The sequence below is a fragment of the Phaenicophaeus curvirostris genome, chromosome 2 (assembly GCF_032191515.1).
Source record: "Phaenicophaeus curvirostris isolate KB17595 chromosome 2, BPBGC_Pcur_1.0, whole genome shotgun sequence".
Taxonomy (NCBI): Eukaryota; Metazoa; Chordata; class Aves; order Cuculiformes; family Cuculidae; genus Phaenicophaeus; species Phaenicophaeus curvirostris.
Window position 1 is genome coordinate 67,344,351 of NC_091393.1, and position 72,089 is coordinate 67,416,439.

Here is a 72,089-nt window from a genome sequence, read left to right on the forward strand (position 1 = left end):
TTTGCTGACTGTTACAGTACTGTATCAACAGGTCAAATGTTAACATCATCTTTACCCTGAGAAATTTGTTATCCAATTGGATTTTGATACATCTAGAGAGCCAATCATCTGGAGCAAGTGCTTCAGAAACCATGCTTGGCAGAAATGCAGTACAATGAGAGAAAGGTTGGGGTGGGCTGGGCTTGGGCTGGGGAGGGTATGGGACTCACATGGTGTGATGGCTGAATGAGGGATGTGGACTCCATGCTGAACCACAACTGATGGAGAAATTGTCAGGATGGGAACAGAGAAGCTGCATCTATTTTGGTGGCCTCAGGAATGCTTTCAAGTTAGTGGGTCTGTGTGCATACCTTGGCTGCATCCCAAACCACAAGAGGCAAGAGCTGGATGCTCCCTCATAAACACCGTGGCATACAAATAAATTCATCCCCCTTTGCACTCTGGTTTCTGTGGGAAGGAAATCCAGGAGTATGGGCCAGCAGGCAAGCACAGCACACAGCAGCCAGGTCCCCGGCCAGCCCGGAATACAAGCATGCCTGCCCCTGATAGTAAGAATGGGCAAGGAGATCAAAGAGGATGGCTTTGCACAAAGCCTGGGTTGTGGGTCAGGGTGGTATAGGGCAGGCCTGTGAACATGTTCCTGGCTGGCTTTAGAGGTGAGAGATAGAATCTTTGAACCTCATCTGTTACTGATGCTTGTGGTGAGGTTTTATTCCTCAAAACTGTTTGAAAATATCTTTCCTCAAGTAAAGGGAGCTTGTGATATTTAGTCAATGCCTACAAAGTGTCTACATCAGTACCCTGCTGACGTAGGTCTTAGTGTTTCTGTTATCAAACACTTATATATTGTGACTGGAATTACTCATGCACAGACTACCCTCCCCTCAATAGCTCCATGTCCACCCCGAGTCTTGCCAGCAGTGTTTCTAATGCAGACCTGGTCTAGCCTTGTCTTTCTCATTCAGCTCTGTTGGTAAGGGACTTCAGCAGTATTTTGTTTTAATACCTAGAACCCTACATATGAATGTGGTTCGCCTGTGTAAAAGAGCCATATTAAAAAAGCTCACCTTGTTTCCTTTCTTATACAGAGCAATTGAAGTGGTGCAAATACATGCATGCCCACAGCTGAGGCCCTGAATCTTACTTGTAACATGCTAGTGAAAAGTCATAGAATCACAGAGTGCTTTGGGTTAGAAGGAACCTTTAATGATCATCTAGTCCAATGCCTGCACCCTGAGCAGGGATGTCTTTCATGTAATCAGGTTGTTCAAATCCTGATGGAAAGATGAAGATGGATGATAGAAAAATGGATGGCCTACAGACAGGGAGAGGAGTCTGCCCTTACTGAATTTGTTTTTTCCTTATTGCTGAATGTTCACTTTTTGATATTTTTTTCCCCCATTTTCTTTAATAAGAGTCAGACCTTATTGCCTGGTGTTGGCATTTCTGCAATAGATAAGGGCAACATAAACAGGGCAATAGAGAAGTAGGACTGTCATGTGTATATAAATTCAGATACAGAAAAAAATAGATAACATCCTGTGAGAGATACAGAATCTTAAACAAACTTTACTCAACACAGCCTTCATATTAGTCACTGTGGCAAAAGAGCCTATGGCAAAGGCTGTGCCAGCCCAGCTTCATATTTAAACAGTCCTTCTGCATATCTCTCTGGGCTTGGGGATTTCTTACAGTCACTGGGTTTGGATGAGGCTTGCTGTGCTGTGTGTGCATGCCTTGTTACACACAAGCCTCAGATGCTGTTTGGTTTCTAAGGAAGCCACATACAAAATGCAGTAGTTTCAAACAGATTTTCCTGTTAATCAAGGCAAAACTCACTGCATTCACCTGAAATTTGATTTTAAACTCAAGGGAAAACTTAGGGGTGCATCCGGCCTTACACAGAAAGAACAGAACACCCTGCGTGGCATGTGCCTTCCCCAATCAAACCAGATTATGCACAGCTCCTTTTAAGAGACCAGCACCAAACTGGGGATTAGGCACAACAGGGTTTTGAACAGTCACTGGTGCATTCCAGAAGCACCTCTCCTGACCTGTCTTTCTGTTGTCTAAAAAAACCCATATGCTTATTCATGGTTTGTAGGTGCCCTTGTAGTTCATCTGTAAGGTTACTTTCTGCCTTTAAGTGAGTTAGGAATGCTTTCTGCAGCTGCAGACACCCTAAAACTGCCCTGAGAGAGAGAGCGAGCCTACATTTCCATCAGTGCTTATTCAGAACTTCAGCAACAATGCTTCTATTGTCAAGCCAGGCTGCCGTTTCCCCAGCCACGTCATGTTAATAAGGGGTATGGAAGATCATTATGTGAAGAGCTACACAACTGACTGGCCGTGTCAGCTCACCCTGGCGCATACAGGAGTGTGTGGGCATGGGAGCATGATACTGCCTTTTTTTGGGTTTTGCTATGCACTTGTCAAGGAAGAGCCTGGCCTGGAAGCCTCTCTGAGCCTTGCTGGTTGCAAGCCAGCATCAAGGGCACACAGGCTGTGCTGAAGCAGAAGGTCCCTCTGACTAAGCTGAGCGAAACGACAGCACATATTTACTGTCCTGCAAACAGGCAGCACGTAGGAGCACACATTTCCTTGTAAGCCCAAACCATGTAAGAATATTTTACCTGCTCTGCAGTGGAGGAGCAGAGATGAACATATTAAATAGGCTTTGGGAGGGAAAGCAAAGGAAGACCACGACTGTCACTTAACAACTTTAGAGATACTAATAAAAGCTGTAAATGTCCAGCACTGCCACTGGGAACTGCATTTTCCAGAGGAAGCTGTGTGAGAGAGGAGTTTCAGGACTGCAGTGCTTCCATCATATGACTATGAGGTTTAAAGAAACTACTGCTAGCTGCTTATCCTAAAAACAGAGCCCTGCCCTGGAAGGTTAAGAATGAGCACAATCTTCCTCCTGAGAGGGAATTTCCATGACCGGCAAGGAAAAGGCAGCATCCTTGCTCACTGCCAGATATAACTGGAAAGAAGGGCACTGATTCAGTCTTTACTGCTAAGGCCAGCCCTAGAGGTAAGACAGAAAGTCTGGGAGAAAGGAAGACTTTCCTTTGGTTGAGGAGGATCGCGTTAGTGATCATTTAGGCACACTGGACACTCACAAATCCATGAGCCCCTATGGGATGCGTCCGGAAGTGCTGAGGGAGCTGGCAGACATTATTGTTAAGCCACTCTCCTCCATCTTTGAAAGATTATGGAAAACAGGAGAGGTGCCTGAGAACTGAAAAAAGAAGCCAATGCCACTCCAGTTTTCATAAAGGGCAAGAAGGAGGACTCAGGAAACTACAGGCCAGTCAGCCTCACCCTCCATCCCCAGAAAGTTGATGGAACAGCTCATCCTGGATGTCATCTCTAAGCATCTGGAAGAAAAGAAGGCTATTGGGAGTAGTCAACATGGATTCGGCAAGAGAGCATCATGCTTGACCAGTCAATAGAGGAATCTTCTTCTCTGGTGATATTCAAAACCTATCTGGACATGTTCCTGAGCAACCAGCTCTAGGGGAACCTGCTTTACCCAGGGCAGTTGGACTGGATAATCTTCAGAGGTCCCTTCCAACCCCTACCAGTCTGTGATTCTGTGACTCACAAGCAAGGACTTTTAAGCTTTCGGTTCTCCTTGTTACACATTTTGAAAGTCCCAAAGGAATACCCCTTCCTTTCTTGCCCTCTGAAGAGAAGCCAGCTATGCTTCAACTTTGTAGGTGGGTTGATGCTATCCCAAAAGGGTAAGAATGTGAGAAAGAAAAAGATCACCATTAGGTAAAGTGTTTTTAAACAATCATAATTTGATTCCTCAGGGACAGTCTGGATGTTTGTTGCAAGCCAGATTTAAAGTTCCCAGCATGCATGAAACGCTGTGGCAAAAACCTCTTTTTCAGTGACTGCAGATTGTGACCCTTATCAGTAATTGCCTTGGTCAGCAATGATAATGAAGTAAGCAAACATCTGAAATGGGAATATGCCTTGGTTTTTTTAAAAAAAAAGCTCCACAGCATTCCTTGAGTATGTGGTATACTTGTATTGCAGGTATCAGTGCTAAGTAAGTGGGAAAAAACAGATGGAGAAAAATAGTCCAGCTTCTGGGGTTCTGTTTGTCACATTTCTGTTCCAGCTCCTGTGGTTGTGCCAATGAACCTTCAGCCTGGCATAGATGGCAAAATGCCAACCCAGGATCAATATGCATTCTTTCAAGAGGTTGCCCATGATGAAGCTACTTAGGAAAAGGGACAGAGAAAGATGCTGGGGAACTCTGGGATTTTTCCTGCTGTTAGATACTTCTCCAATTGAATGTTAAATGTAATGGTAGATGTCTGCAGACAGTGGTGCTTCTCATGACAGTGGCAATGTAATAAAACCAAGATGAAAATCAATCCATTCCAGGCAACCTTTTGCAAGGTTTCTCCTGTCCAGAAGTAGTTAGAGGAGTGGTTGTGCTGTTTGTGAAGTGCATGTTCTAAGAAAATATATATGTATTTTAAATAGTTTTTAAGAATTGTGCACTTGTATTTCTGCTGCAAACAGTCATCCATGTTTTGCTGCTTGGCATTAGTTTCTTTACTTACAGCTTATTGTATAACTGTAAAAACAGGTTTGAAATAAGCTAAGTTAATCTCTCCAGCAATCTGGAGCACTTAGACTGGGCTTGGGCAGCTGGTCACTGTCAGCCGTGGCTGCCCAACACATGCATTGCTCAGAGTGCGACTTCCATCTCATGACAATGTCGCTAAAACTGTTTTCTCCTCACTCTCCCAGGTTGCCCCTCTACCTGGCTTCTCTTTTCATAAGTCTCCTCTTCCTCTTGGTGAATTTAACATGTGCAGTATTGGTGAGGACACAGAATTCAGAGAGAAAAGTCATTGTTTCTGTCCGGGTGGCAATTAATGACACGTTGTTTGTGCTGTGCGCTGTTTCACTCTCCATCTGCCTGTATAAGATTTCCAAGATGTCTTTAGCCAACATTTACTTGGAGTCCAAGGTAAGGTACATTTTCAGTTCTTTTCAAGTACCTTCTGAGCAACAAGGACAGTGCGAGGCAAAGCCACACAGTCCTTTACATCCCCTGACAGCTGGAGCCCTTAAACGTCACAGCTTGTGCTTGTCTGGCCATCCTGCTCAATATATGAATTAAATACTAAGTACTAGCAAGGATGCTTTTGGCTGACACCAGTGACCCTAAAATATCTTTTCGAGGAAGAGTTTACAGAACTTACTAGCTGAAGGTTTTTGAGTGGATACTGATTTCTCCAGATCTCCCAACTGAAGATCACTTCATTTCAGTACTGCTACCTTAGAAGTGGTCTGTATATTGGGATCCTTCAGCGTGTCAAATTATTGACACATTAAATGTTTAAGGTAGCAGCATGCTGAAGATAAGCCAGACAGAGGAATATGAATCTTTATATATTTGCATACTGCCCTATAGATAATGAGAATGTGTTTTAAAAGACTTCATGCATTATAAATTCAGCCAAATGGGGAGAAGGGGAAAAAGAGTCTCTTGTGTTACTTTACAAAATGTTCTTTAAAGAAATATTGTTAGGTTTACACCTTTGGATACATTCAGCGGTCAAGGTGCTGGGTGGCATCACATAGCCTGCAGCGTTTATTATGAAATCAGTCAAGATATTTTGAGTTTATAGATAATGAAACAGGGCTTTCAAAGGTCCTTGTGTTTGCAGTAGATAGCTAAATCTTAAAATAAATTATTAGTTTAACTGATAACACATTGCCTCTACCTCAACAAACATTTCCAAAATGCAAGTTTCAGCTAATATTTGGAAAATCTTTTTATAAAATTCCTCTCTCTGTTTACTTAATCAGATGGAAGAAGTACTTTTGCTGAAAGTTCAGAGTTGAATAGAAGATTTAAAAACACGATTTACTTTGTTTTGTTTCTTTCAAGCCTGTCACTTGCTGACCAAAGGGCACGGGCAAGGGATTATTTTTACTAGTAAGATTTTTTCTTCTGCTGAGAATTACAGAAGCATAAACCTCTGTAACTAAGCAGCATTAACCTAAGGGAGGCTTTTGTAGATTATTTTGTTCCATTTCCGCCTCCTGCAGGAAACCTGATCATCTTTACTCGAAGTTATTTCACAAAACTCAAACAAAGTCTAACATTATTGCAGACAGGAAGGGACAAAACACTCAGCTGGTGAAAGTTTGAATGCGAAAATGAGAATTACAGAGCAGTTTCCTCCTTTCTGCTGGCCTGAAATGGGAGTTACTTTGGGGACTTTCAGTAGGATTTGACTGTACTTACTTAGGGATACTGATGTTTGGAGCTGGCAGTGAAAAAAACATCCTGGTTCAGTCTGCTAGCGTTGTGCTGAAAGAGTTAGCTAGAGAAGAAAACAGTGATACGGTAGAAGTAGCGTTGGAAATAATGCATGCTCTGCAGTGCATGTAGATAGGCATCAGTACTGGCAGCCTTTTATTTGCATTTCTTGTCTGCTGGTGTGTATCTTCTGAGCCCATGTGAAAATGCATTCACCTCCATAACCTACCATAGGGGGACTGGCCTGGTTCTCTGTGCCAAGGCTACAATAGCACCAAGGAATTGCACGGCACTGGCCTTAGTGCCAACTTGGGCCAGTACTGTGATGGCCGGAAGCATCATGATGTTGGTCATGCTACAGACTTGGGTCTCCCCCTGTTTTCTGTAGGGACCTGTGACTGAAAAATGATTCCTCTGGCTTTACTTTTACTGCTGCACTCTCCCTTCCCCAAGCCACTAATTATATTTGACTGGTAGAAAAACCAGGAGACATTTACCTCCTTTTTTTGTATTTGGTGGGATTGAAGTTTGTTAGATCTCAAGCATAGTTAACTATTAACTATTAAAGAATGACAGCTATGTAGGGAAAGTTATGTAGGGAAATTTATATAGGGAAAACCCGACCCCGTTCTGCTCTTTCACTTCTGCTGTCCCCAGTCTGTAAACGCCACTGAACTGGGATATGGTTACACACTCTAGCCCTTGGTTTCCATGACAGCGTCACTGACTTGCTAGTATTGAAGAAGTGACTAGCAAATGTTTCCTCTTTGCGGCATTTCCTACTTGCCGCTCTTGCCGCAGCTTTCACCACTGCCTCCTCCTTACCTGCCTTCAGTTCCCGTGTAGCAGCAGGCTCGTGGCTGCAGGTTAGAGCACTGCAGACGGTGGTGGCTCCAGTGTGTTTTAAGCAGGAAGTCAGTCAAGAGGAGTTGACTGCACTGGGAAGGTTGTAGCCTAACTGTTCCCTGAATCAGTCTTACCTTGCTGGAACAACAGGCAAGCTAGTTTTCTTGCTACTCTGAGTTCTTCTTTACTGACACCCACCAGGGAGCGCAGACTGAGGAGCTGGTCTGGCAAAGCCGCAGGGACGATGCCGCCAGCGTAGGTGGGCATCAGAGGGGCCCTGGCAGTCTCTTGAAGGCCAGGGATGCAGGACATGATGACTTTTCCTGATACTTCAGTTGCCATCTTGTTATGTCTGTGCCCCAAATGCCACAGCACGTTGGATCTCTGCTCCTGGGCTGCAATCCTGGAAGCTGAGTGAATGGAAGAAATAGGGTGCAGGCCTTCCTTTCCCCTGCACTGGTATAGAAGGTCCTGTGAGGAGAAAAGTGACTTCTATCTTGGCCTCTCTCCCTCCTCACGTGGATGAAAGGAGCACATCCTTGTGGTGTGGTTCTCTGCCAGAAGAGGGAAGGGGCAGGGCCAGTGAAGTAAATGGCTGCAAGGTATCTTACTCCTCTTAAAGCACGCAGAGCTTTAAGCCATCTTTCCTCTTTTGGCTGTGCAAGGCACTCTTCCAGAGCCAACTGCAAGGAATTTACTTTGAGCTTCCTTCAAAGCCAGTCCCATTTTTGTACACCTGCCAGCCACCGTGATCAGGCTCATGCTGAACCCTGTAGCCACGGCTCCTGGATTACTCACTTTCTTGGGGCTACAACTCCTGTGTTGGTGTCTCAGCCGGCCACAGTGACCCCCTCCCCACCTGACACAGTCAGGCACCTTGCTTGTTCCTTATGCTCTTTCCCCTATTAGGAGATTAGGCTCTTTCCCCTATTCTGTCCATTTTCCTTTCTAGGGCCTAGGAACTGTTGTGATTTCACACTTTGCAGACTCATTCCTGCCCTGTACCCACACGCACACTCAGACTGCACTGTTGCGGTCACTCTGCTCATAGGCCGGGCTTCCACTTTGTCTCCTCTGTGTTGACATTAGGTAAGGCAGGATGTTCTGTTCCTGCCTGTGCAGAGTTTAAGTGCTGACTGTTATGTTCTGCTCTATACTTAGGAAATAGCTGCACAGCAAGCAGTTGTAAAAAAGATGCAAGGTTGCATCATGCTAGCTGGGCAGCATCTGATACAGGATGCGGTATAGCTAACGGCACAGCTGAAGGCTGAGTTCTCTTGCTTCAGCTCATACCAAGTGTAGTTCTTACCTGTTTTCATTGCTCTGGAAATAGAAGTTGTACAATAAGTTGTAGAAATTAGATGTAGCCAAACTTGGTAAGGGCTGGAACTGGTTCATTTGCCTGGAAACCGCTGTACTGATAAAATACAGGAATATACACAGTATAGGGAATCCTGACCAAAGAAGGAAAGAGAAAAAAGTCAATCACATTAGACAGAGTAGCATGACAACCCCTGAATCCCCTACAAAGCAATGTTACTGTCAACTTCCCTCATGAATAATAACCTGTGTTTAAATCTCTTCCAGGGCTCATCTGTCTGTCAGGTGACAAGCATAGGAGTGACTGTTATACTACTTTATACCTCACGAGCCTGTTACAACCTGTTCATCTTATCGTTTTCCCAAACCAAGAAAGTAAATTCTTTTGATTATGATTGGTACAACGTTTCAGATCAGGCAAGTATGAGAATATTTCCTAATGAAAAGAACTCGTTCTGTATGTGATGCCTGATTTCCTAAATGTTATGATAAGAGGCACTTAAATGTTAAAATGCTGGGGGCTTTTCTTTTATTCAATACACTAGGATTGTTTTGCTTTAGGAATACAAATTACTGTTAATTTCAGCATAAGGAGGGAAAAAAAGCCCCAGTGCTAAAAGAAAGAAGTAGTAACTAGCCAAATAATTTTTAAAAAAATTCAATCATTTACTTACCCTGATTTTATAGTTATAAAAAGTCCTTTTATTAAAAAGGCAGGTGTTTTGTCCATTAGAAATAAGGTATTGAATAGAAAAAAAAAGAAGCAGAATAACAGTACTTGATTCTACTGGAACGCTGTGTTCTGAAGTCATCATCAAATCTCCAATTGCCATTCTGGGATGTGGAGTTATTTACCTTAATTCTGTCATTAGAGTGATAACTTCTGTAGTTTAAGAATAAGACTGATTTTGCCAACATTTTATGGCAAGTGACAATTCAAATTGAAAGCTAACAGTGATAAAGGCAATAGCCAGGGATTTGTCATTGAATTTTATGAAATTTGGGTACCCAGCTCCTTTCTCTGCTATATTTAGGTCCCAGTATTTTTCCAGGTCTGTCAAGGCAAGACAAAATGTCAGGCTGGGGGTTGGACCATAAATACATTTTGTTTGGCCTCAAAATCCCAGGCATGTGACATCTCCCCACCCTCTCAGCAAGCACCTGCAGACCCAAAGCAGTGTTCCCAGCCACACAAGGGCCTTGTAGTGCCAACGTGGCCAAGCAAACCTGGAGCCATTAACAATTTTCTGCTGAGGAGTAGATAAAACTGTAAATAAGTAGGGTAGGATTGCCCAGAGGACCTCATTAAGAGTTAGTTGAGTAGGATCTGTCAGGGGACCACTGATCAACCTTCCTGCAGTGTGAAGAAGAGGATTACAGCTGGGCAGTGCCACTCTGCGTAATTAGAACACACAGGTTTAGGCAGAAGGGCTCTAGGTTGTGTCTCATCTTCCGAATCAAACATTGTTCCTCCTGTTGTTGGAGCTTGGAGTGTTGCTGCTGCTGCCCCCTTGCAGGGAGCACTCCTTGCATTGACTCCTACCTACAGTCTGGAGTAACAGCTGCTGGAATTTTATGGCCACTATATTTGGCCCCGTTTCCCCACGCGGCAGAGGCTGTTCATACAGAGCTCACTGGAATGCTTTAGGGTCAGACCACTACTACTGATTTTTGAACATCTGAACTAACTTGAGACATTACAGTTGTCTGCATTTTGAGGTATATTATTTGAGCCATAGGTAAAGGGCCTTGGAATTAAGGGGATGTACTGGAATCAAGAGTCACTTTTAAATGTGCAGCCCAATGCTCGTGCTGTGGTATGGCCTCAGGTCACCTGTCAGAAACATTACTCATTTCTCTTCTGTACAAAACATGCGAAAGGACAGGATTTACCCTCTACAACTGTAGTAATTGGTAGAGGGAAATCTAAAGAGGAGTTCAAAGCTAATGCTAGAGTAGCAGCATAGTTATTCAAGCTAACAATGTGCACCAATTTGAAGGGATCCAAGCCTTAATTTTAGAAGGCAGATTGCCAGCAATGCTCTTGAAGACCTGGGCATTCGTTGTTCCTTCACATATTATTCCCAGCTGGAAAAGGACTAGAAAATTAATTTCTCTTTACCCCAACCTGATCACTTGATCACATGGCTGCTTGCCAGGCTCTTAAGCTGGGAAGATCTCTGCATTAAACTTTGATTTTGCTGAAGGAAAGACAGGAGGAGAAGGAGGGAGGGAGGGAGGGAGGGAGGGAGGGAGAAAGGTAAAATGGAAGCTATGTACTCAATAAGATAGAATATTGATTGGGTTTTAGTATGCGTTTAATCATTAGCTAGGTTAATCATGCTTTACTGGATGGAATTTCTGGCCATGTTGTCAAGCATTTCAGCTACTTAAATATAGGTCTTCATAAGAACTTTTAAATGAGCTGTTGACTTTATTTTTGAAGACTTTTCTCTTTGACTTTTCAACAGGCAGATCTGAAATGTCAGCTGGGAGATGCAGGTTACATAGTGTTTGGTGTGATCCTTTTTGTCTGGGAACTCTTGCCTACTTCCTTGGTTGTGTATTTCTTCCGTGTCCGAAACCCTACAAAAGATCTAGTAAGTGGAATGTATATTATTTGTTAATGTAATGCCCAGGCAAGCCTGGAGGGCTCAGCTTCCGAGCCAGGTTTTCTTCTTTAGGTTTTGACTTCTCTTTTTCAATGTGTCCTTGGCAGAATAAAAGCAATGCAAACTTCCCACTTCTTTATACTGCGGCCTTGTAAGAGAAGCTCGTCATATTTACCCAGAAGAAAGACAAGGTGTTGCTCAGACAGTTTACCTTAAAAGTGAGGAACCTTCTTAAATTTAGGGACATCTTCCCTTTGGGTTAATACACTACTTTACCAGAGTCAGTGGAAAAAGAGTTTGTTATCCAAGACTGGGTTCTTTCATCACATAGCAGTGAAAATGGTTGTTTGCAAACTGTTCAACAGCATGTATGAAATAATAGATTGGATTCTTTCAGCCCTGTACCCATTGAATTGTTTCCAACAATCAGCTCTTGCTGATATTTTTGTTTCAGCAGACTAGAGATTAAGGTGTGAGACGTAAGGATAATTCCCTACAAGTATCCTTAGTATCTAGGTAGTTAAGACAATCATTTCTTTATAGCTGTAGGCAACATCTCCAGGTTAGTATAGGACATTCTGGTTGACAGGCACACGTGGACTATCGGCTCTGCACTAGGATTACCAAGGTAAGGTCTCTGTTTCTGTAAGCCAGTGTTCCCCAAGAAGGATGTGAATGGTAAATTCACAAATAAGAGAAGCAATTAAAAGAATAACTTTTTAGAGAAGGCAATGATTTTTATTCTTATATGCAGTTTTCAGAAACAATAATAAAGCAAAGCTTAACAAGGAACCAACAAATCCCCACCTGTATAAAATCGATCTTACTGTGATACTTGACGTTGCACTAAGAAATTACAGTGTCCCAGTGTCCACCATAAAAAAATCTCAGCCTCAGTCCTGCTTAGGCATTAGCCCAGGACAACTGCAAAAATGCTATAAAGTACAGCCCAGTGGTGCTGCTCTTCTAAAAACTGAACAGAGAGATATCTCGTTTTATTTAACGTCAGGTTAGTAGGGTGGTCAGGTTTGGATAGTGTGGGAGAGCTTCACAAGAAAATGAAATTAAAGGATGTGGTCTCCTTTCCAAGTCTCTCCTTTCAACAAACTTATCACCCAAACACTTGGAATCCTACTCAAACAAGAACTCAAATGGAGTCAAACAGGCAGCATTTGCTCGCAAGATAAAGAGCACTATATAGAGAGTTATATTTTTGCACTGTGATTTGCAGGAAGCCTTAAATCTCCAATTTCATAAAAAAAACAGCTCAGAAGAGCCAACCAGTGGTATTACTTCTTTTATGGGTACTTTTCTTAAGGGCAGACAATATCCGTCATACTGAATAGGTCACATATGGATGTTTTCTACACAAGATGAATATCTATGCTAAACAATATCACGGTAAGAGGAAAACTGGAAACAACTTTAGAAAGAAACAAAAAATGAAGACACTGTAGCAAGGCAAAACTGAACTTCAGTGCAAGCAAGCCACAAGAGGGAGACCAAGGGCCACAGGACTTCAGTCTGATGCGTTCAGTCGGATGTTAGAGTAGTTGAGTATCGAATGGTCCAGTGGTAGCTGGCCAGGAAGCATGGGGTTAGAATGAAAACAAACCGCCTTTTGGTTAAAAAGAGCCTTAGCAGAAACTCTGATCTAGTAAAAATCCCATATGTTCTTTATTTGTAATAAGGAACAGTCGCTGGAAATAGTCATTCTTCGGTTTTACATTTCCTTCAGGACTCCAGAAACAGAGGCAGCCTGTGTTCAGCAGTTCAAACGTAAAGCTCCACTCCGCGGATGATTATACCCGTGAACAAGCTTTCTGCCTACTTTGGTGCTTCCACAGGGTGACTGCAGTGCGTGGCCTTGCAAAACCATTAACTAGACAAAGTTGGAAACGTGGAGACAACAGATATGGAGCTATTTTTAGTTCATCTTTGTCGAAGTTATTTAACACCTAAAAAAAGAGAGAAAGTCTCAACTGCTCTCCTTATTAAGGCCAAGAAGATGTCATTCTAGCTTATTCACAGGTGCAGGGAACCCAGTTCCCTGGGAGTAGAAGCAGTGGATCAGTGGAAGAGGCTCGGCAGGGTCCTAGATGCCCCTCTGTACTATTTCCAGAATCAAACCAACCTTCTGAATCTTGTACATTTTCTGTTTTGATACACAGGTAAATAAAAGCAAAATACTTTGAAAGTGAAGGAGCTACATATACACCCCTTTCCCTGTTTTATCACAGGACCTTTCCTTCAGATTTGACCCTTAAAACATTGTAGGACAGATACTAAAATTGCTCAGAGAGTTCCTAAGGCACTTTCCAGCTGTGGTTTCATTAAGCAGGGTGCCAAGGTTCAGCATGATCAGTTTCTGAGGCAAGGGAGGTAACTCACCTGGAGGGAGAGTTACAAATGTGGGAGGGAAATATCTTTTTTTTTTTTTTAGGTGTTTCATATCCTTCAGCTTCTCAGCTGCTTCCCAACTGTGCACTCTAAGTCATCTGGCTTAGAAGTACCCTGTGTCCAGGATGGACTGAAATTCAGCATACAGGTTAAATGAATGCTGGAGGGTGGTTTCAGAAATGGGTCATATCTGTTAGCTGGAAGGAAGGAAAAGGAAAAACCATTGCGATCAGTAAACAGTCATTACACTGTGGGAGAAGAACAGAAAATGCAAAAAGGCTTTCTACTGTCCACAGAAAAGCGTAGACTGTTTTATATCGGAAGGCAGGAGGCAAGCCTGCAGTGACTGCTTTTAGAAGTCAGGCACCAAGCAGTTTATCTGTTGCATATACTGACTGAGGTTTCCTTTCCCTCAGGCCAACGCAGGAATGGTCCCAAGCCACGGCTTCAGTCCCAGATCTTATTTCTTTGACAACCCTCGCAGATACGACAGCGATGATGACCTAGCATGGAATATTGCACCACAGGGGGCACAGGGCAGGTGAGATAAAAGAGGGAACTGCTTGCTTCCTGTGACAGAAACTGGAGGAGGAAGAACTCACACACTGCAGGAGAGGAATATAAATTATCCAGCTCCAATTGTTGCATAAATTCCAGACAGTGAGGGAAAGCAAAGACAGAAGCTGAAGTGGAAAGGCAGCACTAAGGGATCAAAGGGCCCCACAGTGACCACGACAGCAGAATGGAAAAGGTTACATAATTTAAGAATTGTATCAGTATGCTGCTCTTTGAAAAACTCGGTCAGATCTTTGGGTGTTTCACACTCCCTTTCTTCCAAGAGTAGCCTAAGACGGGCCATTTACTAGTTGAAGTGCATGAGCACGGCAACCCAGAACAACTGCCTGCTTGCCTTCAGGGAGGGTAGAGGAAAGCACAACAGCACAGGCAGCAGTTTGTGATGGTGGTTGCAAGAAGCCTCTCAACTTAGGTTTCCCTGTAACATGGCTAAACATCTCGGGGTTTACTTGAAATGAAGCAGGCATTTGCTTTCCAACTTGCTGAAAGCTAATGCAAATCCACCTAACTGTCAACATCCCACACAACCCACAAGTGGTGCAAAATGCCTGTTTTCTCTGTATAACTGTGAGCTTTAGGTAAGGATTCCCCTCTCTCTAGGAAGGAGCAGTTCACAGCAAGAGTGACAGCACCCAGTTTGGAGAACGAAAGGTATTGCCAGGACACTGTGCTGCCCTGAAAGGTGGCTCAGTTATGTGTTACTCATTTGCTTTTCCCGTGCCTACAATATGCTAGTAGTAGCTGGGTGCAGTTGTCTTAAAAGGGCTGACTTGCTAACTGTAGCCAACAAACCCAGATCTCTCATTGAGCTAAGATTGTGTAGTCACCGTCTCTGAGCTCAGATTATGATTCAGTAAAGTTGGACAGTCCCTTATCTGTCATTCTACCCCCGTGTTAGTTTCTCCCCTAGTAACTAAACGCATTGAGGATGTTGGAGGGGGTGCACTGCCGGCTGGTATCCAGCTTAAGACTAGAGGCACCCTTCCTGCCACACAGAGGCATGAGGGAATAGGACACACCAGTAACACAGGCAGCTCCCAGTGGAAATCAAACGAGCCACATATTGTCTGACACGGCTTGTGGGGAAAAAAGGCAGTTATGCCAGAGGGGCTGGTTGAGGACCAGTCCTTTGTACACAGACACAGTGTTAGGGCCATCACTGACGGGCATTTGCAGTGCTAGGACCTGCATGGCCTCTAGGCTTTCCAAACACCACCTGGATTATCTAAGCAGAGTCCTTAATGCACTGGAAGAATTGGGAAACAGTGAGTTGATAACACTTGGGCCAACGTAACTTATAGATCAGAAAAATAAACAGCTGCCTGAATCCCTGGTTGGTGTATTATTCTATTTTTGCCCTTCAGCATGAGAACATCTCTGTGATTGCATTTTGCCCACATTTGTTAACCACGTATCTACAGAACTAACCTCCCAGTCACTAATTCTTCTGTTTTCTTTTTAAGCTTCTCTCCAGACTACTACGACTGGGGCCATCAGAATAACAGCTTCACAGCTTACATAGGATCCCTCCAGCAAGATCCAACACTGGACACAGACCGGCCAAGCCCTATATAACTTCAGTCAACTACAGCATTCTAGGACATTCCAATATTAAAACAAGTGTTCTCAAAAACAAAGCTTAGCAATTTTTCTTCAACTTTTGGTTTTTAGAAGTGTTCCTATGCACAGATAAATGAAGAACTTGCCTTTGCCACAAGCTTTTCATAGTTCAAGAAGTGTAAGCTAATGATTTAAACTTTGAGGACTGTTCTAATTAATACCTTGTTTTAAGCCAGGGCATTTTTGGCTTTGAATAGAGTTGTTAGAAGGTATAATTTAATCACTTTATGCTCATTTTAAAAGAGCAAATCTCATGAAGTGAAATGACATAATTATTTTCTAAGTATTTTTATTTTTACACTGTGTATTAGGTTAGAAATACACAATTATGATGAACATACTGTAAACACACAAATGGATTGTTCAAATGCATGACAGTAGCTATTCTTATGTGTGCATAAAAGCCTGTAAGGGAAAACCATCAACCTGATTAAATACTGTCTTTTCAAGTTATTGTTACAACCTCAGAGCACAATTTACTCTTTGGATCATCACTGCTTACTCAATATGGAAGGATGGTTGGAGGCTAAAAGTCATCTATACTTCAGTTATGATTTCAAAGCATACTGCATACTTCTAAAAGTAAGAAAAATGTATCTTCTCAGCAGCTACGGGGACAGTCTCAGAAGAGCAGATATGGGAGTCTGCTCTCGCTGGAGCATTGTGAACCCCAAAACAGGCTGAAAATGCATAAGTCTGAAAAATTAAAGCTATGTGATCATCTCTATCAATCACTTCTAGGTATATAAGACTACATCAAATACCTGGCCAGAAAGACAGATGGACAGGCTGAGAGAGTTAGTGATGTTTAGCCTAGAGAAGACAAGGCTCCAGAGAGGCCTTATAGCAGCCTTCCAGTACTTTAAGTGGGCTACAGGAAAGCTGGAGAGGGGCTTGTTATCAGGGAGTGCAGTGACAGGACAAGAGGTAATGGTTTTAAGCTGAAAGCGGGGAGATTTGTATTAGATATTAGGAAGAATTTTTTTATCCTGTGAGGGTGCTGAGGCACTGGCAGAAGTTGCCCAGAGATGTTGTGGCTGCCCCATCCCTGGAGGTGTTCAAGGGGCATTGAGCAGCCTGAGCTAGTGGGAGGTGTCCCTGCCCATGGCAAAGGGGAGGGAACTGGATGGTCTTTAAGGTCCCTTCTGACCCAAACCATTCTATGATTCTATATAACAGTAGTTATTTATTAAAAACCTAGGAAGAGCAGTCTGGGAATACAGCAAGAGCCAGGAACATGTAAAGTAGAAAACCCTCCAGTGGACTTAGAGGGTAAGTTCTGCATAACTACAAGGTCAGCAAAGCTCTGCTTCAGCCCTGTAAATTCAGGAATAAATGTGGCCAGTTGTGGTGGAGAGTGGATATAAAACATAACATGTGACACATGCACATAGAAAGCCTGAAAAAGTACAAATGTATTGTCAAAGATACATACATGGAATGAAACAGAAAGCTGCGGAAACCCTTAGGGGGGAATTAATTTTACATGAAGAGCCCCAGTGAGTGACCCAACAAAAACTTACAAAATTTATTTTACACATTAATTCTGAGAAAAGGACAGAATGGACCCAACTTCATCTCAAAATAAGCCTCTGTGCCTTCAAGAAACAACTGGACCTAAGGAGCGGCTACATTTGGCCACATTGATACAGGAACCTATCGTAATTCTGCCACCACTTCTGATGTGCTGACACACTACAGCGCACTGTAAACAGCAATAGAAATTTAGGTTACAACCATCTCTTGAACAGAATTGAAGTAAGAATGAAAGCCTTCTCATCACCTTCAGCCTACACTAATTTGTTATATAACTTCTACCAAGTACAGTTGAAAGGGAAATGAAATGAAAAGTAAAAAAAAATGCAGATGAAACCCCTAAAATTACAGTCATGGAACAAAGTTGTAGCAGAAAATACTTTAATTCGTACTTTATAGATTCAAACATAGCAAAGATTCAGAAGTGTTTAGATTTCAGTAAGCAGTTCCACCACAGATTTTGATTTTAATAAATATTACACTTTAAGAGGTTGGCCATGTGGAGGAATTGTCAAGTGATGAATTGTGAATTGCTGTTTTATAAACATAAGCATCTAGATTATTTACAACATATTATAGGTCATTTCCCAGGAAAGCACAAAGCAAGGTCAGATAAAGGCAACCCAACCATCAAGACAACTTGAGAAAGTGCGGCACAGTGTATTTCATGCACATACAACGACATACAGCACAAATCATCAGCTGAAGGAGGAAAACACTTTTGTTATTCCAGCTTACACAAGTCTCTATACTTCACTGTTTTAAATCTATATTCTCACCTTCCTCCTGGGGCACTGAAGAGCAAGTCGTTCAGCAGTGTCCTACATTTTACCTATGCATTTTGCACCAAGTCTTATTTCACCATAAGTTTTCATGACTTGGGAAAAATGAAGTCTTTTGGTCTCTGTCTCCTCACTGCCTCTGGGAATACAATCATTGTGTCATTTGTACAGGGAAATGTACTTTTACTTTGAGATGAAGGGCAGACAATGTTAACAAGCTGATTTCCAACAAGGAGCTAGAACAGTTTACAGGTCACAGACAGTGTCACTAATCTTATTCTTTAGTACAAAAACTGATCTGTAGATTTCTAAAATTTAATTTAGTATATAAAGAATGAAGTCATCCGACTCACGGCTAAACTTCATAGGCAGCATATTCACAAAATGTACATCAAATACAGTAAAAAAGATGATAGTTAAATTGTTTCAACTGGATCTGTAGCAGGAAAAATCTTATGTCCTATTTCTACAATAACAGTGAAGTGAAACGCCTTCCATATTTGATCACCAAGCCAGATATACCCTGAAATGCAATAGAACTTCCTCGTACAAAGCAATTGCTGCTGTTGCATTCCTGTGTTTGCATAACACAATGGAAAAAAGGAAACGCTTCCCATCTCTTTGTCTTTATCAAAGGGTATTAAGCATGCCTGCATCGTGCCAATGAAGTTTGCAAGGAACAGGTGTCCAGGATCTGTGTACCTGAATCTCTCAGCTGTCCCCATGAGCAAGTGCGTGATGCTAGTATGTGAGACTGCTTCAGTATCCGTAGTTTTTAGCCAGGCACAGGTGGAAAATAAGAAAAACAGCAAGTTGTCCCCAGAAGAAGGTTGGAAGCAATTTGCTTTCCCTTTGTTGTAGGGAAAAACAATTCTGAAACTCAGGTCCTTCCCTGGGGCTGCACAGACACCAACATTTGTTTTCAACTAGAAAAGTCTGCCTAAAGCTTTAGGCACTGTAAGAATACAGATAAATCCCAGCTACTGAGCATTCTTCACACAGGTGAGCCTACAGGTTGTAGCCCTTGCGGGCAAGGAATTCATAGCCAGCTGAAAACCACACACTTTCAATATATACAATTACTCAGAAGAGTTAGATACTCTCCATGTAACTGATTTACCAAACACATCTGAGCAAGATAGATTCACACTTCAATTTAACAGAGAAAAACTCTAGGGTGTAAATCACTGCTTCCTAAAGCGTATCAGAGCTCATTGGAACAGGCCAGATAAATCCACAGCTGCTCTTCTCCAGTAACTAGAACAAGGAAGCCTCTGGTGACTTGCTCAGCCATGGGTGCCCACAGGCAAGAGAGGCTGCTGGGTAAGAATATAACACTGGAGACTGGCATCAGCTTCCTCCAACTCCACGCTGAATTACCTACTGGCTTAAACAGAAACTTCCAGCTGGATACTGGTCAATCGCCAGTTTGCGCAACTACCACCAGTACTTTAGGGGAGCAGTGTGGTTTGGTTTGTTCTTTCTTTTCCCACCCTCTGTTTCCATCTGGCTGATCCCAGTTTGACTCAAGGGGCTTCAGTTGCTTGAGAAATAGTATTTTTCATAATAGCAAGAGGCAGCAAGATAGTCTGTCTCATTTCCAGTCGGTTAGAAATTTGAGGTTGGTCTGGAAACAAAGGATATAGAACACACTCCAGCTTTCAGAAAATCTCATCTGTAAAGGATCACATTATGGAAGCCAATAGAGTTACAATCAATTATAGAAACAGGTCACTAAATATCTGGTAAGGTGAAAAATGTTTAAGAGCACTTTATTTTGTGAAGACTTACTTTTTAAAAACAAGAGATTTATCTACACTGTCCCAGTGCTGCTTACATTCATAACTCCTAACTTCATTTTGAAACATCCTAGCTTAAAAAACCAAGAAAACATACTTCATTTTAAATTTAAACCAATATCTGGTTGCTACTAATCAGTTGTGCTGTCTCTGAATCCTGTTCTGGACAATGGTTATCATCGATATTTGTGGACAATGATACATGAGTCATTTCTTATTTTATGAAAGTGATGTTATTAACATACCCGTTTTATTACGCTGAATATCCTTTCGAAGAAGATAGTCATGGATTGCATAGATTAGAGTCTGCAGTATTAAATGTCAGTATGATTATGAATTTTAAAAAGCATCTTTTCTAAAAGTGACTACAAAAACAAGTTCTTACTTTTTGCACTGACCTTTTCACATAGCATTAAAACATAGCCCACAAAGAGCAGATCTGTTTCCGTGACTCAAAGATTTGACTGCGCCATTTCAACATTTCAGACATTAAAAAGACAATTTCTGGAAACAGAACTTCTGATTATAATTCAGAAAATAAAACAGAGTAGATGCCAATGTGATTGACTGAGGCTTTTCAGCCAGCAGCACCCAGCTAGCCATCCCCCCAAGCCTTTCCTCCCACCCCCAGGCAAACACAGGCAGCCAAGGGGCAGCAGAAAAGTCACTACTGCAGCACTGTGTGCTGCATCAGAGAGATGGTAGTTATTTTAAAGAAAAAAAGGAAATTCTGAAAAGCAGCACAAAAGGAAAAAAATGTTGATATCGGCAAAGGAGCTCAGTATGAAATAAAATTTTCTGCTCAATAGATTCCACACTTTTAAGTAAGTTTCATTATTACAGTAAGAAGCAAGGACTCAACAAGAGCCTCACTTACTTTTCTGTTAGGTTTTTTTTTTTCTTGTAGACAGCCAGAACCAGCACACCCAACCCTCAGAACACGCTGAAGTTTACTACTGGTGAGAGGTGAACCACCTCTCTCAGGACAGACCAAGTCAGGGTAGAGATACACATGTTTTCATCTAAAAGAAATGTCTCAAAAAGACAAGGAAAAAGAAAATTTATGAAGTTTCAGTACAACAGAACTGTGAGCAGAAAATTTAAAAAATAAACAGATCGGCATAATTTACACATTTAAAAACTATACATTTCATTCATAAATATCTTCTCATTAATAGCCATTCCAAGTTAAAACATAAATATTCAAGTTGGTATTCAATTTTACATTTTATCAGTTCATGTGAGTCCTGTAAGGATCAGTTCCTTCTGCTCAATGCAGTCACATAAATGGTCTTCACCAATTGGTTGTGCAAAGGCCTTCATTACCTAGTTTGCTGTAATAAAACTTTAAAGTTCTGCAACTCCCTTATACTTGTGGAAAGCCTGTAAAACAAAAACCCCTGAAGTGTTAGTAGGTCAACCGTGAAAGAGAAGCACAAATCATCACTTTCCACAGGGGCTTCTTGTTTGGTTTTTTTTTTTTACTACAATCTGGAAGACGAACCAAAATACTACTTTCCCTCAAAAGATCTGAGTCTCTGTGATATTTACATAATCTGTCAGAGGGATTAGAGTTTAGAGATATTATATTTTCCCATCATCATTTAACCTCAAAATCTTTAATCTGAGATAATAAACATTAATTACATTCTTTAAACAGACCAAATTGTTATATTCAAGATCTGAGGATCCAGCATGACAAACAAACAAAGCAATTTCTACGCATCTTTTAAAGCTGTTAAAACGTTGTTCCATCACTTGAATGAGATAACTACTTCACCATTTTCAAAAAATTAATAAAAATTAAATTTTTAACAAAAAATTCCATTATACACAAAAAGACAAAAGCCTAGGGGCTAAATGACAGCATTAAAAAAAACACCAAGTATTTTTCTTCCTTTTCACTACTTTCAATGCACACACACTTGAAACAAAAATTAAAAAAAATAACCAAACCGAACACCTCTACGCATTGCCCAAAACTGAGGAGACAAACCCAAAGTCTAATGCTTAAGACTGTTTAAGACTTAAATCCAGCTTTCATAAGATGGAATTTGAGGTCTGACATAGAGATTAATTGGATAATTGGTAATCAGCACTCCACACACTCAGTTTGATGTCACTGTTTATCGATATCAGTACAAGTAATTCAGCCTTTAAAAGCTATAGCTACATGTACAATACAAACTTTCAACAGACCCTGTGTGCTGAAACGTAAGTTTTACTCTTTTTCTACTACACAAATTATGAAAACTTACCTTCCAAAGGCATTTATAAGAGCAACTATTTCTTGACGTGTGAGTTGAAAACCTTTTGATGGGCTATTCTCAGGAAGGCTCTGTATTTCTTTCTCAGAAAACAAGATCTTCAGAGCAGTTCCTAAGCCTTGGGTCTATAAGAAAATATTTTAACATCAATACAATCACTCCTTTGAACTCTCAGAAAACAGTAGAAAAGTTAAAAAAAAATTACTATTCCATGCAAACTGTGGGACCAATTCTTATACACTGACACTTCCCCAACCCAAAAAACTGCACACAAACCAGAACATTAATGCAAATGGATGCCACCAGTTGTATACCATGTTAAGTCACTTAAGAATATTTGTTTCCTCAGCTACACCCCCTCTTCACCCTCAGATTTTTAATCTTTTTCTCAGGCACACTGGATGCATATGAAAACAAGCCTGCTACAACACTTCCAGCTTCTTCTCCCCCCTTACAGTAGAGATGCCTCACCACTGCAGAAGCTATCGGATCAGATCTCCCCTTTTCTCACCCCTTCCAAGCCAAACTAGGCTTTTATTCTGAGATACTACAATCCTTCTGCTTTTCCCACCTCCAGTCCCAGTGACAGACATTGCACTTTAAGTTTCAACCACCATTTCCTATACAGAACTAGAACAGAAGTTATTCTTATTTCTCCTTTTAATCGGGCAGCAGAAACCACTGGATTTTAACACAAAGTGGTTGAGGCTGGCTGCAACAGAGTTTTAGTTCAGGAAATCTGCCCCTATTTCATTTTGCACAAGAAGGAAAAATGATAATAGATCAGAAGCATTAACTAGGACAGGGTAGGCAGAACTCTGGAAATTCAGCAGAGACCATCAAAATTGCTGTTACAAATTTCTTTGAAAACTGAACTCTGACAAGCTTGATGCTACAGAGCAGTTCAGCACCCCACAAGGCACCTCAAAGTAACAACTATTCTCAGTCTGGACTTAACATTAGCCTTGAGGGTTAAACTCTTGTTCTCCATAAAATAATGGATCTCTAGAAACTGACATTCAGTTTTTCAACTCTCAGCTTTACTGTGTGCCTTGCAGTACTCTACAGTTATCTTAAGATCACATTTCTAGGCAGTAACATCTTTAGTCTCCTTTTAACAAAGAAGGTTCCCAGTCCTTCAGGTTCCAGTGAAGTTTCTGAATCTAAAAGAAAACATGTTATTCATTTGCTGCCTGCTCCATAAATTATGAAATTTTTCCTTATGCCACAATTTGTGGAGATAAATCTCATGCTGAAATTTCTAACAATTAAACAAGTGCCGTATTTCCAGAAAAGCATCCCACAGGTGATCCTACAAAGCTCATGTGATCACTGACTACAGATAAGACAATGACTACCAGTAAGACTTTGTCATGAAGCGTCTGTTCTAAAGAAATTTTCAGATGATACAAACTATACCTCTTAGTAAATGAAGCAGCTGTTGACTAAGCAAAATAAATCACTTTTAAATTTATTTTTTAAAAAGTTTCATATTGAACTAAACATAAGTCTGTTTTTAATATATAGGTAAGGATCCAGAACAACCATGTGCAGAGAGTCTAAATGCTAAGGTAGCAGGCATCCTGTCAAACTGAAGCAGATTCTTATTTCCTAACCCACACCCCAACACACACACAAAAGAAACTATACCTGCAGTTTGCCCCACAGCCTGCATTTATCACATCCAACACAATCCATTATGCGGGATATGTTCTTGAAATGCAATCTAAATTCTTCCTATTGGTTAAAAACAAAAAGTCAAGTTAAAGTACCTCCTAGCTTTACAAAAACAGAAGGTTAACTGACCTACTACCACTAGCATATCAATTCTTTGCTACTAAAACTGAACAAAACCACTACCATATGCAGTCAGGCCATAGCAAATGGCCATGTAAAGCCAGTTTCTTGTTGCAAGCCACTGCTAGTAGATAATGCCTTGAAAAAACCTAAAAATTCAGGATATGCAGGGTAACACTTGTACTCTATACACTGAGTTTCTAACATCTTGCTCACAATTTTCTGAGTTCCAAGCGCAGTGTCTGTGTCCCAGCCCAATTTTCCTTCCATTATTCAAACCCTTTGGAATCAACTTACATTTCTGACAAACAGGCAAACAAATTAAAATTCACAAGATTTTTGCCTGTCCAAAGCTATGGGTAGATTGCTGCTTTGCTGCTTCGGTAGAGCAGAACCAAGCATAGCTTTACATGTTTAGTATTATATTATGTTATGGTATACTATATAAGACTTATTTTTTTTTTTTAAGCAAATATCATTGCGGGGTTTTGGATGCTTATGTGAAACAAATACTCTTACTTGAAAAACAGCATTGCATTTACTGGTAATACCATTTCAACTCAGTTACCTCACCACAATCCTGATGGCAGACCCAAGGGACTAAAACAGTCCGCTTGGCTCAGAACAACGCTTTGCATTCAATTATTATAAAGCAGATTACAAGGCATCAGTTATAATTCTGTAATTTTTTCTCCCTGCCTTTCCTACTCTCAGTAGTGTGCTTTTGATAGGTAGAGAGGTTCTCTAAAATAACAACTTAATTTCCAAATGGATATTTTGGATGTCATACAGAAAACTAGCTTTACCTTCAATGATTTGGCTCCTTTTTTATCTCCAGCAAACATGGACTTTTCATCAAAGTGCATATGGAAGGACCTAATAAAGACAAAATGCACAAAAAAACCCCACAAATGCTGGCATAAACTACAGTGTTCCATCAAGGCTGGCAAACAGCTGATGCCATCTGTGTAAAATACCTTTCAGAGTTCCTAGTCTTTGGAGAACAGCTCTTCAAAAATTTATTGATAGGTATCAGGTTTAGTATTCAATCCCTGTAACCTGAAACCTGTTATTTACAGTTTTGTTGAGAGTTTTCTTCACTCCATTTCCACTGATCAAGACTCCTTTCTAATACACAGTGAACTTGTCCTGATGCTTGCCTTTCAGTTGATGGCTGTCTGACCACATCTCTCTCCTCATACCACTCTCCTCCCTGTCATCTATGCTCACTTGCAAGTAGAACTGAGATTTTCAAACAATTGATTAAAAAAAAAATCCCTTATGCCTTACTTTGTATCCCTGAAGATATCCAGTAAGAGAGCTTTAGATTCAGCATCCTCATGGCCATTTCCAGTGTAAAGGTCAACAACTGAGCGTTCAAAGTACGGTGCAACTTTTGACAAAGCACGCAGCTCTATCAAATATAAGAAATACAAGTTTTTGAGCCTCCTTGGTCCTTCCCCTTTTGTTTCAATAGGGTCAAAGCGGCGAGTGAACTCTTTCACATTTGGTCCCCAGCGAGGCTTTCCCCAGGTTTCTACATAGAGGAAAAAAGGGTAGGGGGAGTAAAACATGCATATTTAGAAAAATAAAGCAACTAAGTATACATAAGAAGTTTCCAGAAATAAATCCAAACATATGTTACAGATATTGTAGTATTTCGTTCAGCAATTTTACCGACACTTAAATTACCTTCAAGAAGATAATTTGCACACAGATGCAAGTTGATGCTAGCATGAAGTCCGGAAATTAGTTTATAGAACACTCTCTTCTCAAGGCAAAGACCTGTCCAGAAAAAAAGATAAACAAACACCGAACTAAATACTGAAATACCGTATTGAAATAAATACAACTTGACATTGCAGCGATGCAAGTCTCTATCATTTAACCTTCAAGAGTTACAAGTACTTCCACATTGTTAATATGCCCTTATATCCATCACAGGAAAAGTTTACCTCTTATATTTTTATAATAAAGTACTAAGAATGAAATTTGCTTGGTATTTTAGTGTTCTAATAAATACAGCCAAATAAGCATCTGGTCAATTAGTACAGATAAACTGCCACACAAAAATAAGATGCTTACATTGTTTGAGTAATTAAGTCAAAACAGTCTTGAATTTTGACAATCTGGGAAACAGAAATGTACTGTGACCCATCCTAATTAGAATTAAAGCTGTCACTGAATTAGTGACCTTACAGAAAAACATCAGAAAAACTCAGACAAACTTATGGCATTGGAAAAGAGTACGAATACGTCTTCCCAGCTCTACTGTACATTCACTGAAGAATTAAATGCAGAGTCAAAGCTTGCCGAATATTATTTTGATGGATACAGGCTTTTACAGCATAAACAGAAACGTAAGGGCACTGAGTGGCCAAAATATAATTTCAATGCAGAAATCACTTATAGTACCACTTACATCCAGAAACAGAGACTACACTCGCAGTTTAGGAGTTTGTTCCCTTCTCAAAGTTATGTTTGGGTGACTTGCCCATCACTTCAGTCTCCCCAAACGGAAGCAGGAAGAGCTGATGGTGAAGCCTAATCTGTGAGGCTGAGATATGGCCTCATTTACTGTCTGTAAAAATGTTTTAAAAAAGCATGTAAATTCGTATGCTTTCCTACAATAGCATCAGTTTGAGATTTTCAATTAGATATGTAAAGGCTTATGAAAGGCAGAATAAACTAAGTTGAAGATTAAGTACATTCAACTCATTTACGTTTTTACACACCTCCAAAATGTGATTTTGATTCTTACTGTAATAATAATTTCCATTTAAATATGAATAAACAGAAAATGGCTTCACCTTCTGAACACATGCTGTACTTCATGTTAGTTTATATACTGGGAACAGAACCAGTAAAACTTTAAATGTTTTTGAAGCCTGTTTTCAAATAAAAAACCTTAACAACATTACTAGTAATCATGTCCCTGCTTAAATGTTTAAGATGTGCAGAAAATTCAAAGTAACTGGTATTGAAGTGAACTCCCTTGATAAAAGATGAAACACGGAAGGGTTTAAGGACTAAACCATCTAAACAAATTAGCAGATTTCCAAAGACCCCCAAGAAAAAAAAAATATTCTTTGAACGGCACTCTGCACAATTTATTAAAAAGTACCTACACTATGAAAAATATTTAAGAAGAGAAAAAAATACTGTAGTGTTTCTTCTAGTGAATTTAACATTATATCAATCCACCCGAGAGATTTTACCTTCTAGCCATGTGTAAAAAGATTCTCCTGTAAATACAAAATGTATAATTAAATAAAGAATATTAATTTTCAACATTAAGATACCATTATATTCCTATGCATACTAACATTAGCTGTCATCTGGACATAAAGCTATATGATTTAACTAAAATGAGGATATGGCCCTGGAGTGGCCAAACCTTGAGGCTAGTTTAAATCTGTTTGGGTCAGAATAGAAGAAATACAAGAATGAGCGTGACTAAGCGTATAAAAGTGAGCCTGATTATATGCACCAGTGGTGAAAGACGTGACTGAAGAGTGTCATCGTATCTGACAGTCTTTACCTTGACTGCTGCCTGAAGGTTTCCTGTAGACGTAGGTCTCTTGCCTAAGAGCTTTCAGTTGACTGAAAGATCTAAAACTTTCTCGCTGTATACAGACCAAACGCTTTTTCCCTCCGCCTTTCCAAAAATCAAGGAGGACATTCAAGAAAGTACACAAAAAACTGCCCCTCTTCTTTTAAGGGACTTGACATCATTATCAGTGGGGCTCTGGAGGAGACTCAATAATCCTTAAAGTTATGCAAATCTAGTTATATTGCCAATAGCATTATCACAATACACATTCTGTTACAAAGACAAGAACCAACAACAGAACTGCATTTTTCTCTAATGCACACCTTCTCCTTACTCCAAGTATTATCCAAATAAAACCATTTTCTTATCAACCCTCTGCATAAAAACATAAAACTTTACTGCTGTTGCATTAAGGCAGGAAAGTGAATAAACAAAATATCCAAAACTTCAAAGCGTACTTCATTTCTGCAGGTCAGGCAAAATAAGATGACTTACCATCATCTCCTCCTTTGAGGGGAAAAAAGAAAAAAGTCCATAAGTATTAAGATAATTTCCACAGCAAAGCAGTAATCAAACAGGCTTTACTACTAACACTGAAAAAGGGGAACAAACCTCATTTCATCTATAAAAGAAGTTTACTTCCCATCCTCTTCAAGACTAACCACATTGTTATAAGAGTCACTAAGAATCTGAAATAGTAGCAGTTGATTTACATATTTGTTGAAAGCTACACTTAAGCTTTAAAAAGACTGTTGAGAAGTCTTCCTTCAGTTTACGTTATTCAACAACCTGACTAGTGCTCTTCTGCAATTCTGATGCCTGAGTTAAACTGCTCTTACAGTTCATTTTATTTGTGTATACCAGTAACCTATTATCTCAATATTTGTAACTATTAAAAGCTATCTTGATTTTCTAACATGCAATGTGTTTTCTAATTCAATTTATTGACTAACAGTTAATTTTAAAGGAACTGAGCAACACTGACAGGAGGAGGCTGATTCATCAGGAACACCAGATTACAGTTTTCAATTTAAATTTGAAAACTTAAAACCCCAAGTCATTGGCATATTTACTTTTTTTAAAAAAAACATTCTTGTAGATAACTGAGCCTTCCTAACTATCCACTCTTTCTTCAAGTAACGCCATTATTTGTACATTTGTAATACACTAACATTATAGATATAAATTGTACAGCTGCATTACACCAGCACAATTCTGAGGGAAAGTGATTAAACTAAATGCTCTAGAAAAAAGAGACAAGGGAAGAATACAACAGTGATGAAATTTTTGTTGAACTTTAACTCCTTCCCACCACACTGGAAAATTACTATGACATTTTACTAAACGGTTTAAGATTTATTTTAGTTTTCATGTTAGCTCCCGACATTAATAAGCCTATTTGTATGCATAAGATTAATCATGCATGTAATCAAGTATCACAAATCTTAGTCTAAATACTGAAAATGGACAGCTACTTCTACACAGGAAATTAAAAAAGCAGAAAGCAAATCTACAAAGCAAAGATTAATATTGTTAATATTATTAATGTTAAACTTGTACTGCAGCAGTCACTACATTAAAAGAACTGCATTAGAAAATAAAATAGGCAAGACCCACCCCTGCTAGGCGCCAGTGGATTTAAAGGACGGTAGACAGATCGAGGCCTAGAAAAATAAGTAAGAGAACACAAACATCACTCTCAGGCTAAACTGAAGCGCAGGTAGAAGAAATAGGCTTCCTCTCCCTCCCAATTACTTGAAGCAGTTTTCTTCGTAGATGCTGTTCCACACTCTCCAAGCAGAAGGCCCCTTGTATCCAGTGTAACGTTCCGGATTCAGCAGCAAATCCACATACTGTGCATCTGGAGATCGCTCATCTAAATAGGAAAACTTTCATTATATTCTAACCGAACATTTAAACATTATTCAGTTTAAAAAAAACAGTCACAGAATTAAACAAGAAGTCTCATAATACTATTCTGTCTTCCAGTTGGATTCTACATAACGCCTTGTAAGCAAAAAACAGCAATACACACTAACTAAAAAGCTCAAACGTATATAATTTATTCCAAAGTCTCTTGTGCAGCCATAATTTCTACGATGTCTGAACATGTTTTATATGGCTTCAAGTCCACCAAAACCACTTGTCATGCAATGTGTTCTCCCATTCTATATTAAGATATAACAGTGTCTTATTTCAAATTCAGGGTTTCTTTCTCCAGCAGCATTTGTCTGGGGAGGCTGCTTCTTTGAAATGGATATACTGCTACAGGAGCTTCTTAATAAAGACAAAGTCAAAAAAGTGCATCTTGTAGTTGGTACATATTATATATTTATTAGCTGAATCACTTTTCCTTACACAGACACCCTTGTATACTGGCAGAAAGTCTAGATCACACTGCTTAGTGGAACTAACTTTCAGCATATTGCAGAATTCTGTTGGTTATGAAAAGAAACATGTTATTTAAAAGCAGCATTCAACAAGTTATACCCTCATCTCTAAAGTTCACTAAAACTCAGGCAACACACCCAAAGAAAATTGTGAAATGGTACTCCCTCTGCTTGAAAACTCTGTACAAACAGAAACTTAACTTCTGAGCTACAATCAGTAAAATGCAGGAAGAATTCCCTCTTCTCAGAAACTGTGTCAAGAGCAACTCTTACTTAAGAAAATCCACGCATAATACAAGCCAGCAGTCCAGAGACTTATCCACAGGAATAGGCCAACAAGTGCCACCAAGTATGTCCTCAGATGCCAAAAGAAAGGTACAGAAACAGAATGTGAAAACTGCTCTAAAAAGAAGAGATGATTCTGCATGAGCAGTTAAGCATCACTTCAGCAGTAGTAGCAAAAACAAAGAAAAGGGAAAGACACAAGATGCAATACAGTGAGTGCCAGATGGGACAAAGTCAAATTACAGCTTGCTTTATTTCTTTGGTAGCACGGCTCATCTAAGCAGTTCCTATGTCTCCTGGTCACTTCAGGTCTCCGCCTTTCCTTCTTGCTATCCACTGAGTCTGTGGAGCGGTGCAACAGAAGGACAGAAAACTGACCTGCGTTATGAAGTTTTTTTCAGCTAGATCAATTGCCTTATCCAGTTTGTCATTAAGCCCAACAAAAAGCTACTGAAAGGTAAAACTGGTTTTGTGCTACAGTTGAGTGAATTAAGAGTACTCTCATTACGAGGAAGAGAGGAGAGGAAGAGAACAAGAGTTTCTGCCTCCCCCAAGTAAAGTTATTTTCTCACCTCTCCCCACTCCAGTTCACAAACTCACCTGATAAGCCAGTTCCTGCTATTTAAGTAAGCTGAATCAGTTTACCATGCAGAAAGATGCACACCAAAGCAAAATAAAAAAAGCACTGGCAGACTGAAACATCTTGCATTAAGCCCTAAGTCTTCCTAGCATGGAACGTGTTCCAGGGTATTTATTAAAAAGGGCTTTAGCAGTCATTCCTGAACTTGGCAATTCTCATGGTTATCTGAAAAACATTCCTTTGAGCTTTCAATGTTACAAGCAACACAAGTAGAGCAGAAAGAAGACACAGAATGTAGTATCCCAATGTTTTAACAATAAGGAAGTATTTACAAATATGGGTGAATTTAGTGCAGAGATCATTTGGAAAAGCAGCAAGGCTGGAAGGGGAATAAACTCAGCCCAAGCATAGACAGTAGAATAGGAACAAAAATAACAGTAAGAACTGAATCAGGTGCAAGTGATTTGTCTAATATTTGTGCCAGATGCAACTCTTCAGTGAGAAGCAGCTTTTTTTAAAAAAAAATGTATATATACATATGCGCTAAAGTCCTCCCATTTACCTTCTTTTTTATTTCCATAGTTTCCTGTCCATTATACTAACAAGGATAATGGTGAATGTGCACTGTGTAGATCACCAAATGCCCCCTGTAAAAAATTGTATTCTTTGCATGCAAAATGATATGAACCATCACTTCTCCATTTAGCATAAAATTAAAACTTCTAAAAATTATTTGCAGAGAAGCTATGATCTTGACAGCAAATAAAACAAACACTCTGAAAAAGCTTAAACACTTTACCATCAAGTTCACAAAAATGATCCTGCGAATCATCGTATCTTGCCCAGTCAATGAAAGCCTCCTTACTCTGGTTACTGAGGGGAAGAAAATACATTTGGTTTAAATAAACAACACCAATAACAGCTACTGAATTAAATACAATCCACATACAGTAGCTAACTTGGAACTGAATCCTGAATTACTATAGCTGACACTTGAGAACATATGCAGTTACTACTTGTTAGCTGCATAGATAGTCAAGCAGGCATCAACTGCAATACTTTAAAAAGTCATTTTAATGTCAAACATCAAGAAAGATTTCACCACCATTATTTGAACAAACTGTGTTCTGGCAGGGACTTCTGTTTCTTCGGTAGGAGCTTAGTAAAACACTGCCGTTGCACACATTTTCAACACTTCTCAAAGTACTATTTCAGCAGCTGTCACTTGGGGAAGGGGAGGAAACATCGTATTTTCTTAACCTGTACTTTGAACAAGAACTACAATATTCAGCCTTGCTTTTTAGTGGAAGACTGGACATTCCTGTGTTCAGTTCTGGGCCACTCACCACAAGAAGGATGTTGAGGCTCTGGAACGAGTCCAGAGAAGAGCAACAAAGCTGGTGAAAGGGCTGGAGAACAGGCCTTATGAGGAGAAGCTGAGAGAGCTGGGGTTGTTTAGCCTGGAGAAGAGGAGGCTGAGGGGTGACCTCATTGCTCTCTACAACTACCTGAAAGGAGGTTGTAGAGAGGAGGGAGCTGGCCTCTTCTCCCAAGTGACAGGGGACAGGACAAGAGGGAATGGCCTCAAGCTCCACCAGGGGAGGTTTAGGCTAGACGTTAAGAACAAATTCTTCACAGAAAGGGTCATTGGGCACTGGAACAGGCTGCCCAGGGAGGTGGTTGATTCACCTTCCCTGGAGGTGTTTAAGGCACGGGTGGACGAGGCGCTGAGGGACATGGTTTAGTGGTTGATAGGAATGGTTGGACTCGATGATCCGGTGGGTCTCTTCCAACCTGGTTATTCTATGATTCTATGATTTAAACACCCCTTCTAAGCTAAATGACTATGAATATGACTTGATTTAAGCCTTTTAAATAACAATGGTATTTCACTCATCCTAGCGTTTTCAAAGGTGTACTGTACCAGAGAGAAAAGCACTTTGAAGTTCCCTCACTATGAACAAACAGTGCCAAAAGCTGAATGTTTTCTTCCACGCATACACGCAGCACAGAACCGCTGATGCCACACTACTGACAGCAAAACGTAAGCAAAGTTAAGACTGGGAACTCAGCTCCAGGGTGCAGTGAAGCACCTTGAAATAACAAAAGCAATCTATTCTGCTTGATCGAATTCTAGCTCAATTCTACAGATGCAATTCTTTAACAAGATGCACTTCTAATTTTCTGCCATATCACAATAGGAGACTCTATAGTCGGCATTAGTCAAGGAAATTCTCCAGTAATTAGGCAAGATTTGATAATCACAAGAAATACAGCTGATAAAGGAAAACAACCCAAAGACATAGGGATGATGCACTACTATGTAGAGAATGTAGAAGTTTGCCTACAAAGCACAAACTCTTCCTGCTCTTGCAGGATGCACTACCTGCCCTCTCCCAAATTTGTCTATTCTATTCTCACAAAAGGCACTCTCTTTAGCTCTCCATATGTGTGCTCAATCTTTTTTTCACCCTGCAGGAATAGAAGAGAGTTAATAGTTTTTTATTTCCCCTAAAACCATTTGGATAAGGGCTCTACCCAGTTTGCTTTAAAACACTGCATGCCAGGCAGAAGCAGTTGCTTCTTCATGGCAGTCCCATCTTGTCAGTGACAGAAAAGAGTTTCAACATCTGTCAGGCAGAAATACTGCAATCCAAAGACAAGCAGTGAAGAACTGACATTTCTGTTCCTGCTTTTTTAAAGGTGGGGAATCTAGTAGAATGCAAGCTTTTCGAAGTGGTGTTCCACACACTTTCCTACTCAGGGGCAACACCATCCTGCAGAATTCCTCCCCTCAACCTTGACTGTGCCACACAATAAGCAAAATCAGGGGATTGATCCAAGCTAAAAATAACTTTGCCAACAACAAAAGTAACATGCAAGCTCCCTGATCTGGTTCACTGAATGATGAAAAAGAGACAAATCAGTAACAGAGGGACAGAGCAGAACAGAATTTCTTAATGCAGCACAGCGATCAGGGACAAAAATCAATACTGCTAAATAATAGAAAAAGGTAGAAGTATCTGCAAGTTTCCTCCAACTCTTGATGCTGCAAGATACCTCTTTCAAATCATATTAAAGTGTACTCTTTTTAAAAAAAAAAGGAAAGTCTACTTATCACTTAAGTTCTTTACTTTCAGCTGTCCTTGCATCATTTCACATTTACTTTCTAATGGGCTATCGAAAGAACGAAGAACAAAACCCAGCACATTGCAAAAGCAAGACAGAAAAAATTAAATGCTCCTTTGTTACTATTTTTGTACTACTGTAAATCACAGCATACCTTAAGGTACTGTTAACTGCTCCCAGCTTGTTAGCTTGCTCACAGTCTTCCAATTCTTTGGAATTATTTGCCGCTTTTGAATACTGCAAGAAAGTTCACATTTAATATACAAATTAATTAACCTAAAATCCTTTGACAACAGATGCCTTCAAAAGTATTTCTCAGTTTAGCAGTGAATTGGCTAGTACCAGGGAAAATCTTCAGGACAATTTCTTATTTCTGTTTTCCTTCACTTGATTTTATCAGGCCAATTTCACTCTGTGCATTTAACTAAAACAGAAAATTCAACTAAAAATGTAAAGATTTGTTTGATTTGTCTTTTAAAAAAATAGAGTTCTAAAGTATTTCAGATACTTAGATACATTGTTGTAAAAGGCTTTGGGAAGACAAGCAGTGTCACATCTACAAACACACCTTGGATTTTGCTGGCATAATAATACTCCAAGTTACACTGGTCATTTCAGTAGGAAATATTACTTTTGGCCATTTCCCTCTCATGTTTCATTTAATCCTATCTGTTAGTATGATTCAGACATGCTTAGGTCTGCAAGAGAGGCTTTTCAAGCTGAACTGAAATTTTCATTATTTCAAAGCCAGAATTGAAGTATTGAACTCTGATTCTACAGTATTTTTGAAAAAGTATTCCATTAAAATACACTTTTACTATTAGAATACTTTCAAGGAAAAATCTGAAGAACTAAAAATTTATTCTACAATAATATGGTTATGTCAGCAGGGAATTTGTTAAGTCTGTCGGCTTAAAGCTCAGAAAAATCCTTCTAACAGTTTTGGAACATAATAGACAGTATCAGTGCTCTCAAAAGATAAGCCAACTCAATTACCTATTTTAGCAGGAATTTGGGTTGGGTTTTGCATGTGTGTTTTCTTTTGCAGACTGAGTCTTAGGTTTACAAAAACTTCTACCTTGTCACAGTCATTCAGAAATACAGAAATGAATTTAATGTTAAGCAACTGATTAACTATATAAAGCTAAACTGCTGGCTTCCCTTCACTCCAGGGCACATATATCCCAACATGAAGGCTTACTACCCAAAACCAGCTAAAAAAAAAAAAAAAAAAAAAAAGGCGTAAGGTAGAGGCTTTGGTCAGCCCCACAGAAACAGTAAGCAACAGTAATAATCTGATAAATTTTAGGAGAGAGAATAGTTCATTTCCAAAGACAGACTTGTGGTCAAGATGCCAAACTCCTCTTATTTCCCACACGTATTTGGAGAAGTTACATGGTTTCTTATCTGCAACGCATGCACATCACAGAAACATAGAGCAGCCCAGGTTGTACAGGACTTCAAAAGATCATCCGGTTCAACATTTCATGGGAAAGTGAGATTAGATGAGATTATCTAGCATCCTGTCCAGTCACGTTGAAAATATCCAGTGATGGGGACTCTACCACATCCCTGGGGAGGTTGTTGCAGTAATTGGTTGTTCTTGCTGTAAAACAATTCTTAAACCAAGATAAAGCCTCTCCTGTAGCAACTCGTAGCTATTGCCCCATGTCTTCTCCATGTGGCTTTTTGTGAGTGGAGAGACCCCATCCTCCTTGCAGCTGCCCATTAAGGACTGGACTGCTGTGAGGAGGTCTCCAGGAAGAAAAGACCTAACTCCTTCAGTCTTTCCTCACAGGGCATGCTCTCCATCCAGCCTTCTGATTTTTTTTTTGGCCCCCTCTTTGGACTCTCTCCAGTCCCTCCATATCGTTTTTGCATTATGAGGTCAAGAACTGGACACAGTATTTATTCCAGGTGCAGACTGACAAGTGCTGAGGAGGATGATCATCTGTCTATCTCTGCTAGAAACGCCCCCTGTCGATACAGGCCAGGACCCAATTTGTCTTTGTTGCTGCAGCAATACACTACTGACTCATGTTCAGCTTGATGACCACCAGGACCTTCAGGTCCTTTCACCAAGGCTGCTCCCCAGCTGCACAGATCCCAGCATGTATTAGGTTCTTTGGTTAACGTTGCCCCAGGTACAGAACTTAGCATTTGTCTTTGTTAAACTTCACACACTGCTCTTGCTGACCCACTCTTCTAGCCTGTCCAGCTTTCTCTGTAAGACAGCTCTCCCTTCTGACATGTCCACCTCATCAGCCAGTTTGGTGTCATCAGCAAACTTGGTGAGGGTGCTTTCAATCCCATCATCCACAAACATGCTGAATAGTATGGGGCCTGGTATTGATCCCTCAGGGAACCCGCTTGTGACAGGCTTCCAGTCTGAGTGAAAAAACATTGATTACCACCCCCAAGTGCTGCTTGTTAGCCAATTCCTACCTATCCTGCAGGTCACCCATCCAATCTGTATCTTGCCAGTTTGTCCAGTAGAAGGCTGTGGGAAACAGCAAATACTTTGCTGATGTCCAGGTAAATGACATCCACTGCCCTCCCCATGTTGACAGAAGAAATTATTTTTTTGTAGAATACGATCAGGTTAGCATGGCATTATTTGCCTTTGGTAAATCCATGTTGCTTTTGCTCTAATCATCTGCTTTATTTGGTTTGTAATACTTTCTAGAAGGACTAATTCTATTACTTTCCCAAGGACTAAAGTAAGACTAATGGGTCTGCAGTCTCCTGGGCTCTAATAGATGCGTGTGAAATTAGCCCTTTTTCAGTCATCAGGAATATCCTCCGATGTTCATGACTTTTCCAAGATTATAGATGGTGGCCTTGCTATAACATCAGCTACTGCCCTTAACACCCTGGAGTGGATTCCATTGAGGCCCATAAGTTTATGTGGGTTGAGTTCTCATAAGAAGCCATAGACCTCCACTACTACTGTGTCAATCCATGCATTGTTGTAGCTACGCAATCCTGTGATCTGGGTTCAGCCATACTGGAGAAGACAGAGGCAAAAGAACCACACCACAATACTTCTCAAAAAAGAATGGAATTAATTAAAACTGTCCACAGTAGTAAGCAAGACGACTTGCTTGAAAAATACATTTGTCAGAATCAACACAAGGAAAAACAGCAGAACCTACTGAAGGCCAAAGTAATGAAGATGATTAAAAAACCAAAATAAATTAAACCTTATTAGGGTCCTTGCCCATAACAAATAATTACTCTGGAAGGAACTTCTCACTCAATTTTCTTGGATTTGCAAGGTCCGGAGCTCATTCCTTAGCATTATATGGATGTTAAATGGAAAAAATCTGAACAAGGAATGGATCTGACCTAAAATGAAAGGGATACTGCTGATGAAATAACATACTGAGATGCTGAAGCAAACGTTTTGCACGTCTAGAGCTGCAAACCAATCCCTACCCTGAAGTGGAAAAATTACTGCCAAGAACACAGTCCTAAATGTAAGGTTTCAAACAGAATGATCATTCAAGTCTAAACACATTTCCAGGCTTCACTATTCTCCATTGTTTAACTGCAACAGCTACTGGATCAGTGCTCCGAGACCACTCACGAGATCAGGACAAAGTATCTGTTCCTGCAAAAGCAGTATCTCCTAAGAGCAGTTTCTGGAAGAAAACAGAAAAAGAAGCGGGCAAGAAGTAAAATATTAAGTTAAATGTTGTAATATTGAATTACTGCACCCTGTCCCCTACTTTAAAGATTAACACAACAGCTGTCATGTCTCTAATGTCTGGCCCCACAAAATCTGCACACCATTCAAATGAAACAGGACTATGGAAAGGGAATTTGTGTCTCTCCAGCACCATTTCAAAAAGCTTATGTCGGTGCCAAGAGTCAAGAAGAGATCATCTATTGCTAACTGCATTTCTGCAGGGAAGCTGTGCAAGCGTAACCCTGGTCTTTGTAGCTCAATAAGCTTTCAAAAGAACTGTTCTCTCTATGGTTCACCAAACAAACAAAAAAATCCCCCACAAAAGCCTAAACAATTCTAGAAGTTCATAAACTCAACTACAATAGGAGAGAAGGGCGATAGGAAACTGCACAGAAGCCAAGCACTTAGACCTCAGAAAACATCTCTGCAGGATTCTAGCATAAGTAGAATCTACTCAAGAGATTACAGCTCTCATCATTAAAAATATGCCTTTGTCTTTTTTTCACCTTTCCAAGGCAGACACTATTAGGATGAAAGAGAGAAACTGGACAAGTACATCCTCAGAGGAAACAAAACATTTTGGTTTTGTTTTTTTTTTTTAAAAAAAAGCAATACTTTAAGAATAGTCTGTAAAATGCAGGACTTTCCCAAAAGCACAGGCTAATAGCACAATACTTGCATAGTATTGTGCATAGAAACAAAACATTGCATAGAAACAAAACATTCATACTAAGATAAGTCTGATGTTTCCTTAAAAGTGATATCATATAAAATTGTTGATCTTTAATTTGTTCCAAGATCTTTAACTGAATCATAAATAGTATGAAAATGATGTAGTTGAGATTTATGTCAGTCCTGATGACAATTTTGCTGCAGCAATATTTTGTTTTCTGATATAGAAGCAGCAGATATCAGTGTCTTCGTCCTACTACAGATTAAAGGTGCAGAATCACTTAACTTTCAGTACTGTAGCTGGTTGCAATAACCTGCAAGGCAATTCAAAGGAAACAACCATAGCAAATATACCAGGTTCCCAAAGAAGTTAACCCAGTTTCTTCTTTGTGGCGAGAGCAAAACGTGGCTGATTTTTCACTTCCAAAGTCCAATTCAATAGACTCATATGAAGTACCTTAAGAACACCATACTCTTTGGCTACTAATTAACGTCTTACTTATGACTCTCTAGATTAATCAATCAGGAAGCTCAAATACCTACTACGAGAACCCCTTCTAAAACACTCTCTAAAGACTTTAAAACCTTCTTTAGGAGGCTTACTGTATTTCAGGAGTCAGTTTCTCTACAATCAAGCTTGAAAGAGAACAAAGTCAATGAAAATCCGAACAAATCAATTAAAAAGAGAACTGGCAACAGATTATCCAGCTAAAACTCAAGATCTTCAGCCCAGATGTACTGCCAAAACTTTCCCAGAACAATTACTGCTCCTTGTGCTGAAACAGTGAATGACAGATATTTAAGTCATGTCAGTGAGAAAAACGTTTCTTCTCTGATCACCAGAAACCTTTAAATGAGGAAGCACACCTTACTTCAGAGTGAGCTTACCAATATCCATATAAAGAGAAGACAAGACCTCCTCCTGAGCTGAAGTTTGGACAGAGTTGCCTTCACTGTTTATGACACACAAGTCCATTCACAATGAAGTATTACCTTTAGCAATCTTCCTTGGCATAAAGTCTGAACCTAGCTCCAATGATTTATGATACAGTGAATTACACCTAGGTGAGATCAGCAGCATCTCTGGCTGCCCAGTAAGGTGGGAAGTACTGGGGAGGGGGGAGATATGATAGTTAAGAAAAAACAAGTATGAGTCTACACCACAGCCAAGGCAATCAACAGGACGATCTCTCATTTGGGCATGATTTTCCCTTCAACTGCCAAAATGCTTATTCCTGGGCACTGTTTGGGATTTGGATGTGGGAGTGTGTTGTTTAACTTTTTTTTCTAGGCACATATACCCTTTTTACTGGTTTTGCTAAGATCACTTGGTGATCTAGGAAGGATGGCTTGGAGAGAACCAAGCAAGAGCCAACAACATAGACTGATACATTAAGCTTACACTTACCACTTTGGCCTAAATTGTCTTTAAGCTAATGAACAAATCATCTTAGACTATTGACCTGCTCAAGATCAGACATGGCAAAACTATATTCATATTTATTTTTTTTTTTAATACTAGAGGCTGCGGTTATATATGATTCTTCCAAAAGGCTGCAGTGCTATGACATCTGTGCGTCTTGGCCTATAGCTTCATAGAAGGTGGCCTGTACTGACACAAACGAAGAATTTTGCATGAGGCGTTCTCTGGCCATGTGCTGCCGGCCCTGGTCATTCACCGATTCAGCCTGTACCAGCTCTTGGATGACAAACGCAGAATGACACAACAGTACCAGCTGTGTCAGAAACACTATTATACATAAAAGTAAAAACATAAAGCTGCATACATGATCTGATCAGTTAAATTAACAATTGCATTGCTATACCAAGACTAAAGGTTTGTAATAAAAAGCCACACAGCTACTGTAATGTTAAAAAAAAAAAATATCAGAAAGAACTTAGAAAGTCAATGACCACCTACTTTATTAGAGCTCCCAGCTTTAATCCCAACAGGTATTTTGCTCTAAAAAAAAAAAAAAAAAGAGAGAAAGATCAATCCACCTGGCTTTTATACTGTTCATAGAAATTATTATGCTTGATTAAAATCTACAAATCAAATATCATTCCTACAGAGGTTAAACCAAACTCATTTTTAAATAATTAGCTTGCTCCTTTATCTTTTCAACATGCTATATCCAAAACAGTGCTAGAGTTTAGAAAAGACTCAAGTTATTTGTTTTATTGGCAAAATGTCACTGCAAATTAAAGAACTTTTTAATCAAACAAGCTTTTTCTACTTTATATTATTTGATCCATACCTCAGGACAAGGCTCTACATGGCAATCTTTGATAGAACAATGGCCATCATCAGCCCAAAATGGGCATGGTCTCTTCAGGTTCACCTAAACATACAAAACCAAAAGTTTACAGTCAACAGTCACATAGGGCAACTCTAAAACACAGAGCTCTCAGTACCAGGCAAACCCTTCACAAAAAAAGAAGACGATACAAGAAAAAAGGGTTAGATTTCGTACTACAATCATGGGAAGCTTTGTCGGGGGGTTTAGTTGGTTGGTTTCTTTTAACTACTTTCCTTCTGAGTACATAAGCTGAAACTTGCTGCAATGGTATTGTTAGTGATAATGGCCTCCAGTGGACACAAACTCATAGTACATTAAAGCAAAAATTAAATCTCTCACCACTAATTTAACTTCAAAGCAGTAAATAAACTACTAAAAAGAAGGCAAATCAGACATATGCAGCTCTAAAATGGTTGTACTTACAATCAGTTGTATTGGTACTATACTGATCAAGAAAATACATTTAGTAGAGGGCAGATTAGTGAACAACTTTACTGATTCAAATAAGTGCTTGGATGATTTCAGATTTTAAGCAATAAAACCAAGCAATCACTACTACACATCACAGCTAGTCAAGGAAGAATGAGTATAATAATGGCCTCAAACTAGAGAGCTTCCATAGTACAAATATAAATAATGAAGAGAAAACAACTCAGAAACATTTCCAGCAAATCCTGTATTGATTAGTGCTCCTACTTGTCATCAACTGGCACAACAAAAGCAGGGAGTATCACATACATTAGTGTCTAATACACGGTAAGAGATTCAAACACTTCACTACATTTCACTTGGATCGTCAATGCTAAAGTCACTGAAGAAAAATATCGTATTCTTTTACATTAGCCTTAAACATACTAACATACAAAACAACAAACATTACCAATAAGACACTTTTACCTTGTCACTTCTAAACTGAAGACTACAGACTAAAGGTTGTCTTGTATGATAACCAGAAACACTGCAGAAGAGCACCATCTTTGAAATCTAACATTACAAATAAAATACCAAGCATTTTTCCCCTCAGTAGCAATCACAATTTCCAAGATAGTTTTATAAACTTTTAAAGTAATAAAACACCCTCCACAACAACAATTTTTTTTTTAACTTTGTTTCTCTTTAGCAGAGCTTGTATTATTTTTCTTTGGTTGATAAACACTATTCATGAAGATATTCAACTGAAGTCACTATTTATATCCAAGAAACTATATCTTGAATGATTTGATGCCTCACTTGTTTGAATTGTTGCAGATATTGAATTTGACTCTGTCTTCAGACACAGTGGTAATTCTATGGAACATATTGAGAAGCTAAGCCTGATAACACAAGGATGGCATCAGGCAGTTTCAACACTAAAAAATTAAGAATTATAAATGTTCTTATAAGAATAATTTAAATCCATAAATCTTGTCAGAAAATTAATCCTTATTCTAGCTTCTGAAAAAAAAACCATACAAGCTGTACAGTAAATTAATAGTCACACATAATAAGGAACAGTATTCATGCTATACCTAACAGGTTAAAAGATTGAGACTGAACACTTCACCAATTCAGTCTTCAGAAAAACATGTCGTCCCCTTATTTGTAGGAACAATTTTCTAATTAATGTAATCTTTAACCTATACTTGCTCTTTACAGAAGGAGAAACACAGACAGGAAACAAAGCCTAAAGGTCTAGTACAGTAGCGCCAGAGCAGCCCCTTAAGCAAAAAACTGGCAACTAAACTCCAAATCCTATGCTCTCATGGACTTGGAAGTCTACTGCATGTCATACCTGAAAGATTCCTGCTATGATAAAAAACCCACTACTCAATCTTCTAATTTGGAGAAAACCTGAAATCACTGAACAGTCTTGAACAATTACTCCATTAAAAAAACCTTTATGCTTTGAATACATTTAACTTGCAGAGTAGATTTATACTGGGTCAGTGATTTGCTCTAAGTGGCCTGCTTTTGGGGGGAAATACAGTAATAGAAGCCCAATAGCTACACTTACTGAATTGTCAAACCAGAGCTTCAGCAATAGTAAAAAAAGGAATCAAATTCGGTTTTTACCTCCAGCATTATACATAATATACCAAGAGTAACAAAAACTAGATCAATGAGCCACAATACAAACAATCTAAGATTAATTACAGCCAGATTTTACTCTCCTTCCAGTCTAGTCGCTTAATTTTGACATCAAAGAAAAATAAATTATGTACCAGAAATAAACAACCTTTAATGCCTGACAGAAAAATTATGTAGCAATATATGCCCAAATTAAAGCAGAATAAAAAGAATTTCCTCTTCAAGTGTTCTATCATTACCACAAAAGATCCCCAAAGAGCAAAACTTAATGTTTGACTTCTTCAGCTGCCCTTATGAAAGTCCTGTACCAATCCTTTCAGCAAGTAAATTCCTTCTGTATTTTCAAAATACACGTTCAAAGACAACTGCTATGTAAGATGTGAATGAAAGACTGGTTTCCAGGTTTCCATTTTGATGTAGTTACTCAGCATGACTAGGAATTATAAATGCAGCTTTAAAATGTTAAAGAGATTCCTCAGTTAAAAAAAACCTAATGACATTAAGCAGATGGTACAACTTCTTTGGAGTGATGACATCTATCTTCTAGTTACGGTTCTAGCCATGTTAACGCATACACATTAAGAGCTGAGACTTCAGGTTGTTTTTCCCCACTCCATTTCCTCCATTCAATTCACAAATTCCATCCCTAAGGAAAACACACTAAAATTTTATAATCTTTTTCACTCGTTCACTCAATTGTTCACACTTGCTTTAAATAAAGCACAAAAGTGTTACATTGCCTTAAGAGTTATTATATAAAACATGCCCCCCCAACAATTGCTACCAAAAAAAACACCAAAAAAAAACCCCAGCTAACACAGACCTTCTTGAAAATAAACTCTATGAAATGCTATCACATTTAGGAAGATAAAAATAACTAAGCAGTCCCTGTTCATACAAAGAGGAATACTGTAAAGAAAAGAATAGTGCTGTCTAAACTGCAGATTAATTCAGAAAGAACGCCTGCAAATCACAATACATCAGTCCCAAAATGATTCAAAAGCACTAAAAAACAGCGTGCACACAAGTACTTGTGAGACAAACTGAGGCAGTATAGCACTTGTACTTTAATCAATACCAGTCATGCACTGACAAAATAGAACATCCTTCCACTTTCTTCAGGGTCTGATGTATTAGATTCCATTATTATAATTTAGAGTATTATTCAACACTTGTCACAGATTAGATTTAGTTATCTAACTTGCCACAGTTAGATTCCCTGTCACAAGGCTTCCATAGTTTGTGTGTTTTGATGTATAAAACTAGATGGAGACAAAATTATTTATTCTTTTCTTTCTTTCATTGAGAAGCATTCTGTTATCTAGAAACCACCTAGCACAACAACTTCAAGAAGAAAAGCTTCTTAGGCCTTTAAAGAAAAACTAGTTAGTCCATTCAGTATTATACATTAAAGTCGGAGTTCTTTTATGGCTGTTGAACTAGTAACAGTAGGAATACTGTGGCTGTAGTTACGAGAGCTTATGATCCAAATTTCCTTTACAAACTAAATTCCTTCAGAGCAGGAGTGTTTTCACTCGCAGAAGAAGCATAGTCCCCCTATGCTTATTCAGTATTTACCTACACCATAGCTGACCCAGATGATCATTGCATAACCTCACAAGTTCCACATCCATCTATGTGCTTAGTAGTACTTCCATGATTCTGTGCAGGAACACGTGCAGGGACCTCTTATTCAGAGGTGAAAGGGTAAAAAACTTTCTGACTTATTTACTCAGTCTGCTTGTTCAACACAAATTCTTCCCTGTCACAACTGAAAGTACTAAACACATGGTGATGGGTAGACTGCACACTGGCCGTTGTATTTGCTCATCTATTGGGAAGATTAGTAGAAAGATGAAGTAGGATTACAACACACCATTAAAATACGGTCTGCAGAACTGCTACTGAAATGAAGATTAGCTCTAAATTTGCAGGATGAAATTACTTTTTTATGAAACCTTGTATACCTGTTGCTGCTCTTCTTCAAATATTTTGTTTTGTATCTCTCTGTTGCCTATGGAGAATCTAATTACCACTCCTATGTGACTTATTATCACTGAAGTTGCACATATCTTGTTTCACCTGAAGAGTGAAGTTAGAAATGTATCATGTAGCAGGAGGAGATTGAAGGTGAAGTTACACATAACTGCTTGCTCAGACCAGAAAGGGAAGACTAGCGCATTTTTCTCCTTCCCCACATTCATAACCTCATCTTGCCTGAGTTCAATACTGATCTGACTCCAGATCAGCTAGATAACTTGCTACATCCTGGGGGAAAAAAAAAAACCAAACAAAACAACAAACAACAAACCAACCACCAAACCCAAATCACCAAACTAAAAGTCTACCAGGTTAAAGAGATGCATTGGCCTAAGGCACAGTCAGATGGTCCCACAAGCTAAAAGTAGGGAAGGGGCTGGACAGTCTGCTCTGAAGGAGTAGAACCCCCTTCTTCCAGTGGTAGGCAACCATCTGATAAGCTCAGTCAAAATGCAACTTCATTTTCAAGTTAAGCATATCTGAAAAGGAAAGTATCAAGCTTCAAAGTCTTATTTTGCTCATCAGATTCTAGTACAGAGAAAAAATGTTTAAAGACATAAAAAAAGTGATACTGCATACTACCTGAAAATTGAATATTTTTACCTAGTTTTTCAAAGGCATAACAGTTCCCCAGACAGCAAACAGTAAAATCAGAACTAGGACAGCAACTTATAAGAAAAGTAAATCATTGCAATATTTCCATTTCAAATTACACACATTTCTTAGAAGCATTGCATGCTGTCAGAAAGTTGCTAATATACAATCCTTTTCTAGATGCAGCAATACAAAAGACATTACCTTTAAAATTACCGCTTATCAGGTGAATTAAACCAGTCATGATTTACTGTCACTGACTTCAAAATTAACTCAGCAAAATTGACTTACTACCAACAGAACTGTCAGGGACTGAAAACCTGTTACAACCAAATTAAAAGAGCTGTAGGCCTCCAAAGGACAACTTACTATAGATGAGTTGATCTGATATGTAACACGCTCTACATTTTCTTGATTTTATTTAAATTACTCAGGAAAACACCATTCTAATTGTACCTTGTAATATCTGAAGTAATCACGTTCTTGCAGTTTCTGTATTTTGGGGAAGATCTTGAAAGTATTGAAGTCATCGATGCTTTCTATGTCACATAAACAATCATCTAGAACTCCTGTGAGCTATTAAAAAAAAACATAAAAATTTATTTTTAGTCGAGAAATGCAATATTAACTACAGAAAAACTCTCTGAAGAGAAAACTATGGCAGTCAAAAGAAATACTAGTGAAATGCAGTTCCATAGCAAATAACTTATTTCTCATCATTAAAATACTCTACAACATACCTTACGTACCTAAAAAAACAGACCTTAGCACTTTTGAGCTGAAGCCCACCTCTAAATGCAATGCTGAATCAATGTTAGCCAGGTGAACACTTTCAGCCCTAAAATTTGTTGACAGAGTCAGCACATAAAACTTCCTGCAGAAGGAGCAGCAAGATTTTAAAAACTATGAACACGTGGTGCATTAGCACATCAGAGCTGCATACCCAGTATTCTCCTACAAAGCACTCATTAGCTGAATTGCCTAAAAAAATCCACAATCATGCACTGTCATCTCACCTGTATAATTCTCTCAAAGTATAAGAACACACTGGTTAGTTTCATTAGAGGCATGGGGGAATAGGTACTTTCATGTCCAAGAAGATAGTACATTCAGTTAGATTCTAAAAATAAATACTAAGAAAACCAGGTGCAAGCATCTACATTGTAAAGCTGTTGCAGAACTAAGTCTGATCTTTCCAGGTCCCATTCCTCCTCTCATGCCAGAACAGTAGGCTGGTTTGAGGTATTGCATGAGCTTAACAATACCTCCACAAAAAGGAGTATACCTAAGTGCAGAAGCGCTACTGCCAGCATGGGAGAGGAAGGCAGAACTATGCAAAACAGTGGAGAGGGCAAACCCTATGCACTTAGCAGACTAATATATGGCAACGCTTTTGCTGAAACCCTTATAGTGTATACGTGAAAGGGAGTGACACTGGAAGTGCGATTCTGTGAACACTTGTATGATAAATTTCATGATATCTAAACTAACCACTCCTAAGCATATGTTTTTAAAGGACTACAAAGATGTTTGAAAGGCCTTTCAAAGCTAAGTCTGAAGGCTTTAGACCATATCTAAGGGAACAGAACCAAACACTGCTGTTTACTACTGTTCTTCTGCCAGACAGGAAATTCATCAACACACATGACGGCCTAAAAAGCAGATAAAACAGGAAACCCCACACATCTTATCTTGCATGGGCTTAAAAGAACTTCTAACTATTAAAAGGCAACGTGCAAAAGCAGATGAAAAATATTTTATGGCCTTTTTTTTTCTACACAGATTTTACATAGATGAGCTTATGAAATCATCTAATCTGTTTTATGCATGATAAATCACTCCACTACTTTACAGAACAGATACCCTTATATAACCAAGCTTGATGTAAGCGAGTCACTAGAAACTGAACTGTAGGCTTCTACTCTTTTATGAAGCATAAAGGAGGCCTAGAAAACAGACTTTCCCCAGCCTCCGTGAGAATAACATATGAGGTTATGGCAATAAAGCATTTAAGTAGAAAATTCCCCTTATGTAGATCTTGCTTTTCCTGAGGCACTAAATAGGCTGTCATAATTCTGCAGAGTAGATATGGCAATGAAGTAAAACTCATTTAATAGAAGTTACTTTACTCAAAGTCTTCCATGCTCTTATGCTTGCCTTGCTAATGTTATCTAACTTCAAACCTGGGCAAACAGTCTGTGTACAATTACAGATTTTTCAAAAAGCTAAGAAAGCTCACAGCTCACATGACTGACAGCTTCAGTTAGAAGACAAAACTAGTCATTACTGATACTTACAGAAATAACCCCCCCTGCATTTTAATCTATAAGAAAATGTGACATTTTTAATTAAATCATTATTGGTCACACATAGGCAGAAATCAACTTTGCAGTCTTTACAAGTAACACCATAACACAAAACAAACAGCAGTACATTTCATTACAATATAAAAAGGCAAAAAGATAACTCTGAACATGTTGCTCAAATATTATTAAATTTTATATACAGGATAAATCTTATGTGAGGGACAATATTTTCTTGAGATGAAAGCAGCAGGAAAGATCCAAGAAGTTTTCTTTGGAATCAGAAAATAAAGCATAAGAAATTCTTTTGATGACCACCTCATAAAGCTACCCACTGCTAACAACAATATTTTTACCATCTACGCAAAACTGAAAACGCTCTTTCAGGGGAAGATGTTCCAAATAAATATGCAGTAGTTACAATGACTGTCGAATCCCCATAGAAAAATTAAAAGCTGCAGCTTTCTTATTCAACTAAGACAGCAAACTAATAGAGGTCACACCTTCTGCCAGATGTCTCTGAAAGTCTCGATTCTAAGAAAATCTTTCAAAACACAGCACAGTTTACTTAGAACATTATGAAGTTTCAGAAATAAACCTTCCCCAAAAACTAGAACTAGTCTAAGAAATTAAGAGAATTAATTTAAAGTAACAAGAGCAAGCAAACAAAATTCTCCATTTCTTTCTCACAACTCTTCCAACACTAGAACAGTCAGCTCCCTGAACACATAAAATAGCAAAATCAATGTTTCCTTGGAAGACGTGCTCTAAAATTACACTATGTTATATCTGTACCAAACCACAATGTATAAAATGGCTTGACAGCACACGTGAAACACCAATACTGCGCATCAGTAGAGTCCGTTCACAGCATACATACAACAGCAACACAGGCTTCAAGTACCCCAGTTTATTAGTCCAGGTGTAGCCCCCAGTGTAACGATGGCACAGCAAGACCATGCAGAAAATTGTTTCATTTTTGTCAACACCTGGATCTTCCAGTGCATTCTTTTTCAAATGGAAAATATCAACAGTGCATTACACAGTTAAAATTACGTATTGCAAGACCTACATTGCTATTCACACAATTGGTATCCAACCTTTTATAAGCTGAACTACACTAATTAACTTAGTCTACAAATACAGAGTCAAACTGTACTGGAAGTTACCACAGGTTTTATTACAATGGCCACGTATCAAGCTTTCTTTTCATCTATTATTTTGAACTCTACAGTAAACTCTAAAAGCATTAGTCTACTATAATTTGCATTCAAGAAGTCATCTGACATTGAGTAGCTGCTATTTCATCTGTATTTCCAATATGCTTATCAAAGTATTTCCATGTACTATCAAATCTAGTTTAGCTTTTGTACAGCTATCAAAGCTGTACTGGAGACATTAAACTTCTAACTTATCTTCTCCCAGATAAATAAGCCTTTCAGAAGAAACGGTGAACATCCAACCTGCATCAATCTCTCCTTAAGAAATCTGGAAAGAGATATGCATTCAGCACTTCAACATTAAGAAAAAATGGAATTAATGCATACACTAACAAGCAGTCTATTCATACAAACAACCTCATTGGTGTTATCAGGTTGTTGTACCTTAATTGCTTCAACGATTAGAAGACCACCTGGGACACCTTGTTTTGTTCCTTAATGTTTTACTTTGTCATAGTTGCTGAATGGGAGAAAAATTGTAAATAACATGATCCCAAGAGCTAACAGCTAGCTTATCTTTTCCCTGTGCAAATCAACCTCTAGGTACTTAAACTCTGAATACAATATACTAATAATTTTATGAAATAGCAACAACCAATCTCTCTGCCAAGCGTCCTAAGAAAACCATGCCAGCTTGTTAATGACTTCTTTAAGAATCGGAAATCAAATAGCATTTAGTTACACCAAAATAGCTACTAAAATAAGGGATTTTTAAACCTGACAAAACCTCAACTTGTAATACAAAAAAAAAAGCAGTAAGAACTATCTATGCTAGACTACTCTAGTCACTGCCTTGGATGGTCACTTACAATACAACATGGCATATAAAGTAGATTTAAAAAATACAATAATAACTTGTTACAGAAGACTAACTTTCTTCCATGTGGACATTGTATTGCTATATAAATTCAGTACAAAGTCTTTGGCTCAGCTGAAATCCCTCCCCACTTGACACCAGCTGTCACATCAGCTATGCCCATACTGCTGATGAACAGCAAACTCCCAACTACAGCCACTCGTCCTTTTGAAGCTGTGAAGGCGGATTACAGAAAGGAGGAACAAGCTCATTCTGCACTGCAACGTGGACAAACAGGCACGACCCAACCACAAGCCAAGCCCGGGCACTAACGGTACCCCTAGAACATACAGCTTGTCATCGACTTCATAAGGACACCAAAGTTTCTGCCTAAAGGCTGAGGGTACGCTCCAGCCCAAAGCTCCCCAATGCAACACCCCCCCAGACCGCAAGCAGCACCACCAAGGCTGGACAACCCCCCCGGGTACCGGTACCCGGGCACTGCCGCCGCTTTCCAGCCCAGACCACTCCGCTCCCCACCGCGGCCGCGTCCCCGCAAGCCGCAGGACGTCGAGGAGCAAGGACAGACTTCAGCGAAGGATCCCCAGGCTCCTCCGCCGGGAAGGGCGCACCAGACACGGCCTGAAACTGCCCTGTCCCTCGGGAGAGCCCCCAGAGCCCCTCCAGCCCGCGGCTCTGCCCGCTGGGGCACGGGGCTGCAGCCCTTCCCACGGCCCGTGGGGCACCCCTGCTCCCTTCCCTCCCTCCCCTCGTCCTTTCCACAGTCCATGGGGCATCCCTGCTCTCCTCCGTCCCTTCCCACGGCCCGTGGGGCACCCCTGCTCCCTTCCTTCGTCCTTACCACAGTCCACGGGGCATCCCTGCTCCCTACTCTCCCTTCCCACGGCCCGTGAGGCACCCCTGCTCCCTTCCCTTCCTCCCCTCGTCCTTCCCACAGCCCGTGGGGCACCCCTGCTCTCCTCCCTCTCTTCCCACAGCCCGTGGGGCATCCTTGTTCCCTTCCTTCTCTCCCTCCCTTCCCACGGCCCACAGGGCATCGCTCCTCTCTTCCCCTCCTTCCCTCAGCCCGCAGGGCATCCCTGTTCCGTTCCCTCAGCCCGCGGGGCATCCCCGCTCCCTCCTCTCCCTTCCCCGGCCCGCGGAGCACCCCTGTTCCCTTCCCTCCGCCTCCCGGCCACGAGCGGACGCGGTCCCGCCGGCTCCTACCTGGGCCCGGGCTGTCAGGGCGCAGCCGACCACCGCCAGCAGCCGCGCCGCCAGCCCTGCCCTCGCCGCGCCACTCATGCTGCCGCCGCCGCCGCCCCGCCCGCCGCGGCTGACGGGGGAGGGCGGCCCTCGCCCCGCCCCGCCGCCTCCTCCACGGGAAGGGAGGCGGGCGAACCCAGGGCCGCCGGCGGCTCCTCCCGTGCGCGGCCTCTCCCGGGGCGCAGACCACGGCGGCCGCGCGGCATCCTGGGAGCTGTAGTCCTCCGGCGGCCGCGCGGCATCCTGGGAGCTGTAGTCCTCCCGTGCACACCGCCCATACCGCTCTGCACGGCCTGCTTCCCGCCCACTCGATCGCTCGCTCCTCCGGCGGCCGCGCGGCACCCTGGGAGCTGTAGAACTCCGGCGGCCGCACGGCACCCTGGGAACTGTAGTCCACTCGCGCAACCTCCGCCCCGGCAAGGGCTTCGGGCGGCGCCCAATCAGAGGGGACCACGAGCGCGTCCAAAACAAGCGGCGGCCGAACGGGGCGGGAACCGTGCGCCGCAGCCACCGCTCCAGTTGGCATGGCCCGTGTTTATTAGCGCCCGCCTTTTGGTTTTTTTTTCCTTTTTGAGGTTAAACTTTTCTCTAAATGCATCTTCTTTTATTAGAGAGATCCCCAGGCTACTCCACCTTTCCTCTTTCCTCTTCTAGAAGCTGTTTGTATTGTGAGAAACACTGATTCCCCGGTAAAATACTGAAAAGGACAAACTCTTCAAAGTAAAGGCAATAATATTTTTATTTTACAATTCAGCGCTGAATCGGATGCCCTTCTATAACAGGCATCCCATCTTACAACAGCAGTAGGGGACAGATACAAGTTTTAGACAAAGAACTGTAGAAGTCCCCAAAGAATGTCTATTTTTTAGGTTATCCAACCATGTCTGGACACTCCCTTCAGATTATCTTCAGACCCAAGACAGCTACATCTTACAGGACAATTAAGCCTATCGATAAAATCTTTCAATTCTAACAGAGAGCATTTATTCTTTCAGGTTATTCATCCCTGCCTGGAGATTTGTCTGCATATTATCTTGATAGAAGACAGATTTATATGACAAGATAATTAAACACACAAACAAGCTGCAGCAAAACTTATCACTTAATTCTCACAATATGAAGATGGCTTTTTAACAGTAAGTCTAAGGAGATAAGAAATATGGCTTTGCCTTGTCTAATTTACCCATTCCCTTTGAGAGCAAAGCTGAAAGTTAATGGAAAAGCAATAGACTTTCCATCCACTGGTTTGTTGGGGTTTTTTTAATTCATTTTTTAGCACTACCTCCCCTCAACATACTGTTTTTTTCAGTGGGGGCACCAGGCCCTTTTTTTTATGTCATATCATAACTTTCAACCTCTCTCCCTTTGAAAGTTATGATATGACATCAATTGAATTTGTCTAGTTGTGCTTTGTTAATATCTATTGGAACTGGTCTAAGACTGTTACTGCTGCTTCTTTTCAGTTCCTTTCAAAATCTTAAAAATAACCAACAACCCAACCAAACCTGAAACACAACAGCGCAGGAACAATCATTTGCTAATTTGTTAAATATGTATGTAATTCACTTCCAGAATTGCAAGAATTCATGTTCCTGTGAAAGAACATTAGTGTTGCACTGATTTCATATGCAGGGTTGCTGGAATCAGGATTTTATTTTCAATTCACCTGCTAACTTTGGTTCTTCTTACATCCTTTCCATTAGAGGGGAATTCTTTGTTAATTGGAGTATGGAGATAAGCTTTGAGGTAGAGGAAACTATTTCAGGGAGCTTAGAAGTTTTTAGATTGGCCGTTGTTATTTACTTAAAAATTAATTCAAATTAGTTTTTCATCATATTTGTCCTCAAGTGACAGTGTGTCACACATTTTGCATTGCTGAAAATGGCATAAAAAGATGAGGGATTGATAGCTATGAATTACAGACACCATGAAATGAAGCAGGCAATAGTTTTATAGTTTGGTCCCAGAGACATGATGTAATTTCCTTTCCTCTCCAGAGTACTGGCAGGTGACCTATCATTTGGGAAGGATTAAATGAGACTCTATTCCTACTTTCAACATCAGTGGAGCAATGAATTTGCTAGATATTTGAGAAGAAATGGCAGAACAGCTGACGTTTACATTGTCTTGGTTTCCTTTTGCTATCAGTACTCAGTACTTTATCACAAGTGGTTTATACTTACCACAAAGGATCAGTTTAGCAGATTCAGTGTCCTTCATTGCATTTGTTTGCTTTTTATAGCAACATTTCTGTCATGAATACTTAAAAAAGCCCCCAAACTTTGGAAGAGTCATGCACTTGCACTGCATAAAGGACTATGCACATTAGATACAAACTGTCTTATTTTCTAAGTTGTCAGTGTAGAACATTTTATGTTGGTTCCAGAAAGTACTTTATTTCTTCACCTCTGACAGAGTCTTACCTTGCTTGCACTGAAAGTCAGTAGCAATTTAGTTTTTGACTGCTGTGTTAGAAGCAGAAGGAATTGGCTGTAGAAATGCATAATGACAAATTTTAAGAGGAAAAAAAATAAAATTCATGCCTTGCATGCATAAATATTATCTGTTATACCAGAGCTGAATTTAGCTTAATACAGTTTTCTCAACTCTAGGGTATTTTCAGTCTTATTTTGAGTTTTAGTGTCAATTGCAGCCTACTCCTTCACCAGTGGTATAAAAATGTTTGAAAAATGTCAAAATCCTAACATAGGATTTCTTTGTGAAATAGATGTCATTAAATACCTGCAGAAGGAACAGCCTTACAATTGCAAACAAAACCTAACAGCATGTTACAAAGCCAGGAGTACCTTCTAAGCCTGTTTCTTTCAAAGGTATTACCATGATGTTATAGTGTTTTAGTAAGGGCTGAGGACAAATCCTTACTGGGGAGAGGGATACTCATAGTTTACAGCTTCCTGGACTCATGAAAAGAGTCTGGCATATATATTTAATTTTTCAGTCTACATGTACATTGTACAATGTACCTGCCTGGCATAAGAACAAATGTCTTCTGTGATTTCATAATATGCATTGCTCTAAAAAATGTTGACAGTTTTATTTGCAAACTCTAACATTTTATTTCTTTGTGCAAGCAAAGCAAGCCTTGAACACAGGAACTAAAAACATTCTGTATTAGTAAATAAGAGTTAAACTATGCAAACCCAAGTCACTTCTACCCCACCACAAAGTTGTTCTCTAGAGTAGACAGAGATCGGGGTGCAGCACAGAGTGGCAGAGGGTGTTTTAGTGGATATGGCAGACCCACCATTACCAAACTCACCTCTGGCCTGCAGAGAGGACACAGTGGGAACTGATACTCATCAAGTCCTGCTACTTTTCTTGTACTAACTCTACCAGTGCTTATTAGTTAGCTCTTATTTGCCAGAATTGAGCTTATGCACCCTGGTTTTACACAGAAATCATCATCTGTGGCCATCAACCATATAAAAATATATCTTAGAAATTATTACGGACCAATTTAAGTGAATGAATAGCCAAAACGGCGTGGCTTCACCTCTCACGTTAGGAGAAGCTTGGTAAATCCTAGCTGCTTTGCCAAGTTCATGAACTAGATTTCAGTAAACTGAAACATGGATTTCTGGAAATTTTTTGCCCTTGAAACTTTTGCCTTTATTTATTTTTCCAAATTAACATTTGAATGAGTCCTTTCTAAACTTAGGAGTGTAAACCTGAGGAATCAATACGTCACAAACTTCTGTTTAAGTCAGGCAAACAGCAGTGGTGGGAGTACAGTGCCTGTTGAGCAATGGAACATCTTGTGGTAGCCTGATTATGAAGATTTAACAATACAGCAAGGCAAAGCTGCTGTTAGGAACTTTTGTTAAGCTACCTGACCTTCAGTACAAAAAGCAGAGTCCCTGAGTTCTGTGGTCTGTTGGGCCAGCTACAACTGAAGAACTTGTGTGCCCAAGACCCTGTTTTATCCAGCTGTTGTTAGGCCTGATACAAGTTATTTTATTTCCTTGCAAGTCATACCTCACTGACATTCTGTTCTCACCTACTGACATCTGCCTTAAATCCATGATATACAGTCAAGTCTCAAATAACTTTTGAGAAGTACCCATGGATGTCCAGACAAGCAGAAGAAACAGCAGGACCACAGCCAGTAAATGGCAGAACAATCAGTCACATTCACTATAGTGAAAAAAGGGGAAATTTTTTAATATGAAAATTGCATGCAGCAAGATCTTCACAATGAGTATGAGGAAAAAGGAGAAAGAAAGATAGAATGCAGTAAAAAGAATAGCAAAGTACAAGGAGGGAGTACATTTTCTTTTAAGTTTTTGTAGGTGGTGAAAATTTAACTACAAATCTTAGCGGTACACCTGTGTCCTCATTCCAGCATTCCATGTGTGAGAGTTATAGTTGAATGTTAACAAACTGCATTGTGTAGTGTGTGACAGCATAGTCTGAATCAAGACTATAACAGTAAAGTAATCTTTAGAGCCTTACTGTCATTCCTATAGCACTTTCTTGAAGAAAGAATGCTTACAATGAACTGAGTCTAATAACTCTGTCAAACTTATGAATACAGCAGATGCAGATGAACATAAGTAAAGTTGTTAAGAAAACAAACCGAAAAAAAACCCCACAAGGGTTATGCACTTGCACTTTGTGTGCATGTGCTTATCTGTCAACAAATCCAGCAGCCCAGTATCAGAAATGGCATGGCCAGCAGGACCAGGAAGGTTATTCTCTCCCTGTACTTGGCACTGGTGACGCCACACCTCAAATATTGTGTTCAGTTCTGGGCCCTTCACCATAAGAAGGGTGTTGAGACTCTGGAGTGTGTCCAGGGAAGAGCAACGAAGCTGACTGAAGAGGCTGGAGAATAAGTCTTACAAGGAGCGTCTAAGGGAGCTGGAGTTGTTTAGCCTTGACAAGAGGAGGCTGAGGAGTGACCTTATTGCTCTCTACAACTACCTGAAAGGAGATTGTAGAGAGGAGGGAGCTGGCCTCTTCTTGTAGGTGACGGAAGACAGGACAAGAGGGAATGGCCTCAAGCTCCTCCAGGGGAGGTTCAGACTGGACATCAGGAAAAATTTTTTCGCAGTCCTAGGCACTGGAACAGGCTGCCCAGGGAGGTGGTTGAGTCACCATCCCTGAAGGTATTTAGAAGATGGATACATGAGGTGCTCAGGGACATGGCTTAGTGGTAGATAGGAATGGTTTGACTCAATGATCTAAGAGGTCTTTTCCAACCTAGTGATTCTATGATTCTATGATCTCAACTAAATCGTTATACATTTATGGAAAAGAAGCGAGATTTTGGGGGTGTGTGGGGGGGGGAGGCGCCTGATAGTGCCCTTGCAGAGGGATAAGCTGCAGCCTGAAACCAATCATATTAGGCTCAGTGTCAGTATGTCACCCTAGTGAAAGAAAGGGTTCGCTGTCTGTGTGATGTGTGTTTGACTTGGACAAGGCACAGTTCCTGGGGTGGTGGAAACATTCTCATATCATGCAGTCCTGTAAGTCAAACAAGTTATGCACGGGTTTACATAAGATGGTCTAGGTGCATGTAATTTCTCCATTTAATGTTGCTCTGTCAAATAAATGTCAAAATGGTGACATTCCTGTACAACTGTAAAAGAACAGACCAATATAATTATTGGCAAAGAAAGTAGTTTTAACTTTTTAGCTGTTGGTTAATTATTCCTACTCCAAAACAGTCTCAGAATTTTTAAGAACTGGTCTAGCTACACAGCGAAGCTGCAAACAGTTGAATGGATACCTGGGAAAGAAAATGCAGGGAGGTATTTCCTAACTGTACTGGAATATATTAGCAGTGAAGAGGTTATGTTGAACCAGAAGTATTTTACTCAATATGAACCTCCTTAAATAAAGATGTTTGAAATGTATAAAGCAAGCAAATGAGGAAGAATAAACAAGGTTGCTGTGGGTTACTGGGAGGCCCACAGTTACTGTGACTATCAGGGAGAGGACGATTACTGCTCCACTGAGTTAGTGGCATTTGTGATCTGGAATAGTTCCTTTGTTTCTATGGCAAAAAGGTGAAAAGGATCCTTTAGAAAAAGGTTTTTGGTTTTTTTGGGTTTGTTTTTTTTTTTTTTTGTGGGGAGACAGCAATAGTATTTTCCTGGACAGAAATATATCGTCCATAGGAGGAAAATGTTTTCATCTGCAGCCTTGTGCATACAAGGTGGGGAAACCCTTTGAGGCTGTGGGTTAATTGCTATTCCAAACAATAAAGTAACTGGCTATCTTTTACCAGGTAGTTTGTAGATCTTTGGGAAAAGTCTCTGACCTCATCAGATGGTTATTTTTCTGATGAGGCCAGGGAGGGGGTGAGAAGATGCATGTGTAGACTTGATTTGTAAAAACTATTTGACAATATTAATTCTGTATGTGAATGGAGATTTACAAAATCCTGAATTCTTCAGATTATTATTAGTTACACTGAATTTAGTAGTTTGCAGGGTTACAGCAAGATAAGATATAGATTGTACTTAAGTACAGAAATCTGGTAAGAAAGTTAATCCACTGGATTTAGTTTTTTGTGGTACGGTTATATTTAGGTTTGCCAAAATAATCACTGGCTTTCTGGACTGGTCAGTTACTTAAGTAACAAACAAAGATTTCTGTATTGCTCATTAAGGAATGGTACAAGAAGAGGTGTGCAACAGCCAGATTAATCTGTACTGTTGACAGTGCTCTAGAGATATTTTACATGTAATTGCAGGCTCCTCCTTCTGTGCTAGGAAAAAGTTATTAAATTATGATGACTAACCTAACTTTTGAGGCAGCAATGTTATCTAGACTACTGGCTTCTATTATTAAATTCCATTATTTTAAAGAGTTCTTTATTAATAATTTTTTTAAAAAATCTGTTTCAAGTTGAAAAGCCAATATAATTTATAGGTACACCTGAAATTACATGATTTTTTCAGAATATTAACCACTTTTGGCTGCTGGCGCAAGTTGTGTTCCACTAAAATTATTTTGTTATTGTTTACTAAAATATTTTTTTTTCAATCCTAATATAGGAAGATTTCAGGTTGTAAGTTACCAGAACAGTAAATGCTACACTGACGGTAAAACCTGGCTTATCCCCCAACAACAATGCTTTGTGCGTTTCTGAAGTTTATAGCCACCAGTATAACAATTGTACCCTATGGGTATTTCGAAGGGTGCTAACAGATAGATTTTTATATAATTATACATATATTTTTCCAAATTTTTTTAGTCATTGCTCTATCTGCTCCTGAGGTTAAAACCAGTCTTCAAACAGCATACAAGCAATAGATACACACAGGTCCTCAGGGCAGATACAGCATTAATTTTATTGAATAATAAATTTGGAGGTTTAAAATCCAGAAAATTCTTAGTTTTACCATGGCTTTGTTGTTCCTTACAGTTTAGGAGAGGTTATTACTCTAGCATGTATGCAGATCTGTGTTAGTAAGAATACTTTCTCTCAGCCTGATCATCCATCATCACAAACTTACCCTTTTAAACTAAGAAATGTTCCATTCTTTGGGAATGAGTTGCAGTGCTAATGCGGAGAATCAATCAGAGTCAACCCATACCTTGAACAATCAGACTCCAATACATCTAAAAAAATACTTCTTTGGTTTTTACGCATCATGAATTACAGAAATGTTAGCTTGCCTTGGGGATTAAGATATCTAGGCATATATGAGGTCTGACACAAAACCCCCAAGATTATGCTTTTAACTATTTAACAAATTAAGAAAATCAACTATGATCACCTTCAAAATAGTTACCTTCTCAGTTTAGGTAACACACAGTTGCATACAATGCTGTCAATGTTCAAAGCAATTCCACAGATCATTTTCTGAAAGAAAAGATGTTGATGTTCTCCATCGGTTTTGCTTTCACGTCTTCTACCAACAAAAAAATGGGTTCCTTTGAGCATGGACTTGATTTTTGGGAAGAAGGAGCCTGCTCTGGCAAACAAGATGGGTGCTCAAGCACAGTGAAGTTATTAGCTAAAAAATGCTTCACAGACAAAGCATTGTGGGCTGGTGTATTGTCTTGGTGCAAAATCTACCCATTTCTCCACAATTCTGGTCATTTCCTTCTCTTGCATTTGCACAATTTTGTGTAATGCTACCAATTTACCACCTGGGTGCTGGGAATCTACTCTGCCATCATAATACCCTGACATCGAAGAAAACAATTAACATGGCCTTTGAACTTTGAACAATTCACGCGTGCTTTTTTAGGTCTTGGAGACATTGCTGACTTCCACTGCATTGATTCTTGCTTGGTTTCCAGATTGTATTTGAGTATCCAAGTTTCACCACAAGTTATCACCAAATTCAACAAATCTGTTTAATCCTCAATGCGTTACAAAAGGTCCAAACAATTCCTTGCAAAGTTCTTTTTGTTAATCTTTTGGAATCTTTTTTGCACTAATCTCTTCCATGTTCAATTCTTCCCCTAGAATGCACTGAACACTTTCTCCATCCAAACAAACTTTCTCAGCTACTGCTTGAACGCCCAACCTTCTGTCTTTTCAGATCACATCTCTCACTTTTTCAGTGTTGTCATCAGTGACTGCTGTGTGTGGGCGGCCTGGGCGATCATCATCTTTCGTGCTTTCTCTGCCTTCTGAAAATTGTTTGTGCCATTCAGCAATGTGTGCATGAGACTTGCACTCTTCACCATAAGCCTCAGTCAATAACTGAAAAGTTTCCATCACATCATTTCTTCAGTTTCACAAGAAATTTGGTGTTAATTCGCTGTTCACTCTTGCACATTGATGTTTTCTGATCGAGGGTAAGAAAACATCTATAATTGAACATGCATCTACTTGTACTGAGTGAAGCAATTGAGTTGAGCCTTGTCTTACTGTGACAGGTCAGAACATTTTCTATAACCATCTCTTTGTCTCTCCCCTTCCAAAATAAGGGTGATGCTCTGAATCTTCAAAGTACCAGTGCCAGGACTCTCACTGATTGATTCAGTACTCTCACAGGTTGATTCAGAGGTACACCATAAAAGCCCTCATCAAAGACTTGCTCTTTGAAAAGAATTCACAAATTCAATAACAGAATCATTGGAAAACATCAATATTATTGATCTTAATAAAAAGCCAAATAGCAGAATGAGCCACTGAATTCAATCTGAATTCTGAAAATAACAGCAATTTCATCTTTATCACCTTTTAAAATATATTTGTAACATGCATGAGAGATGGAAAATAATCTGTGGAAAAACACTCAATTTTGAATGCTTTAAGGACCAAAGTCTGCTTTTAGTTACTCCAGTGCAACCTAGTTGACTGAATTGGAACTCTGTCAGTGTAACAGAGTAGACTTTGGCTGTAAAGTAAACTCTTTAGTAAACAAGTAAGGTGGCTAACACACAAATGTGGCCTTTATAATGGCAAATTCAGTTATGCTGGTTTCCTTTGTTTATATTGCAGAATAAATAACAATACACAGTATTTCATATTTAGAAACTAATTTCACGCACAGGCCCCATTTAAGGAATCTGTATTACTTTAAGTATATTGAAACCTTAAGTGAGAGAACGTGCCAGAGGTGACAATGGGCACTCAAAGCAATTACATACAAGGATCTGACACCATCGTGGTATTGAAAGTGCCTGAAATTTAAATACCTGTGGAAAAGCAGTGCAGATTATGATTGTTCCTGTGCAATACTCAAGTTCTTAAACTCTATCCATTTTCTGAGCCATCTGCAGATGTACCTTAAATCCTAATCAAGACGACCCCTCTCTGTCAGCAGACAGTTGTTTAAGCACATAAATATCTGTAAGAGCAAGAGAGCAAGCACTTGATTTTCTGCTGCTGAAGTGACTTGCTTCAGGTACAAACTAGCATTACGTGATGGGCCATAATATACATCCTATGTGTTTGTTGTTAGCAAAACCCAGAGTTTTCACAGAATCATTTAGGTTGGAAATGACCTTTAAGATCACCAAGCCCAACCATAAACCTAACACTGCCAAGCTCACCACTAACCCATGTTCCTAAGCACCACATCTATGCTTTTTATATACCTCTTAAATACCTCCAGGGATGGCGAGTCCACCACTTCCCTGGGCAGCCTGTTCCAGTGCTTGACAACCCATTCAGCAAAGAGATATTTCCAAGTATCCAGTCTCAACCTTCCCTGGTGCAGCTTGAGGCCATTTCTTCTGGTACTGTCCCTTGGTATGTGGGAGAAGAAACCAGCACCCAACCTCCTTTCAGGTAGTTATAAAGAGCGTTAAGGTCTGCCCTCAGCCTCCTCTTCTCCCTGAACAATCCCTGTTCCCTCAGCCGCTTCTCATAGGACTTGTACTCCACCTCCTGCCCAGAGGAGCTGACCTGAAGTGTTGGCAGGGGAGCAGTATTTCCTGCTGGGAAACACAGGCTCCGGACAGCACACTCCTTCTACTCCAGCTGGAGTGGCAGGGTAGTGATACAAGAAGCAGTTACTATTACAAAAAGTGGAATGTTTTGATTGAAGCTAAAGTGGAGTTAAGTTTCCTTTAAGTAACAGTATTTTTGAAATTTAGAAAGAATGTCCCTCTGAGAGCATGTTTTCTTTCAGACAGTGTGTTTCCAGACACTGTTCATTCTTTGGAGATGATAACATCATGTGTTCAAGTATGATCTGTGCTGAACAGAAGTGTCTTCTTCTGTAAGACGCTTTCTCTGTTTGCAGCGTTTCTCTATCCCAAAGACAAGGTCAGGCAGAGCTGGAGCCAGCTCCAAACTGGCAAAATTTTGGCTGTTCTGATGTTCATAATAACATTAGAATTAGACCTTGGGAAGTAAAATAATATGCACAAGATTTCTGGGAAAATTGATCCATATTGTGAGAATTAATTGCTAAGTTTTGCTGCAGCTGGTTTGTAAGTTTAATTATCTTGATAAATCTTGTCATATAAATCCATCTTCTATCCAGAGAAGAGCAACAAAGCTGGTGAAGGGGCTGGAGAACAAGTCTTATTGTTAGCAGAATGACAAACACATAACCACACTAGGAGGTTATATGTGGTGCTTTATTTCGAGGCCCCGGGAACCAGGGGTACGCACCCAGATCTGGTTCCAAAGACCGTCACATCGCGTCCGCTTTTTATTCTCTAAAAGTTTCGCAATCTATTGTATATTCAACAGGTTACTTCATTATCTAATACATATGCATAGGTAGGTTACTTCATCGCCTTATTGCGACATCAGTCTCTATTGCGCCTGCGTAGCCCCCTCTGGTGGTCGTCCTGATGAAGTAAGTAGTCTTCCTCAGATGAAGTAAGTAGTCTTCCTCGCATTGTCTTTATTACTTCTTGTTCTTTTGGCAAACTTGTCGGTTTTTCTTGGCTGGACCCGCACTTATCTCCACTTGACCGCTCAGGTATATCTTTCTTGCCTCCTGAAACCTATTCTTCTGTCCTTCACAAGATTTATGATGGTCTTTTGGCTGTTGCAGGTGTATGTTCTACTTGGGTAGGGTAGCTAGTATGTACTTTTCCTAAGCACACTTGGATCCTATTGTCACATGAGGTCCTTTGAGCAAGTACCTCGGGTCTGTTGCTAGGATACGTTAAGAATCAACAGAATCATGAAATTTTACATTCAGTCTTAGTTCCTGATTAGTCGATGACCAGTGTTTTATCCTACTTTAAGTGTAACTTTCCTAGCATTATGAAGAGCGGCTGAGGGAGCTGGGGTTGTTTAGCCTGGAGAGGAGAAGAGGAGGCTGAGGGGAGACCTCATTGCTCTCTACAACCACCTGAAAGGAGGTTGTGGCGAGGAGGGAGCTGGCCTCTTCTCCCAGGTGACAGGGGACAGGACAAAGGGGAATGGCCTCAAGCTCTGGCAGGGGAGGTTCAGGCTTGACATCAAGAAAAAAAAAATACACTAAAAGGGTCATTAGGCACTAGAACAGGCTGCCCAGGGAGATAGTTGAGTCACCTTCCCTGGAGGTGTTTAAAAGATGGGTGGATGAGGTGCTGAGGGGCATGGTTTAGTGATTGATAGCAATGGTTGGACTTGATGATCCAGTGGGTCTTTTCCAACCTAGTGATTCTGTGAAGGGATAATATGCAGACAATCTCCAGACAGGGATGAATAACCTGAAAGGATAAATACTCTCTTACAGCTGCAAGAATTTAACAATATGCATAATTGTCTTGTAAGATGTAGGTGTCCTGGCTCAGGAGATAGCCTGAAGGGAGTCTCCAGACATGGCTTGATAACTTAAAAAATAGATGTTCTCTGTGGACTTCTACGGTTCTTTGTCTAAAAGTCACAGAATCACAGAATCACCAGGTTGGAAGAGACCCACTGGATCATCAAGTCCAACCATTCCTATCAATCACTAAACCATGTCCCTTAGCACCTCATCCACCCGTCCCTTAAACACCTCCAGGGAAGGTGACTCAACCACCTCCCTGGGCAGCCTGTTCCAGTGCCCAATGACCCTTTCCGTGAAAATTTTTTTCCTAATGTCCAGCCTGAACCTCCCCTGGCGGAGCTTGAGGCCATTCCCTCTTGTCCTGTCCCCCATCACTTGGGAGAAGAGGCCAGCACCCTCCTCGCCACAACCTCCTTTCAGGTAGTTGTAGAGAGCAATGAGGTCTCCCCTCAGCCGCCTCTTCTCCAGGCCGAAGAACCCCTACTTGTGTAAGCCGGGATGCCTTTATTTTAGAGGTATCCGCTTCCAGCGTCGCGCTGCGAAGCCAAAACTCTACCGACCTCGCTCCGAGGAGCCCGTCCCGCTGGGCGTTTCCCTGCGGAGCCCGCGCTCCCCGCCCCGCGCGCAGGGGCCGCTCCCGCCGGGCTCGGGGCGCGGCGCCACCTGCGGCGGGCGGGGCGGCGGCAGGAAGGGGCGGTGGCTCCGCGCGCGCCGCCGGGTGGTGGCTCGGGGACCTCGCGCCCCCCGCCCCCTCATGGCCGCCCCGCAGGACGCGCTGCTCGCAGGTGAGGACGCGGCCGGGACCGGGTGGGAGAGGAGCGGAGCCGGGCGAGGAGCGCGACCCGCCCCCCCCCGCCCCCCGGGGCAAGCTCGGAAAGGGTTTGGTAGTCGCTCCCTTCCCCCTCCGCACGCGCGAATCCGGCGTGGTAGGAATTTACCGTGTGCCCGGCTGTACGGGGTTTAGTGTGAATACTCCAGCCCGCCTGGGTGCCTGGCGTGTGGGTTAGCCCCTGCTCGATACCGCCACCTTAAAAAACCACGTTGTTGTTAAAATTCAAGGCTCCTGGTGGCTACGAAGCCCGTGCTTTTTGACTTAGGTGGCTAATGCTGCGAGTGACTTCTAGGTACCTCGTCTCAGGTGTGCCAGCATCACACTTTCCCCTGTCTGCTCAGGCAGTGGCAAATATTGAGTAATTAACAGTAAATTAAAATGCACCGAGTGCTGATGGAATCAGATTTTTCATAGAACTGAATATTTTGCTATAGCTCTTATATATAGCTTTTTTTTACTACTTTTTTCACAGAAATGAATGTTTCACTATAGCTCTTCTATAAAGCTGTTATATATAGCTCTTGTATATAGTTTTTTCCTACTACTTTTTCATAGAACTGAGTATTTCACTATAGCTCTTACATATAGCTCTTACGTAGAGCTCTTTTTAGCCACATTTTTCATAGAACTGAATGTTTCACTATAGCTCTACTATACAGCTCTTATATATAGCTCTTGTATATAGTTTTTTCCTACTACTTTTTCATAGAACTGAGTATTTCACTATAGCTTTTACATATAGCTCTTACGTAGAGCTCTTTTTAGCTACATTTTTCTTAGAACTGAATATTTCACTATAGCTCATATATAGCTCTTGTATGCAGCTTTTTTTCTACTGCTTTTTTCCTACTGCTTTTTTCATAGAACTGATTATTTAACTTGCTGTATTTCCTCTTATTCAAATCATATGCCTCGGTTCAAAGCATCGTTGTTGATTTGGGTTTAATCAAAGGGATTGTTTCTATAAACAACGTTAGAGTCAAGGCGTTCACTTTGAGTTTACTAAGTTGTGCTATTCATACGCGCGCCCTGCCTTGGCGTGAAAGAGGTTTTAGGTGCGTCTGGTTGAACCGCGTGACTAGAGCAGATCTTACATGCTTCGCTAACTGCTGGTGATGTCGATGCTCTGTTGCAGGGGAAAAAACTATAACAGAGGGCAACACTTTCTCTGCTGTTATATGGTGCTTTGTGAACCCCCTCCTGCTTAAAGGTCAAAATGCTGAGGTCTGTGAAACTTAGTTTCAGGTTTCTTTCCAATGCAAGGCTGAAGAACAGATGTAGAGTTAAAGTTTGAATGTTTGCACATCTATATGCCTGCGTATATATAACATTGGCAAACTGCTAAGTGCACCTCTGTTAGGGTAGCAGAGGCAGAAGTGGTGGAGATGGATACGAGTCTCCTGCTCCTGTTGCAGACTGGTCCTCCTGGATAGGCTCAGGCAGAAGCGTCATGGCAGCTGCTGAGCTATCACCGTGCCATCGCTGCACAGCAGAAAGGAACCTTGGGAGCAGCCACTGAACCTGACTTAGGTCTGTCTGAGTCAATTTGCGTGTGCTGATTTATGTCCGTCTGAGTCAACTTGCGTCTGGCTCCTGGCAGGAGTGTGGGGAAGCAAATGCAGGCCAGTGGATGGATGCTGTCAGTGGGATAGTGCCATAGTGATGTTTTTGAGGGATCCTAGGTTATGTTGTTATCAAGTTGTCTGTCAGAGTAACTGTGAAATCAGACGTTCTGCACTGAATAGTCAGTCAGGTGACACCTACATTTCCTGTCAGCCTTTCAACATGCAAAACTCTGGATGTTTTACATTTGAGATAAACAGAGAATTTTCCTCCCTGCTGTTTTGTGCACCTGCATCCAGCTGTATGACATGAGCTGCAGAAAGCTGTGGGAGGTATGTGTGGGAAAGAGAGAGGGGACATGGCATTTTAATAGCCTTATTCACAATTAAATATTAAGGCTGTGGTTTTCGAATTATCTGCCTACCATCAGTGGTCAGCATGACTATGGAGAATCATCCGCAGTCAGTATGTGCAGCCTTTTTCAGGTAGAAATATTCATATGCACATATACCACTTATAGAAGATGTTGGGACTTGATAGTGCTCTGCAAACTAAAAAACATGGAAACTGCTGTTCTTCATAAAGGACTAAAAAAAAACAAAAGGGAAGAAGTTGAGGAGTAGGAAAAGAATAGGGCTTTAAAATATTTGGGGGGGGGATGGATATTAAGCAAGAAAGATGCACTATCACAGATTCACAGTGACTGTTCCTGTGTGAGACCTAGAAGGCATAAGTCAATTAAACGTACAATTCTGTATCCTGTCGCCTCTTAAAGAGTCACCTGAAGGTCTGTCAAGTCCTTATTTCAAATGCCTATATTCTTTGAGCTTCTCACAGTTTTCCAGTGCTTCCCTTTGTATTGTGGAAAGTAAATTACCAGTGTCACAGTGCACCTTGGGCGTTATCTTGGAGATAGAGGATAGGGAATGAAGAAGCCCTTACCATAGCTACAGCAGCCAACAGGGTTCACCAGGGCATGGACCCTGGGACCTTTGGATCTTTGGTGAGGTCTGCTTTCATCTACCTCAAGGCTCCTCTTGTATTACAAAGGCAAAAGAAAGAATTTCTTTCTTTCTTTCTTTTTTTTTAATGTGTCTAAGAATCCATAAGGAGGAGATGTAAGGCCTCCAGAATAAACTGACAGTAAGTTGCATGCTTTGCTACTGAATTTCTTGGATCTTTATTGATAGCAGAGAAATGGTGAAACTAGGGATACCTGGGCTGGCCTCCTTCCCTGGAGCCTTTCTTTGGCTCCCACTACCTCCATCTCTTTAAACTCCCTTAAAAGGGTGGCCTTTTCTCTTTGCTTCATATCCCTTTCCAGTTCCTTTGCGGGTCTCCACTACAGTTCCTACTCAAGTCCTCCATTTCTGGCCCTGATCTTATGCAGTGTCTTACACCAGTTTATTGTATTTTCTCACATCCCAGTCTGACTGTCAACCTCTCTGCATTTGATTTGGGAAGCTTATGGTGGTTTGTGCTGGCACTTGCCATCTGGACAGGCTTTGTCCAGAACTACCTGTTAATACCATGTTTCTAGAGCAGTGATTTCATATTTACCACAAAGGACAGGTATGACAAGAAAATGGGGGCTTGGTTTGGGTTTTTTTCTGTCTCTTCTGCATATGTCTTCCTAAACTTTTATACTGCTGGGTGAACATGCTCATCTGAAATTTCATAGACCTCTGCCTTTTTAAAACATTCAGTGTACCTGCGTACAAAAGCTGTGCTTGAGCCCTGTATGATAGATTGGACTCTTCTGATCACGTGCCACTTGCTTGGAGAATGCCTGTGGTTTTGCTGGGGGCACTAATGCTGAGTAACGCTCTCCTTGGCATTGCAGCGAGGGAGTCCCTCACAACATCAGGAGGGAGAATGGCTCTCTTCTGGAGCTCTGGGATGCTTTTGTGCCACTCCTGCCACCTGTTTTATTTTCAGGCCTGTTCCTTGTATTGTCTTGTGTTGTCTTATACTTTGTCTTGTTGTTCTATTGTATTAAGTAGATTTATAGAAGTAGTTCTCAAAATAAACAATTATGCTAAATTTGAGTTGGTTAGGATAATGCCTGTGTAACTTCTGTGCTCTGAGGGCTCAGTGTTTATACTGTACATTTTGTAATTAATTTCTGGTACTGTGTTCTAAATGCAGGGATTTCTGTATTTGGGAGAAGGTAATCACCAAATGTTGATTCCAATCACCTCTTACTGGTTGCACTTGAAAATATGTGTACTTGTTCTAAAAGACCTTATGCTTACTACGAGAGTGACAAAAATGGAGTGAAAATCCTGCTACGTAATTTAAAATGCTTTTCTGTTTTTGAAAATGTGATCCTTACCAACAGAAGGGATTCCTCAAGGAAGTGGCAGCGTGGTATCAGATTACAGGAGAGGTCTTGTGAATTCTGACTTCTGTATGAGACTTTTTTTCTGATTCTCTGTACTCTTCGGTCAGTACCTCACTATTATTTGTGAATGTAGCCATTGATGCAGAGGGGCTGGCATTTAGTGATTTGCCTGCAAGTACTTTGAAGGTTTATTTCTGTATCCTTTTGATCTTAATATAGTTGAAGTTTATTTTTCTATTGTATATAAATAATTAATCCTTACCTCAGATATGTTTTTTTATTAGGTGTCTTTCTACAATCTGATGTTTCCTATAGCAGTAATTTTGTTGTAGTGGGTATGTTTACTGTTTGAATTATTTCTTTGAGGGAAAAATGGAGTGTTGTCACTTGGAGAATAAAACTTGCCTTTTAGCAGATTTGCTGGATTTTACTCCTTATTGCAAAATTGCTTTGTGGTTGTTTTGTTGGGTTTTTTTTAACTAAAAATAATTTAGAGATTTAATTTCAGTCTATTGTTAGCTTAGAGTTGGGTTTCCTTGTTGCACGTAGTTTCTCATTTATGTGCTGGTCGCTCTGATATTTTCTAGTTTATCATGTTTTCTTGTGGAAATGTATTTGACATAATGCATGTAATGGCTGCATAGTTGTTCTTGGTCAGAAAAGAAGCAAAATATGAATTGCCAGACAGAAATATTTTGAGAATCATGCAATGATAAAGCTTTCTTATTTCCAGCAGATCATGCAGCAAAAGAGCCAGTGGAGGATACAGATCCAAGCACTCTTTCCTTAACAATGGTATGTGTCTCTGGTCTAACACAGTTAAAATCATTATAGCTCACTCCAGTTAAGTAGTTCAGAAGTGAGGTAGAACACTGAAGAATGTTGTTTTAAGTTATGCATGTATATGAGGCTTGGCTTATCCATATGATTGTATAAAGAAATTTTAATTCAGTTACACTGAGCAAATTGAAGTGTTAATAAAACTACCAATAGGTACGTAAGCTGAATTGGGTGTTATCAGCTGAGGTGTCCATGGGACAGCCTCTAGAAGCTATGACAGTACCATTTTTTTCATTGAAAAAAAAAAACCAAAACCAACCAAGACAAATTTGTGCTGACATTCTTCTGTCTATATAGGTTGAAGGGAAAAGAGAACCCATCTAAGGCTTAATACTTCCATTGTACTAAGTTATTATTCCTTCCTGTACCTGTTTTGTCTGGTGGGTTAGTCGTGGAAAGGTGAGACTGAATAACAATGCCTTACAGCAGGCATGAGAGATCAAACAGCACTCTCAAGTGCTTGCTGGCAAAGAGAATAATACAGTTTTTGACAAGTTTTTGTGTTTTGTGATATTTAAACAGTCAGACATTTAGACAGTCTTATGCTGACACAAGGGGTGTATCAGGTAAAAGTAATATGGAATTCTGTGAAGTCTTTTAAGAGTTTTTCTTTGTAATGTTGCTATGGATTGTTTACTCTGGGGAAAAGTTACAGTGCTGGGGGGCCCAGAGGAGACTGTTGTTTTATGTAGTTCTGGAAACAGATTGAAATGCATTTGTTTATTTTGTGGATGTCAAGTGAGCAAACTATTGCTTTGCCTTAGTGTTTTCTTCCCATTTTGAAGCTTTGCAACAGGGAGTCAGCAAGGAACTCTGAAAATTACACTAGTACTTTTAATGCTGATCCTTCACTGGGATCCATTATTGCAGTCTGTGTACATACTTTCGTATCAGCAGGCTTTATTAGAAGACTTTGTGATTGTTTTTGTCTAGTGACTAAATTAGATGATGTGTTTTGCTCAGGGGAGTTTTTAAAAGATGAGGAAAAGTTGCTGTGAGACAAATTAAAGTTTGTTTATCTTCCCCACTCTCTTAAATTAAGATATCTTTAATCTCCTTGCTTGGTTACAAGTTTCTATATAAGCCACAATTAGTTTTACGTAAGGGTAGGGGTCATAGGGAAGGAGGTAGATTTCAGGTATAATAGTGAATCATAACACACCTGGAAATTAGCAACTGTCCCCTTAAACTCAGTAATAACAGTTTTCTATTGCATGTTAATCAGCTTTGTAATTTGAGGGCAGAAGGGAAGATAATCTTTTTCTTTCAGTACAGTAATATTTTAGTGAAAGCCTCTATTGGCTAAAAGAGCTTTTAAAGTAGTTTCTGTTCCTTCTGGTATGCATTTCCTTTTCTAGATTATCTTGCTACTTAAATGCAAAATTTCTTTCCTAATCTCTGCTTTTACACTAAAAAGTAATACCTTTAAAAATACTGCAGCAAAGCAGCAATTGCTATTACGTTTGCACGTGCTAATCAGTAACATCTCAATTCTTGTTTATGTGTGATACTACATCTGATCAGATCAATAGCAATTTGAGATGCAACTACGTTTGTGCAGTTTTACATACTCTTTCTCCAGCACAATAACAAACATCTGTGTCTATTGTCTTTTTGTGACAGACTGAAAAATATCCTGTCCAAGACACTGGAGTACCTAAAGGTAAGTATTGTGAATTATGTCTATTCAGATGTCGTAGATCTGTGTGGTTACATGCAATAAAGCTGACAGATTTAAATACTCTTACCTTTTCCTAAATGCTTATATTTTAAATGTAGTGCTATCATCTGTATTTTTGTTCTGGTTTGAGCTAAAACGGAATTGATTTTTAAGGTCAGTTTGGTGTGTATATGTATAAAATCTGGAATTTTCTTCCAAAATTCAGTTTTGATCTAAAAGTCAGTCTAAAACTATCATCACAAGATCTTGGTTCTCAAGAATCTGGAAGGAAGGTGCAGGGGTGCCGCCAAAAAACGATGTTCAGGAAACAAATACATGGTAGTGTTAGAAAGTGGCTTTGAAGAGATTACCAGTGCTTTCAGGCTATCAGAAATATAATCCAGAAATACCTTTCAAGTCTCATGCCTCTGATTGCATTCTCGGCCCTATAACCCATTAACTCTTCATACCATCTTTTACCTCCAGCAGTTATTAATACCGTCTACTTGAGAACCTTCTATGCACCCAGTCTGCACAAGTTCCTGCATCTTCTTGCTGTGAATGGAGTGAGGGAGTGCAGGTTCTGTATTGCACTGAAGTAAAATACTGGGATTGCACAGTGTGAATATCTCCTTTATGATTTCCTTGCCATGTGGGATGGTTTTGTTTGGTTTTTTTCATCCCAGGCTTCACCACTGGCGCTTGTCCAGGGAGTGCACTGCTAGGGGCTCAGTTGAGGAGCACTCCGCAGGTAGTGTGTTCTCCATTCTGTGTTGCAGAGCAGATCTGCAGTGGGACAGGTACAGGAAACTGCAGAAGCAAGTCATGATGGAAACTTCTGCTGAGGAGCATAAGTGATAAACCACTGGCGCTAAAGAAAGGTTAGAGACTATTCTGGGGGCTTGAGGGAGCCAGCCAGAGGAAATGAGCATCTTCTCAGAAGTGTGGCTCAGCAGGGAAGGAGAACATGGGATGAAAACTAATTTGAAATCATGAACTACTTTCTGTTTATTTGCAGGCAGTTGATTTGTTACTTCAGCATTGTTTATTAACACTACAGCAGTTTCTCTGTAATGTTCTTTTCTATGTCCTGTTTTTTATTTTGCCCATGTCGTTAGGTCGCATTTCAGCACTTCAGCACTTTCTGTAGAAAGGATATGAAGTTAATTTATTTTTAATTTTAGTTTCTGCTTCCTCTTGCCCAGTATTTAAAAAAAAAAAAAAGAAGAAAGTAGTAATATAGATTGACATTTCCCCTTAGTGGAAAGTGATACAAATACCTCTCAATATTCTGTTCATTTCTTTGATTTTTTTTTTTCCTGAGAATGGTTTTTCATAACTATTTCTATAAAAATACAGGCATAGAAGTAGGAATCTGAGCTAAAAGGTGTTACCGATTTGCAGGTCTGATAGTGTAACACAAAGGTGTTTGCTTCAGATACAATTTTTGAATAGGTTTTGAATCAGTAGGTTGGCTGGGGTGAGGTGAGGGCTGTTTTGTTGCTTTTTTAGATCAATTAATTAATGGACAATTTTGGGACCATAACTTATTAAAGTTTTTAGCACCCTCTACTGATTATGAATTAAAGGTACTTTACATCCTGTGGGACTAGGCTTAATGTTTGTGTCATGGTTTGATTATAATTTTGTTCTATACTTGAATGGAGGTAAATCTCGCCCATAATGTTTCCACACAAATGAAGTGGACTTTTGTTGCCCAGACTCTGAATTTTCAGTCGGACTTTTCTAGGACTTTTTTTTTGTTTGCTTGTTTCTGGTCCTACAGTCACAAAGAATAAAGATGATCCTTATGAAAAGTTTACCCTGCTTGAGCTGGAATACTGTTTGGCTTTAAGTTTCAATAGCCTTATAAAAACAGAAAAAGTGGAAAATAATGATTTGTTGGGTTTTTTTTTTTCTTACAAATGTAAGAATGAATTCTTTGATTCAGAG

The 72,089-nt window shown here is 40.1% G+C and overlaps 3 protein-coding genes across 5 annotated transcripts in view; 2 read left to right on the plus strand and 1 right to left on the minus strand.

Moving 5' to 3' along the window:
- Window positions 1-16,137, plus strand: part of GPR137B (G protein-coupled receptor 137B) — a 27,004-nt gene extending 10,867 nt beyond the window's left edge. The window contains exons 3-7 of one of the 2 annotated variants that reach the window (XM_069852384.1): window positions 4,777-4,999; window positions 8,735-8,888; window positions 10,943-11,067; window positions 13,896-14,020; window positions 15,519-16,137. In XM_069852384.1, coding sequence (XP_069708485.1) covers window positions 4,777-4,999; window positions 8,735-8,888; window positions 10,943-11,067; window positions 13,896-14,020; window positions 15,519-15,630 — 739 coding nt within the window. In that variant the 3' untranslated portion in view covers window positions 15,631-16,137. The remainder of the gene's footprint in view (window positions 1-4,776; window positions 5,000-8,734; window positions 8,889-10,942; window positions 11,068-13,895; window positions 14,021-15,518) is intronic. The other variant, XM_069852385.1, reaches the window with a different exon arrangement.
- Window positions 16,138-19,533: 3,396 nt separating this feature from the next.
- On the minus strand, window positions 19,534-50,836 carry ERO1B (endoplasmic reticulum oxidoreductase 1 beta). Its single transcript, XM_069852382.1, has 14 exons — window positions 50,704-50,836; window positions 45,614-45,733; window positions 40,415-40,498; window positions 40,078-40,119; window positions 33,948-34,030; window positions 31,464-31,537; window positions 29,165-29,285; window positions 29,027-29,073; window positions 25,549-25,641; window positions 25,147-25,393; window positions 24,663-24,732; window positions 23,710-23,796; window positions 22,051-22,184; window positions 19,534-21,175 (listed from the first exon to the last, which is right to left on the minus strand). Exons 1-14 carry the CDS (start codon window positions 50,779-50,781, stop codon window positions 21,115-21,117), a joined length of 1,341 nt encoding a protein of 446 aa, XP_069708483.1. The 5' UTR covers window positions 50,782-50,836; the 3' UTR covers window positions 19,534-21,114.
- Window positions 50,837-63,628: 12,792 nt separating this feature from the next.
- EDARADD (EDAR associated via death domain) overlaps window positions 63,629-72,089 on the plus strand; it is a 17,932-nt gene continuing 9,471 nt past the window's right edge. The window contains exons 1-3 of one of the 2 annotated variants that reach the window (XM_069852397.1): window positions 63,629-63,682; window positions 68,373-68,431; window positions 70,100-70,139. In XM_069852397.1, the coding sequence (XP_069708498.1) occupies window positions 63,652-63,682; window positions 68,373-68,431; window positions 70,100-70,139 (130 nt within the window). In that variant the 5' untranslated portion in view covers window positions 63,629-63,651. Of the gene's footprint in view, window positions 63,683-68,369; window positions 68,432-70,099; window positions 70,140-72,089 lie in introns of both variants that reach the window. The other variant, XM_069852396.1, reaches the window with a different exon arrangement.

Excerpts from the sequence above, each read along its gene's own strand:
- ERO1B (XM_069852382.1), bottom strand. The coding sequence starts at position 50,781 with ATGAGTGGCGCGGCGAGGGCAGGGCTGGCGGCGCGGCTGCTGGCGGTG. Across the intron at positions 45,734-50,703 it reads CCCTGACAGCCCGGGCCCAG|CTCACAGGAGTTCTAGATGA; the intron begins GTAGGAGCCGGC and ends TTTTTTTAATAG. Across the intron at positions 25,394-25,548 it reads TGCAAATTATCTTCTTGAAG|AAACCTGGGGAAAGCCTCGC; the intron begins GTAATTTAAGTG and ends TCCTCTATGTAG.